The sequence below is a fragment of the Pipistrellus kuhlii genome, unplaced genomic scaffold (assembly GCF_014108245.1).
Source record: "Pipistrellus kuhlii isolate mPipKuh1 unplaced genomic scaffold, mPipKuh1.p scaffold_m20_p_9, whole genome shotgun sequence".
NCBI classification, from domain to species: Eukaryota; Metazoa; Chordata; class Mammalia; order Chiroptera; family Vespertilionidae; genus Pipistrellus; species Pipistrellus kuhlii.
The window spans coordinates 31,083,038-31,155,126 of NW_023425595.1; the positions used below are offsets into that span (position 1 = coordinate 31,083,038).

The 72,089-nt window shown below is 36.2% G+C and overlaps 8 protein-coding genes across 8 annotated transcripts; 6 read left to right on the forward strand and 2 right to left on the reverse strand.

The window, feature by feature from the left end:
* Window positions 1-769: 769 nt before the first annotated feature.
* Window positions 770-1,771, reverse strand: LOC118713228 (olfactory receptor 52A5-like). The gene has a single exon (XM_036427634.1). It carries the CDS (start codon window positions 1,769-1,771, stop codon window positions 770-772), a length of 1,002 nt encoding a protein of 333 aa, XP_036283527.1.
* A 9,484-nt stretch (window positions 1,772-11,255) lies between these two features.
* Window positions 11,256-12,203, forward strand: LOC118713229 (olfactory receptor 51V1). The gene has a single exon (XM_036427635.1). It carries the CDS (start codon window positions 11,256-11,258, stop codon window positions 12,201-12,203), a length of 948 nt encoding a protein of 315 aa, XP_036283528.1.
* A 5,180-nt stretch (window positions 12,204-17,383) lies between these two features.
* Window positions 17,384-18,334, reverse strand: LOC118713000 (olfactory receptor 52Z1-like). The gene has a single exon (XM_036427359.1). The coding sequence runs from the start codon at window positions 18,332-18,334 to the stop codon at window positions 17,384-17,386; it is 951 nt and encodes a 316-aa protein (XP_036283252.1).
* A 13,361-nt stretch (window positions 18,335-31,695) lies between these two features.
* LOC118713230 (olfactory receptor 51A4-like) lies at window positions 31,696-32,646 on the forward strand. Its single transcript, XM_036427636.1, has one exon. The coding sequence runs from the start codon at window positions 31,696-31,698 to the stop codon at window positions 32,644-32,646; it is 951 nt and encodes a 316-aa protein (XP_036283529.1).
* A 6,746-nt stretch (window positions 32,647-39,392) lies between these two features.
* Window positions 39,393-40,364, forward strand: LOC118713231 (olfactory receptor 51G2-like). The gene has a single exon (XM_036427637.1). The coding sequence runs from the start codon at window positions 39,393-39,395 to the stop codon at window positions 40,362-40,364; it is 972 nt and encodes a 323-aa protein (XP_036283530.1).
* A 9,923-nt stretch (window positions 40,365-50,287) lies between these two features.
* Window positions 50,288-51,235, forward strand: LOC118713232 (olfactory receptor 51G2-like). The gene has a single exon (XM_036427638.1). The coding sequence runs from the start codon at window positions 50,288-50,290 to the stop codon at window positions 51,233-51,235; it is 948 nt and encodes a 315-aa protein (XP_036283531.1).
* Window positions 51,236-58,662: 7,427 nt separating this feature from the next.
* LOC118712466 (olfactory receptor 51G2-like) lies at window positions 58,663-59,622 on the forward strand. Its single transcript, XM_036426220.1, has one exon. It carries the CDS (start codon window positions 58,663-58,665, stop codon window positions 59,620-59,622), a length of 960 nt encoding a protein of 319 aa, XP_036282113.1.
* A 4,677-nt stretch (window positions 59,623-64,299) lies between these two features.
* On the forward strand, window positions 64,300-65,238 carry LOC118713233 (olfactory receptor 51V1). Its single transcript, XM_036427639.1, has one exon. It carries the CDS (start codon window positions 64,306-64,308, stop codon window positions 65,236-65,238), a length of 933 nt encoding a protein of 310 aa, XP_036283532.1. The 5' UTR covers window positions 64,300-64,305.
* The last annotated feature ends 6,851 nt before the right edge of the window (window positions 65,239-72,089 follow it).

Genomic DNA, 72,089 nt, shown 5'->3' on the forward strand with positions numbered 1-72,089 from the left:
GCTCACTCCACACCACGGATTGAGCCCACAACCAGCGCAGGTGTCCTGACCGGGAACAGAACCATGACCTCATGGTTCACACGTCAAGGCTCTAACACTGAGTCACGTTCATTGGGCAGAATTTGCTTTTATTGCAAAAAAATTCCTTATATATGATATCTTAGCCCCCAAAAATGTTAAAACTTATCTTTCATACCTACTTCACCTTTGTCTTAAATTCAAAATCCAATTTATACCTCAATTACATGATAATTTCAATTTTATGTTTTTTAATATGTATGCAAATATTTTGTGGAAAACAAGTAATTATAAATATATTTCAATGGATAAATTGTAAATCTACATATTATATAATTGATCATCACAAAATAAAGATTTTAGAGCCTTAATGATAAAGATTATAATGAGTATTATCATAAACAATTATGCTACATATAATTTTATTTCATGAAAACTACATTTTAATGCTTTATACTATTTTCTATGCAGTGGCATCAATATCACTTGATATTTTTAAATAGAAGCTAAAGTAGTAACATTTAGTTGTGCTTTTACAGAATGTACTTTACTAAAAGCTGATTTAACTACAAACAAATATTCATAATTTATTCTTTTGTCACTTGTCAGCTAAATATATGTTCAAAAAATTCCAAATTTATAACAAAAGAAATTATTTTAGTAATTATAGCTTTACTACCTCTAAAACAAACCTAGTACTTTATATTTTAACATACAATGAACTTTCTAAAGCACAGACTCTCACTAAAAGCTAGTGTTTCTCATGTGAAACTTTTTTATTTGATAAAAGATTAATAAGAAATCCAGAGACATCGTTAGAATGAAAAATGTGGGACACTCGGTCTCTAATCTGTTTGGTCTTCACACCATACACAATAGGATTGAGCAATGGTGGGACAAGCAGGTATAGATTGGACAGAAGAATATGAATGTAAGGTGGAATGTGGAAGCCAAATCTGTGTGTGAAAAAGGAGAAGAAAGCCAGGAGATAAAACTCAAGAAAGACACAAATGTGAGCAATGCAGGTGTTAAAGGCTTTGAGCCTGGCTTCCTTCTGAGGCAGACTGAAGACAGTTATAAATATTTTAATGTAGGATAGTGTAATGAATATTATATCAAAGCCAAGTATAATAAAAGCCACAAACAGACCATAGATCTTGTTAATTCTAATATCTTCTGCTGCCAATTTCACGATGGCCATGTGCTCACAGTATGAATGGGAGACCACAGTGGTCCAGTAATACTTCAACCTGTATTTGATGAGGATGATACATGGAGTTGAAAGAATGGCTCCTCTGAGTATCATCCCAATCCCAATCTGAGTGAGAAGTTGGTGGGTAAAAATGGTTGCATGTCTCAGAGGATTGCAGATTGCCACATAGCGGTCCAGGGCCATGGCCAACAGAATACCTGACTCAATGGACTGCAAGGTGTGAATAAGCCACATCTGCAAGAGACAGGCCTCAAAGTGTATCTTTGGCAGATGAAACCAGAATATTCCTAGCATTTTGGGCAGGATGCAGGTGCTGAGAGCAATGTCTGTGGCTCCAAGCATTGCCAGGAGGAGATACATGGGCTCGTGGAGGCTGCGCTCGGATTTGATGATGACCAGGATCAGAGAATTCCCAAACAGAGCGATGACGTACACGGCACAGAAAGGGATGCCAATCCAGCACTGAACCGACTCCAGACCAGGAATCCCCACCAGTGTCAGCACCGAGGGCATGAAGACTGTGCTATTGAGCCTGAACATGGTGGTTTAGAACTCCCTGCTTTGGAGCTTCTGATTCAAGATAGCAGTGAGGTTTATCTCTCTTCTGTTCTTACCTAGATGTATATAATAATCTGATTATATGATTATGTGATTTCAAATGGCATTTTGTGAGATATACTCACTTCGATGGGGCAATTAAGTGTGTCCAAGAATGCAGATATAGGCTTCCTGGATATTTTTTTTAAATCAGATTTCAACCTCTGCTGTATTTTTTCTCCCCCTTCACTTTTTACTTGTCTCTTTTTCTCTGTGCTATCTGCATTTCTCTCTTGTTCTCTCATCTCTCTTATACATTTAGACAGTAACAAGCACAAACACTCCCACTATTGAAAGAAAACATATTCTAGCAATATAAGGGCATATGCTTTGTAATGTCAATTAAAGCCTACTTCTTTGAATATCAGTTTGGTGTTCTTTATTAATAAATAGATACCTAATGGTAATATACTGATGTTACCAAATACTTTTTTCCTACATCCTCACCCAATAAGCAATTAGTTAAGAGATCAGACAAAGAAATGAAGGGAATACACACTATTTCAAGTACAATAGCAAGCATTAGGCCAATAAGAGTAGGATCTTAATGTCAAGGAGACAGTGATCGACTGAGCAATACCATATTCTATGTGTCATGTTAAAAAATACACTTATCAAGAGCATTGGCCTACACACTGAAGGGTCTCAGGTTCAATATTGGTCAAGGGCATGAACCTTGGTTGTGGGCACATCCCCAGTGGGGGGTGTGCAGAGGCAGCTGATTGATGTTTCTCTCTCATTAATGTTTCTAACTTTCTCCCTTCCTCTCTCTAAAAATATCAACAATATATATATATATATATATATATATATATATATATATATATATATATATATATATATATGTATATATATATATTTTTTAAAGGAAATAGAATATTTTTATCAAGCATATGCAAGTGGTGTGATACTGTATTTGAACCCTACCTTCATCCTTGAGGTAGGTGCTAGGGAAACTTTATTCCAGAAATTTGGTACAATTTGATATTTTAGGGGTAAAAAAATATTATATAAGTAAAAAATCTTAATGAAAATTTAGAGCCACAAATTTTGATATGGAAAAATATTACTTAATAAAATAATGTCAAAAAAGTAAAAGTTGCCATGTCGTTTATTTCTCTAAAGGAAAAATTATTATTAAAATCTGATAAATAAATATCTTTATTTGAAAATGTATACAGAAAAAAATTAGCTTAATCAGTTATTTTAGTAAAATACCTCATGAATTTTCAACACAAAGAATAAACCTACTTCAAATACACTACAATACTGAATACGTAAAAGTATTTATTCAAAGGATTTAATTCATGTTATAATTTTTGCTAAAAAATAAAAAAACAGTTTTTATACATTTCATGGAGTTCAGTTATTTCTTGCTTAAATAGGATGGGATAAAATGTCCCTAAGTTCTCCTCTAAACTAACTTTAGAGAAATTAGAAAAAATAATGTGTTAAAGCAATGCAATAAATTAAAATTGGAATTATTCTTTTTTTTTTTTTTAAATTGTGGTGATTTTCCACATCCTTAATGCATCCCTTTCCTGTTTCATGTCTCCTTCAACTACCTTTCAATCCCTTTTTGAAGTGTTACTTACCTCAAGTTCGTGTTCTTCAAGTCCATTCATTCTGTTATGCAAGTGTTAGTTTATGTTCCAATTTATACATTTGCTTGCAATTTCCTTTTAAAAGACACTATTATAGTCTCATATAGAAAATTGTTCCCATACCATTCAGTTCCTTGTAGTATCTTTTTCTACTTCAGAATATGTGATTTGGTCCCATTCAACAAAGTCTTTCAGAATCTTCTTTGTCTTGGTTAATAAAATTACTGGTTTCATAATGTAAGCTAAATTTTCAAAATTAAAACAGGCAGAAGTAAAATAAATTGCATAGCTTATTTTATAACAAGAGTGCAAAAATAGCACTGTTTTAGGCACAATTATGATTTCCAAGGTTCAGTTCTAGGTTTGACTATGTACGGTGGGTGATGTCAATTTAGAAAGGTGTGCATTTCAGGAAAAAGTATTAAAAACTCATTAGTCTTTCTCAATTCCACATTGGCAACAACACATCCCATGTTTATCAGTGTGCTTAGGACTTCTGTAGAGAAAACTTATTTCTATTTTTGTAAATGGAAGCAAAAATACCAAATTTCCATTGGAAAATGGAATATTTCCCATTCCTTTAAACTTTTTCACTCATGCAGTGGCTAGTTCATGTAGATTTAGTTTCTGAAACCTCTCCATTCTCTTGACTCATCTCCAAGATTACTCTTACATCTCTTTTGATCATCTATAATTGCTGAAAATTTATCCTCCTTATTTTCTCTTTGGTCTTTCTATTTCCTAATTCATGCTTTGCAATGCAATCCAAAGTTTTATTTTTTAACAAAATATAAAAATTAATGTAACTATAGTATTTTATGCTTCCAGCTGGAAGGTTACATAAAAAAAGTAACTGTCCATGTGGAAAACTTATAGTAAAGTGGTTAAGATCATTCATTCTGGACATTCAGTGTAAGCTTCAGGACTTACTAGCTCTGTGTAGTCTGTCAAGTTACTAACAGTTTTCCGGGGCTTCATTTGACACAGCTAACCAATAGAGATAATAATCATTCTTCCTCATATTAATAATACAAAAATTACTTAAAGCATTGTTGGAAAACACTATGCTTATAAAATGTTTGACTTATGGGGAACGCCATATAAACGTATACTATTAGTATTATTATTGCCATTCACTCCAACCTTCCTTGAAAACTTTTTACTGGTCATTAGCAAATGCATTTTAGAATTCTATAAAAGTATCTTAAAATGCTAAAACATATGTTCTATACTTTTCTATAATTCGAGCCTATTTCTTTTAGATTTTCTTGTGTCTTCATAACTTTACCATCTAACAAATAGCAGTTTACTACTCAACTCTTAGCTCAAGCATCACCTCCTCTATGAAAAAACTCTTGATTTTCTTATGTAGAAGTCCATATTATTCCTTTGTATCCTCAATAAAAGAAATGTTCTGTGTAATGAATAATTCCCACTTAAAACTAGTGAATCAGAATTTAATTTTATCTGAATTAGTTAAATGTTCAAAATATGCCAAAATGTTGAAAATTTAATGCAGATGCAAATCTATTTGCCTTGTTGTTTTCCAGTTGTACATCTGCAGGGGTAAATGGAGGGCAGGGATTAGAAAAAAAATTAGAATCAATATAGAAAAATGGTAAAATGCTTACCTTTGACTTATAAGCATCAAGAGAAAATCAGAACTATTTTTAACACCTTTCATATCCTACCTCAGATCGTAAGTGAAATATTTATCTCCTTTTCAGAATGTCTACTCAGATCTGACACTTACTCAGAGCTAACCCCTTTTATACAATTATAATTTCAATTTTCTACACTCTTTTTAGCTCCTTTCTATACATTTCTCTCCAGATCTTTCAGGCACCTGAGAGGACACATGCTCACAAACTTAGTTATTTAACCTTTTGCACATGCATCTGCTCATACTGGTATAGCATTATATGCAGATAAAAAAAAAAAATCCATTCCCAGCTGAAAATACAAAACAAAAATAATATCAACACTTGTCAAGGGTTATGATGCAATTCCCCTGAGGAATGGATGTGGAAAAATCTCTTCTCTAAAGGCCACACATTTACCCAATTACCTTGTTATGCAAATCACTAGAGGCCCAGTGCATGGATTTGTGCCCCGGTGGGGTCCCTCAGCTGGCCTGTGCCCTCTCACAATATGGGACTCCTCAGGGGATGTTGGAGAACCAGTTTTGGTCCAATCCCTGCAAGCCAGGCTGAGGAACCGCATCAGTGCACGAATCTGTGAAAAAGGCATATGTAAGAAACATTACAAGGCCCTTGAGCTTCCCCCTCCTGAATTTCAGTGTCTTAGTTCTTTCCATGAAGTTTTAAGAAAGTAAGCCCCAGTGCAGTCTTAGACAGCCCTTAACATTTCAGTTAATAAAAGAGAGGTCAAGGAATGCCATCACAATCTATAGAATATTTATTATGGTTTTGAATGACTACTAAAATCAAATGTATCAATACTGAGAATGGGTTAGTTCCAATTACCATTTCTAGTACATATAGGGACTCATAATTTAATTTCATGAAAGTAAAAGTGAAATGGTAGAAAAGAACTGTTCTTTCCAACAGAGCTTATCTACATAAATGTTCTTGAGATACAGATCAGGGCCTGATGGACTTTTTCACAAATATCTATCACTTATGTCTAGAGATTACCTCTCATGGTTGTCAGTTTTGACCAATGGGTGCTAGCAACTATCAATATTCAGGATCTACTATCTTATCTTTCTTGTGAGCTGAGTCATAAACACATTTTTACTGTGGTTATTAAAAAAAAAGTATCATTTTATACAAAATGGAGTTATACTGATTCATAATCCTGTACTTTCCCCAACATGTGTATTTGAAATTACTAGTATCCTGAAGCATCAAAGACTAGTTAACATAACCTTTAGCCTTTTACATAGGAAAAGAGTTGTTGATTTGAAGGATCATTCTGAAGGAATGAAAATTTCTCCATAAGTGTATTATTATTATTATTATTATTATTATTATTATTATCACTATCAATACTACTATATAATCAATTAAACTGTGAATTGATAACTCTGCAGCTATTATAATCTTTTCTCTTTACAAATCGCCCTGACACACAGATAAGCAATTTAAGTAATGTGTAACATATTTTTGGCTTCTTGTTTAGCAGGGGACACTGAGCCAGTCAGTGCATTCAGATCCATTCCTTTTTTGAAAAAATATATATTTTGATTATTTTAGAGAGGAAGAATGAGGGAGAGAGAGATAGAAACATTAATGATAAGAGATAATCATTGATCATCTGCATCTTGTGTGCCCCACACTGGGGATCAACCCCGCAATCTGGGCATGTACCTTGATGAGGAATCTAACCATGACCTCCTGTTTCATAGGTTGAATCTCAACCACCGAGTCATGCTGGCCAGGCCAGATCCATTTCAATTAAAAATCCTTGATAAATATACTTATCAGTATCCATGCCTTCTTTGAGCCTTGTTTTATCAATAAAGCAATAGTATTTAGTGTTTGTTTGTTTGTTTGTTTGTTTGTTTGTTTAACTCCTAGACTGCTCTAACTTTCTATAACACTGTGAGCTGACAATGGATGTTTTGTACACAGAGAACCTGAACAAGAACTCTGCGGTCAGAGATTGTGATAGAAGTCTAAAGGCAAGGGTCTTTACCTTCATTTTTGAAGGAAAGTATATTTGAAGAGAACATGTTCTAGATTGTTTTTTATTTTATGTAAATTGCAAATACCTTGATTATTGCTTTTTTAAAATTCCCATAATTATTAACATAAACTGAGAACAAATGTAAAACCTAGATCTGGCCTTAAATTCTATGTGTAGTAAAAACATCAAGTTGGAGAGGAAGGTAGTCTTAGAATAAAAAGAGAAAAAGACAGAATCCTGAGACTCAGATTCTTCTCAGAAAAAAAATGTATTTCTGAAAAAGATACAGGTGTTTGTTTTTTCTTTCTTATGAAACTGTGATTTATATCCAGGTTCCTTCTCCAATTGTATGACATTCGTCAAATGACTTAAAAAGTGTTACAATAGCTGAAACCGGATTGGCTCAGTGGATAGAGCATCAGCCTGCGGACTGAAGGGTCCCAGGTTCGATTCCGGTCAAGGGCATGTACCTTGGTTGCGGGCACATCCCCAGTGGGGGGGGTGCAGGAGGCAGCTGATCAATGTTTCTCTCTCATTGATGTTTCTAACTCTCTATCCCTCTCTCTTCCTCTCTGTAAAAAATCAATAAAATATATATATATTTTTAAAATGTGTTACAATATTCCTCTCACTAAAAAATAATAATATTTAAAGTTGTAAAACCTGTTAAAATTTATAAAGTGTCATCTATGAAAATGTTATGACATGAGTAACATAAGAAATGATGGATAATATGTATATAGAATTTAAAATCCTCTGTTACCCAGCAGTTCTTACCTTTTAGTTTTATTCCTTGGTAGCCTCTTACTTTGTATTTTTTTCCATACTGAATACTCTAGAAGACCTCTAATAACATAAAACCAATTTTATTCCATTATTACAAAAATTCAGTAAATATACACAATCATTGAAAAAAACATATACATATTTCTCATAGAATTTGTGAGAATTTTCCTCAAAGGAAAAAACAACAACATATATTTGAAAGTATCAAGTTAGTGGGTTTTCTTCATTTTCAAAATGCATTACTTTATTTTTCTCATAAGGGAACCACATATTCTAAACATTCGAATGTGACATTATTTTCATTAGTAAGCCTCAAATCTTCTGTGAGCATTTCTGGAACTTATAGAAAGAGGGGTACATCTGATGTTTCAAATATTAAAGCTTTCGCTATAGAACCAAGTTCCTTTTTTTTGTTTGTTTGTTTTTCAATTTTTTTCAATTATAGCTTGCATTCAGATTTATTTTGTATTAGTTTCAAGCATAGTGGTTAGACAATCATAAACTTTACAAAGTGTCCCCCTGATATTTCCAGTACCCACCTGGAAGCATATATAGTTATTACAATATCATTAGCTATATTTCCCATGCTGTACTTTACATACCCAGGTCTAACTATCAATCTGTACTTCTCAACCTTTTTATTTTTTTCACCTAACCCCCCCAAACTCCCTTCCCACTGGCAACTATCAGTCTGTTCTCTGTGTTTGTGAATCTGTGTCTGATTTTTATTTGTTTATATTATTCTTCAGATTTCACATATAAGAAAATTCATATGATATTTGTATTTCTCTAACTAATTTCATTTATCATAGAACCATCTACACTGTCACATATGATAAAATCTCATAACTTTTTCTACTGTTTATTCTTATCTTTCTCATCTCTTGAGAAGGAGGGCTAATGTTCTTAACATCTATGTTTGATTCTGATCATATAACCATTCTACTTGTAAGCTATTAGTAATAGCACCTTACCCTAAAAATGAAAACTGAATTAAATCTCATCTTTTATAACCTGCTCTTAATTTTCACTTTTCTATTTTGAGTTTCAGAGCCACTTATTCACCTGTTTGTTTGTTTTTATACAGGTGAATGTAGAATATTTAATGTATCCTCAAGATTTTTCTTTTCTTTTTATATGCTCTGAATTTTTTTTTCTTTTTATATGCCTCAACAACATACTTCTTTCTAAGGGAAATCAATATTAAAATCCTTTTTTATTCAATATGACTCTTTCTGTTATCATCATACTCTTTATTTTTTAAATTGTATTGAATTTATTAGGTTAGGGTACATTGGTTAATAAAATAATAAAGAGTTTATATGTACAGTTCTATAATAAATCACAGTTAAGAAAAAAATAACAATTTGCAAATCATATATTTGCTAAGGGCTTTATAATTAAAACTAGAGACATGTTGCACGATATTCATGCAAGAATAGGCCTTCCTTCCCCTGGCTTTGCTCCTGGCCTCCTGGGAGCCACCAAGTCTCCACTCCAAGGCTGCCCAGGAGCTGCCAAGTCCTCATTCATGGCCAGAGCACCACTCCTGTAGGTCCCTCCACCCCCATCCCGCCCCTTCATAGCAAGCCTCCTGTCCCGGTTGGTCACTCTATGCCTGCATATGCAAATTAACTTTCCAACTTTGCCAGATTAATTTGCATTGTCACTCCTGATTAGCTGTGAGCATAGTGGAGGTACAGTCAGTTTACATGCTTGTCTATTATTAGGTAAGATATCTAAAAACTCTCCAACCTCAATAAGAAAAAAAACAACCTCGTCACAAAAGGAAAAATTATTCAATCAGTAACTTCACCAAGATGTATATATGACAAATAAGCATATGAAAAAATGCAATATACCAAAGCAAAGTAAAACAAGCATTAAAAATCTAACCATACCAAGGACTGGCTGAATTTATGGAGGAACTATAATTCTCACTACTTACTGGTCAGAGTATCAAATGGGACCTTGCTTTGGAAAACATGTTAATACTATTTTAAACAGTGAAATAAGTATTTACCTCATGATCATTTCATTTCCAGCTATTACCCAATAGCCTAATACTTTCCAGTTTAAAATGCATGTCATTTATGTGTTTTATATATATATATATATATATATATATATATATATATATATATGCGTGTGTGTGTTATATGTTATATATATGTTGTATATATGTTATATATATATATAATAGAGAAACATGTTAATTAACTGGGATGCTATAATGGGTCAACTGGACAGGGGATGTTGCACACACAGCGTTGGGGTTGGGGTGGCAGGGGCCTCCTCCACCTGTGCTGGGGGAGGGCCAGACTAGCAACTCTAAGGTTGGCAGCACAGCTGGACCCGCCCCCAAGCAGGTCTGGTCATATGGCATGACAGCAGACAGCAGGGCCTTGCTTGGCATTAGCCACGATGACCCATGAGCAAGCAAGTGGGTCCACAGGCAGCACCTCACAGGGCCTGCTTGCCCATGGCCGTGGTGTGGAGCAGTCAGGCCCCACAGAAAGCAGAGAACCATGGGGCGTGGGCCTATGCCATCAGTAAGATATCCCATGAGGGCTCTCAAATTGGAGAGGGTGCAGGTTGGGCTGAGAGACTCCCTTTCCCCATGCACAAATTTTGTGCATCAGGCCTCTAGAATAGAAATAATGAGGTAAAATTAGTGTGAAGGTCAGAAAAAATAGAAATTCTGTATAACATAAAGAGATGTATTTTCAGTATGACCTTCACACTAATTTACCTCATTATTTTCTATACTAGAGGCCCATATAACCAAATCAATTGTACAATGGTAAAGCATTTAGAGAGGGGCAATGGGAAATGTGCAAAATATGTTTTTATTCCACTTGGTTAAATTTCTCTTACTTAAATTTCATCTGCAAAGTTAGAGTTACACTAACCAGTCCATTTTATTTGGGCCTTATGACCCTATAGGGGTAGTAAAGGAAGAGAAAAATTATGTGTTACTCAAGAGAATAATTACCCATTTCACATTTTCCTGAGGATGCTACCAGCCATGAAAGCAGTATACACCTGTGATCATATATTATCTTCCTCTAAAGATAAACAGACACTCCCAGAAGTCCAGCCCCAAATCTAATCCCATAGGTGCATTAAGATTATTGCTTCTGCATAAAACCCCCTCGTCTCCAGGCATTGCTTGTCACTAGCAGTGGAAAAATTTATGTCTAGAGAAAGGGATTTTGCCCTAAAGGATAAAGAATCAGATCTCTATTTTGCTGAGTTTATAACACTAAAGGAAATTGCATTGTTACCTTCCGTTCTTTTCAAAGCAGATAAACATTATTCAAAATTAAGGAATCATTAGCTGATCTGATTTGCCACATCTCTAGAAATATTTCAATTCTCTCTTCATGTCTGCTATCACCATCTCAAACTATAATAGTTCCAGATTTATCCTCACTGGATTCCCTGGCCTAGAAGTTGACTATCTCTGGCTCTCCATCCCTTTCTCCTCCATCTATGCTATGATTTTTCTGGGAAATTGCCTGGTGCTGCACGTGATCCGAACTGAGCCAAGCCTGCATGAGCCCATGTTCTACTTCCTGGCCATGCTGGCCCTCACTGACCTGTGCATGGGCGTCTCCACCATGTATACAGTGGTGGGAATCCTGTGGGGGTTCATTCAAGAGATCAGCCTGGATGCCTGCATTGCCCAGTCTTATTTCATCCATGGTCTGTCCTTCATGGAGTCCTCTGTCCTTCTCGCTATGGCTTTTGACCGCTACATCGCCATTTGCCACCCACTCCACTACTCTTCCATCCTAACTAATGATAAGATCATGAAAATTGGGGTGGCAATCTTATGTAGAAGTACTTTACTCATACCTCCAGTCATCATTCGCCTGAAGTTCTTAAATTATTGCCATCCCCACATTCTCTCCCACTCTTTCTGCCTGCACCAGGACTTAATTAGAATGGCCTGCTCAGACATCCGCTTCAACAGCGTCTATGGTCTGGCCCTGGTGATCAGCAACTTGTTGTTGGATGCAGTGCTTATACTTGTGTCCTATGTCAGGATCTTGCATGCAGTCCTAGCTATTGCATCTCAGGAGGAGAGAATCAAGTCCTTGCAGACCTGCGTATCTCACATCTGTGCTGTTTCAGTTTTCTACATCCCAATCATCGGCCTGACTATGGTGCATCGCTTTGGGAAACACCTCTCACCTTTGGTACATGTGTTCATGGGCAACATCTATATCCTTTTCCCTCCCTTGATGAACCCCATTATTTATAGCATCAAAACCCAGCAAATACGAAGGCGAGTCCAGAGACTGTTTTACTTGAAAGAAATGTGCTGAGATCAAATGTGTATGGTTTTAAAAGTTGACAAGTGGAAATCAAAGGGGTAAGAATGAGTATATAACTTAAAATGTATTTAATGACTTCTATTTGTGTAACTGATATGTTGCAAATAATTTCCTCTTCATTTTGTCCAAAGCCATCATAAATCAGTAAGATTGACATGGGTTTTATTCTGATCAAATATATAAATCATAATATATACATATTAATGTATGAGAAAATTTAGCTGTTAAAATTTATATCTTACTATGCCTATCTGAGTAAGAATGGTTTTGAATTAACCCAATATAGAAAATGTAAATTTTCTAAGTTAAAGTCCTTCAGGTATTACTAAAGAATCAATAATAATCTTAGTCCATTTTCACTAGTCTAGGCAACATTTTTGTTTATTGTTTAGCCATCATCTCTGCTACCCAACTTTGCTACATGATAATGTAATGGAGTAACCATATAGGGATACTGGACTATTTGGATGATTTAAAAAGTAGTGGAACAAACAAAAACTAATCTGATGCTATTTGCCCACCATCTAAACATTCTTTTCTCACTCGAATCATATGAATAATAATTGAACTGGAGATATAGAAAACCAGTAATTGCCAGATCAGAAAGAACCATACATTTTTGGTGGGATTTTTTTAAATCTAAATAATAACAATAGCAACTAGTATTTGGAAACCATTTGAAATGTTTATTATGAGTCCATCTCTCATTTAAATCCCAGTCCCAATTTTTTAAAAAAATAAAAAGAGCACCGAGAATTATTAAGACAATGTAATATAAATATATTTCTAATTTATTTCTCCATCAAGATTCTGTGGTAGATATTATTTTCTATTAAATGCATGCATATTTAAAAAGGTACAAAAGTTAAATGATATGTTCTACTTTTAGGAGGTTGTACGTGATGGGATGCGGAAAACTCTATTTCAGTTTCAGATCACGTGACAACTTTATTTTCTTCTTTCTGTACTTTTCAATATGAACTCTATTAAATGGTTATGCAATCATTATAAAACATTGACATGCTAAATAAAAATCATCAAATTAAGTCATGGATGATAATGTAGTACATAAATTTGGATTCTGTTAGTATGTGTAAGTTTCCTCAAAATATTATTGTCATATGATATTTACATAATCTACTTAATATATTTAATGCAAGTTTTGAAGTATAACTATAAATATTAATTCAATCTATTTAGATATATATATATATATGCACAGTTTGATGAGCTTAGAAAATATTTATAGTTATGTAATCACTGCCACAATCAAGTATAGAATCTTTTCATCACCCCCAAAAGTGCCTTTTTACTTCTTTGGGATTAGTCTTCTCCCATAACCCAAAGTGCCTGGCAACCAATAATCTGATTTTTGACATACAGTTTGCCTTTAAGAGAAGGTCATAGAAATTAAATCATAAATAATGTAATACTTTATATTTGGAGTCCTTCACTTGCAACAATGCTTTTGACATATATTTTTGTTGATGTCTGTATTCACAATTTATTTTTATTGTTGAATCCTATTCTTTTGTATCACATACAGCAAATTTATTTATTCATCAATTGATCAGCACTTTTGTGTTTAATAGGTTTAATTTTAAACAAAGCTATCATAAACATGCACACCCAATGATTATCAATGGACTTCCTCAAAATTGGGAGCTTATTTTTAATGTATATATCTTTACTGTTAGTAATGCAACTTTCACAGTAATAATAGTCATAAAAATAATGCTTAGTTTATATTTATCAGAAACCTATTATATGCCAGTCACAATGCAAGCACTTAGTAGTGATTGTTAATATTAATCTTTAGAGAAAATCTATGAGGTAAACGATAATCATTTAACTGTGCAGATTAGGAAATTGAGGTAAAGATGTTTTAAATTACTAGAAAATAATGGTGGAACAATTTAGTTTTCACAGCATTTTTACTACTGCTATTGCTGTTTTATTTTACATTACAGATATGTCCACATCATTCTATTTGTTTCTGTTGGAAGTGTGGCATGGTGGGAGTTGAGAATTTTAAATTGTGTATTTATATAAATATAAGTTTCAAATGAATTATTTAATAGATCATTCTTCTCTCAGCCAGTATTATGATATACTAAAATCTTAAGTAATAAGTTTTGTACTTTATACTTGAAAAGGCAGATGTGGTGAGGTTTGTTTTGTTTTCTTTTGTTTCTTAGCATTATCTTGTTCCACGGGAACCTATGCATATCAATGGTTGTCTGAATTTTTAACTTTGCACTTAAGTGTCAATTAAAGTTTTTGAGTTTAAAAAGTATCTTTGCTGAAATAAAACCCAACTTATTTTAACAACTTTTCTGTTATTTGGAAATTGATATTCTCTGCTAGACTGTTGTGGAGTTTTTTCTGCCTCTTAAATCACTTTCACTCTCATCCAAATTCCTGCCCAGCTGCATTAAAGGGGAACCCACATGTCCCTGAGAGATTGGATGACAGAATTGGATGAGATTCTGATCTAAATCTGAGTCTTCTGCACCCACTACTGAATGTTGACTCATTATTTTCTCTTAAATCCAATTAGTGACTAATGTTTATGCCTCACGTCTTGAAACTGGACCCATTTTTCTCTTACTTCCCTGCTCTAACATTTGTGTTTATGGAATCATTTTCCCTTGCCAAAGCAACTCCCTTGGCAACTTCACTGCTCAGCATGAGCCATGAATTGGGTGTCCCCCACAGTGCTGAAAAAAAACTCCTAGATCCATTTATTGTCTGGTGGAAGACAAAAACACCAGTTGTCTAACTGACCAATGCACATGGCCATTTTTACTTTAATGCTGCTCTCTCAAGTTGGCATGAGATATCTTGCAAGGAAATTTTCCTCTGATATTTAATTAGAAATAAAGGGGGTAGTAATATCCCTCTACTTTAAGCTTTCCTCTGTAACACACTGAGTTTCTATCCTTTTATGTCCTGACTCTTCTTCAAATGAAGGCATGAGGATGTGCAGCTAAAACTTGGACCTTTGAAGAGGATATCTTCCTTATTCTCCTTTCCCATCTGTGTTTCTCCTCCCCATTTCATGTTCAAAAGGGGTCCACTGCTCCTTTGTGTGTGAGAGGAACATCCTCTACATCCCAACCTTTTTTTTCCTTACTCTTCTTCTATCATCTAACAGAAGTGTTTAATGACAGTATGACATTAGAACTCCACTGAAAGAAAATGAAAATCAATAGTTTTCAAAAGACAAATATTTCTAGCATACATATACTATTTAAAATATAGATAAAATAGAATTTACATATATATGTTTATACTAGAGGCCTGGTGCACAAAATTCATGCACTGGGGGGTGGGGGTGTCCCTCAGCCAAGTCTACATCCTCGCCAATATTGGACAACGTGGGGGGTGTCCAACTGCCCTATGGGATTGGGCCTAAACTGGCTGTTGGACATCCCTCACACAATCTGAGACTGCTGGCTTTCAACCATTTGCCTGCCTGCCAGCTTGATCACCCCCCTAACCATTTCCCTGCCTGATCGATCCCTAACTGCTTCCCTGATGGCCTGATTGCCCCTAACTGCCCTCCTCTGTTGGCCTGGTAACCACCAACTGCCCTCTGCTGCCAGCCCAGTCACCCCTAACTTCCCTCCCCTGCTGACCCAATTGCCCCCAACTGCCCTCCCCTGCCAGCCTGGTTGCTCCTAACTGTCCTCCCCTGCAGGCTAGTCACCCCCAACTGCCCTCCCCTGCCAGCCTGGTTGTTCCTAAGTGTCATCCCCTGCAGGCTTAGTCCCCCCAACTGCTCCCAGCTGTACTCCCCTGCAAACCACTTTGTGGTGGCCATATTTGACCACATGGGGGTAGCCATCTTGTATGAGGGTGTAAGGATCAATTTGCATTTTACCTCTTTATTATATAAGATATATTCTAGAGGCCCAGTGCATGAAAATTTATGCACTGGAGGAGGGTCCCTCACCTGGCCTGTCCCATCTCACAGTCCAGGAGCCCTCATAGGCAGGAGGGCACCCAGCAATCAGAGGAAGGTGATGGGTGATGTCCCATCACACCTCTGCTGCTGCCACTGCCAGCAGCACAAGCCTCTACCAGCCCTGGTTACCTGAGCCTCAAGGGGCCCTTGGTGGCTTGGTGGCTGCCATCTGAGGCTTGCCTTAACCTCTAGCTGGTCTTGGGCAGCTGGGCAGACACCATCCAAAGCTTGCCTGTGCCTCAGGCTAACTCTGGGCGGCTGGAGGGCTGAGGTGACTGGTGGACTGTGGAGGCAGGTGCACAGAGTAGCCAGATCCACCTGTGGGTCGTCCTGGCTTTGCTGCACACCTGCTGCCCTGGCAGGGTTGAGGGGACTGGGCACCACCATCTTGTGGCTGTGGGTGCTTCCATCTTTGAGGGTGTGGCAATAATTAGCATAGTCCCTTTTTATTGGTTGTGGGTGTCACCATCTTTATGATGGTGTGAAGGTCAATTAGCATATTCCCTCTTTATTAGAAAGAATATGTATATTCCGACTGGTTTTAAGTAACTTTTATTATGGTAGTATGTCCCAATGTTGGCAACTTTTACTTATTATACAGTAATGCTAATATTTTGGCATGTGTTAAGCGTTTTTCCCCACTGTATCACATTTAAATCAATTCTGAACCCAACATGATGCTGCAAATGTGCAAATTAAATTTTATTACTATATCTATAGATGATTACTAACATTAATCACTTAATATGTTCCAAATATTATATACTTTCTCAATTTTTAAAAAATGACACATAGGTATATTAATTTTTCTAAGATTTTATAGTTAGAATCAGTGGAGCAGAGATTTGTTTATTGGCAATATGACTTCAGAGATTGCCATCTTAGTCACAAGCTACAGTGTAATCTAATAGGTAAAACTAGTATTTCCTTATCAATTACATGAAAATGATTGCACTTAATCAATTGTACTTTAAGCCTATTGTAACAAAACTCAATATTACACAGAATTTAAGGTCTGCTTACTCTGATATTGCCCTGAACAAAATCACAAAAAGAGAAATTTTTTACTTTTCATCTCATTTTCTTAAATTTTTACTAATATTATTCTCCTCTAATACTGAAATGATTTAAGATGTCCAATATAATTGTAGGTACTCTTTGAGTTACACAGAAAAATGAAGACTATGTTGTTTAGTCTATATCAGCAAAATTTCTTGCTCAAAGAAAATATCTGAATAACCTTCTCCTGAATTTTCTTTGTCTTAACACCATAAATGATGGGGTTGAGAGCAGGTGGTACCACCACATAAAGATTGGCAAGAAGAATATGTACATTGAGTGGTATGCTGTGGCCTCCAAATCGATGAGCAAAGAATGAAAAAAAGGCTGGGGTATAGAATAGTAGGATAACACAGACATGGGAGCCACAAGTACTCAGAGCCTTGAATCGAGTTTCTTGGGAAGGAATTCTAAACACAGTACAGAGTATAAGGGTATAGGAGATAATGATAAGCACTGCATCCAGGCATGTGGAAAATAGGGCTGCAATCACCCCATAGTAGATGTTAACTTTTATGCTATCACAAGATAACCTGGCAATGCCCATATGTTCACAGTATGAGTGATGAATAATGTTCTTCCCACAGTAAGTAAGCCTATAAACAAGAAAAACCAAGGGGAAGCAGATAAAGAAACTCCTAATCACAGATGCAACCCCAATTTTCCCAATGACTGAGGGGGTTAAAATGGTAGTATACCTTAGTGGGTAACAGATGGCTACATAGCGGTCAAATGCCATGGCCAGTAATATGGCAGACTCTGCCACAAAGATGAAGTGAAGGAAAAACATCTGGGACACACAGCTACCAAAAGAAATACCCCCATCTTGAAACCAGAAGATTGCCAGCATCTTTGGTGTGGTAACTGTGGAGAGAAAAATATCCGACAGGGCCAACATAGAGAGGAAAAGGTACATGGGTTCATGAAGACTATGCTCAGTGAAGATCAGAAATAATAAGAGGGTGTTGCCCACAAGAGCAACTATATACATGGAACAGATGGGGATGGAGATCCAGGTATGTGCATCTTCCAGTCCTGGAATTCCAATCATGGTATACCAAATGTCTCTAAGGATGGTAAGGTTTGAAGTCATCGTCTTTTACTGTGTCCTCTGATATTGAGACCTGGAATGAAAAGCTACAGGGAGAGTAAGAGCAAAAATTAGAATGAGAAGAAATTGAGAGAGAATGAGCAAAGTTATTTTATCAGGTTGAGGGTGAATCTTGGCATTGCAGTAAAGTTAATTGCCTTAAGAAAGCACTGGTAGTCAGTAATTTTTCAAGGATAATGAGCCAGATCAGCTTCATTAACATGAACATTACCAAATTTATAAGGCTAATGCTACTGGTAATGATAATGGTGATAACAATAGTAATAATAAACAGTTAATAGGTTTATAATTCCATGTGGGCACTACAGTCAATACATTATACTTATTGATTTAGCATCATTCAACAAAGTCCCTTGTAAACTCTTGCACATCATACTTTTCCTCCTTGTCTGACTGATCATTTCTGGTGAGTAGTCATACTTTATTCCCTGGAGCCTCAGAAAGAATATGTTCAGCATATGAGTGTGAATTTTAGGGAAGCTCAAGACATTTAAATCCTTGAAAATTATTATTCCATTATTTTAATGTGAAGTCTTTCATCATCATATAAAAATGACTTGGACGGAGGAAATGGAATTCTGGATAGTCCTGGTTTTGCACAATGCTGTATTCACTTAATGTTGGGCATATTAGAACCATGTTCTCTCTTTGTGTATTTCTAGTATGCATGCATTTCAATTAAACTACTACTGTGCAAAGCAAGTACTCATATAACATTTGTAACTCAGCAAACTGTGTCCTCTCATTTTTTTCTCACATTTCATCCTGCCACCATTCTCTTTTGCCTACAATGCCTTTTTTCTACTGTTTATTCCTTCCAGTTTGTGTTTTAATGTTTGTGTTTTGCTTCCATTTTTCCTTTTTTTCCTCAAACTTGAATGTTAGTACTACAATATACAGATGTAATGTAATCTCCATCAAAATTCTAATAATATTTTAAAAATATTTTTATTGATTTCAGAGAGGAAGGGAGAGGGAGAGATATAGAAATGTCAATGATGAGAAAGAATCATTGACTGGTTGCCTCTTGCAAGTCCCCTACTGGGAATCAAGCCCGCAATCCCTGTGACCCTTCAGTCCTCAAGCTGGTATCTATCCACTGAACCAAATGGGGTAGGGATTTCTACTGCTCTTAAGGATATTCTCAGGTGAGGATTTAAAAAAAACAGCAACAGTAACTTATAAGGAAGAAAACATAGGTACTAAATTTTTGGATTTTGGTCTTAGAGATGACTTTATTAATTTGACCCAAAGGCAAAGGAAGTAAAGGCAAAAATACTAGTAAATAAATGGGGCTATATCAAACCAAAAATCTCTACACAGCAAAAGAAACCTACAACAAACAAAAAAGCAACCAACCGAATGGGAGAGGATATTTGCAAACAGCTCTGACAAAGGGTTAATATTCAAAATATATAAAAAATTTATACAACTCAACACCAAACATACAAACAATGCATTTTTTTAAAAAATGGGCAGGGGACATGAAAGACACTTCTCCCATGAAGACATACAAATGGCTAACTGACATATGAAAAGATGATCCACTTCTCTAGCTATTAGGGAAATGCAAATTAAAACTACAATGAGATACCTCACACCTGTTAGAATGGCTTTCATCAACAAAACAAGTAATAACAAGTGTTGAAGAGAGTGTGGATCAAAAGGATCCCTCATTCACCATTGGTAGGAATGTGAGCTGGTACATTCACTATGGAAAACAGTATAAAGGTTACCCCCAAAATTAAAAATAATATTAGCATATGACCCTACAATCCTTTTTATAGGTACCAACCTAAATATTTTGAAAACATTTATTCACAAAGGTATATACACCCTATGTACATTGCAGCATTTTTCACAGTGGTCGAGACATGGAAACAACCGAAGTGTCCTTTAATTGATTACTGGTTAAAGAAGATGTGGTATATATATATATATATATATATATATATATATATATATATATACAATGGCATATGACTCAGAATAAGAAAAGATGAACTACTGCTCTTTGCAACAACATGAATGGACCTTTTGAATATGCTAAGTGAAATAAATCAGAAAAAGCTAAGAATCATATGATTTCACTCATATGTGGGATATAAAATGGAAACTGATAGTCACAGACAATAGTCTGGTGCTTATCATAACAAAGGGAGGCAGAGAGATAGTCAAGGATAAAAGGAGCCAAATATTTGGTTGTGGACAATTATTCGATTTGGAGGGTTGAGCACATGATGCAATATACTGATCATGTATCATTAAAATGTACACTTGAAACTTATATAATCTTATTAACCAATGTCACTCAAATACATGTAATTGGAAAAGGTATTTAAAAACACTAAAAGCAGGAGATAAAGAAGATACGTGTTTTAAAAAACTAAATGAAATAGAGAATTCCAAGTGGTAGGTTAAATGAGGGATAAATAAAATGGATTATTTTGAAACATACTGTATGGAAAAAACACTAATGTTACTGATATTATAAAGTAGAGATAGAGATGCAAGATTTAAGATGGTTGATGCAATTCTTTCTAAACTATTAATATGTCACATGTCTAAGAACCACTAAGGAAATAAATTCGGCAGACTCTCTCAAACTTAAGAAGTGCACCAGTAAGAAAACTGGACCAAGCATGAGGCACTATCTGAGCTATAGCCTCAGCTATGCTACCAATGATTTGGGAGCTTGATGGAAACACTTCACCATGCTGAACTGTCTTCTATATAGGTTAGAATGAAACTAGTTCTTAAAGATGTAGCCTTCTAAATAAAGAAATCTAAAATTCAATCATGGACCAGGAGCTCAAAGCACACAAACAAATAAAAGCCAAAAAATAGTAGGCTGTTTATTTCAGTTCTATTGTAATTCTATTTATTAAATTTTAAAAAAAGAATAAAGAAGAGAAGAATTCTGGATATTAAATCTCTTCTTTAGCTATATCTCAATCACATGGTGTATTTGATCACAGTGAAAGCTTTCAACCACCTGGGCTTTTTAATCTAAAGGACACAATTTAGTACGTATTATTTATATTTTTAAATTAATTTTTGAGCATTTACCATGAGCTATATCCTGTGTTAACCAGCTTCCATAATTTAATCCTCACAAAATATTATTTGCTGACAATAATAACCCAACAATACTGGCTGCTAGAGTGATCTCTAATTAACACACCGGGAAACTATGGCATGAAGAGGTTGAATAGGTTGTCTAAGTTCATACAGATAGTATCTAATCAAGCACAGATTCAAACTCAGATTATCTTGCTCTAAATCCCATGCTTTTATTATACTGTTTAATTTTCAACCTTTGAGCAATCTCTTCTTCAAACTTTCTTCTCCTTTGGTTTCCTTAATCCCATTATGTTATTGTTTTCCTATGCTATTCTTATTTTTATTATTTCCACTGTTGTTATATTATTATTATTATTATTACTACTACTACTGTTGTTGTTGTTGTTGTTCTACTTTCCAATTGTTGTATTGAGAGCAGAATTTGAAGTTAAAATATTGGACCTTTACTAGTTTCTAGTGAAAGTCACTAGTGAAAGTCACTAGTGACCAGTGTTACCAAAAAGGAAGTTTCACTAAATTCTCTTTTATTTTTTACCTCCTTTTCCCCAACCATTTATATCTATCTCTCTCATACCTTTGGCTTCCAATTTATGTCATATTTTATCCTTTCCATTTTCTTTACCACCCTAGCTTTACCCTGCCCAGATAGATAAGAACCCCTTACCCCAATAATAAGACAAAAAGTATAAGCTGGCATAATAGTCACCTGATATTTCTGCTCTTGAATGAAAGGAAGCAAACCCATTTTTTTTTTTCCAAAGAGAGATTTCGCCAACAAGCAGACTTAAAGAAAATCACACAGAAATCTATGAGATAAAACCTTTAAAAACAAAAACAAAAAAACACCTTAGTGTTTTTTTCTTCACTTATAGAGCATTATGCTAAGTGAAATAAGCCAGTCAAATAAAGATAAATATCACATGATCTCACTCATTTATAGAATATAATGAGCAACATAAACTGATGAACAAAAATAGATCCAGAGACAGAGAAACAATAAACCACAGAGGGAAGGTAGGGGAGGGGTAAGGGGAAGAGATCAACCAAAGGACTTGTATGCATGCATATAAGCCTAACCAATGGACAGGACAACAGGGAGGGTGAGGGCATGATGGGTGGGATGGGGGGTGGAGTAATGGGGCAATAAGGACACATATGTAATACCTTAATAAAGAAATTTTTTTAAAAAATTTTTAAGAAAAATAAATAAATAATAAATAATAATATATACAAAGTTAAAAAAAAAAAAGAAAAGAAAAAAAAAAGAAAATCTTACTATAATAAAACCGCAGGCCCTTTTTCTCTGTTGAACCTCATTTTAGAATAAGCCCAACTTTCACAAATAATTCTTAACTCTTTTCCATAGAGATTGGCGATTTCAACAGTCATAAACCACCCTTCAACAAACCATTTATTGATCCAAAAGAGTATGGTCTGGCCATTTCAATCAATAAAATAACAAATATCATTTGATAAGCCAGGATCTTGAGAAGGTGCCACAACAGGGACATATATGACAGGAAAAAAGTCACAGGTCCTTTGCTCTGTATCAGGAGTGTGTCCAATAAAAAATCTGAGAAACATGGGATGCCTTCTAAACTCAGCAGTAACCTACTGCCCAGTATGGAATGTCAGGTGCTTATTACCTCCTTTATTCCGCAGCTGCAGACTCACTGAGGTCCCATAAGTCGACTATCTCTCCTTGGTCTAAGTCCCAGTGCTGTTTCAGAAGCTGGTGGTTCTATAGCTCTCTTTAACCCAGGAGACCTAAGATCCCAGGAGAATGAAAGGATCCAGGAAGTGTTTGTGGTCTTCTGAACACTTGGTCTTTTTACTAAGATCAGGAAAGACCCAGTGAATAGTTACATAAGCTTGTGGGAAGAGCATAATTCTTAGTCAGCCCTGGGGAATTAACAATATCTCTGTCAGAGGCAGTAACTCACAGGGAAACTGCTCTGACAGATACAAACAAATCATAGAAATATGTGCTATTGTTGAGGTTTCCACCTGATAAATGTATGATTTTTTTTTTCTGATAATGTGATTATCAACCACAGCAGAGGGTCTAGGTTTAAATGTTGAGGGGAGCATGCTTCTTAGGAATACTACCTCCAAAAAATGCAAAAGATCCATGGAGAGGGGAAATAGAGCAATTGATCATCAAATATTTTCCAAATCTTGTTTTCTGTGTTAAATCTAAGTCAAATATAGATATATAAAGGAATAGTGTATTTAATCATCGACTCATATGCACTGTCTAATATAACAAGGGAGAGGTATATGTGTAGAAAAGTGGTCTTTAATATCAACTACCATTGCCACAAATTTATCATTTAAATAACATTTTATGATATATAATTTATTTTAAATCCACAAAGATTCCCGGTATTATTATTTGTTCATTGCCTTGATAAGGACATTGAAGTCCAGAAGGTTGAGTCATTTTGTTCCTTTGCACACAAAGCAAGTAATCAAACTGAAATTTAAATGCAGGTTCCCCATTGCCAAATCTCATGCTCTTCTTAAAAAACATTTTGTTATTAATAAAAATTTAGAGTGGTCAAGTAGAAGAATAAGTGCTTTTTCCAAATCATAAAAGCATTCACATGAAGCTAGAAAGTATTCAGACTAATTTATTCTTTTTATATATGAAACACTGTGCAAATAGTATAGAAATGTGTAGATTATACATATACTATATGGAAAAGATCCATCACTCCATTATACACATAATTAAAGATCAAAGGATCCCAGCCAGTGTGGCTCAGTGTTTGAGTGTCAATCTATAAACCAGGAGGTCATAGTTCCATCTCCAGTCAGGGCACATGCCCAATGTGGATCATGCAGGAGGTAGCTCATCAATGATTCTCTCTCATCATTGATGTTTCTCTCTCTCCCTCTCTCTTCCTCTCTGAAATAAAAATATATTTTAAAAAGATTAAAAGAAGCCGAAGCCAGTTTGGCTCAGTGGTGGAGCGTCGGTCTGCGGACTGAAGGGTCCCGGGTTTGATTCCCGTCAAGGGCATGTACATTGGTTGCAGGCAAATCCCCGGTGGGGGGTATGCATGAGGCAGCTGGTCAATGTTTCTCTCTCATCGACGTTTCTAGCTCTCTATTTCTCTCCCTATCTCTCTGAAAAAAATTAATAAAATATATATTTTTAAAAAAGATTACAAGAAGAACTCAATTAGAAGGAATAGAATAAATAACAGTGGAATGAATCTTATTTGTCTGTCTATCTATCTATCTATCTATCATCTATCTATGTAGATATAGATATATAACACCATGTAACATCATTCCGATGTAATCTGACAGGAACTGACTATACCCAGTGCCATAACTCTGACCTTGGTTCTTTCTGATGTCTATGTGTGTCTTGCCTCCAAGAATCCAATGTATTCCAACACACGATGGATGAATCCGGGTCACAATTGATGACCCAACCCATAATAAATTATGGTTTTAGGAAAGTGAAAAGGCTCTAAGACCTATTGTTGATCAATATAAAGAGGTTCTTTAAGAGGCATGGCATTACAAGTTGTAATAGTGTTAATACCTTTTCTTTTTCTTATGATGAAAGATATGAATTTAGCAAGAAAGCGTGCATGTGATAATAAAGAGCATAAAGAGATAATTCTTAGAGCTTAATAGAAAAAGATAGAGCTTAAACACCATGAAGAATTCTCCCCATTCAATGGGTTGAACAATGAACAATATTTATATTTATGTTACTTTTCCTCTATCCAATATTCTGAGTCTTTATTGATAAATAACTATTCCTCATGAGGGCCTATGGATTTTGCATTGCATGTTTTTAAAATCATCATTGTTGAAAGTATTATATATTTTCGCCCCCACCCCCCCATTGATCTCTTCTAACCTGCTCCTGCCTCCCACCCCAGGCCTTAACCACGCTATTGTCTATGTCCATGGATTACGTATATAAGTATTCAGTTCCTTTGGTTGATCTCTTCCCACCCACCCATCCACCCACCCTCCCTCTCACCTTCCCTCTGAGATTCAACAAAATAAAGTTATTTATACTGACAACTGGGTCCAACACAAATAAAATATATTTTTCTACAGACTTTTATATATAGGAGTGGCCTTGATGTAGACCATAGTTATGGGGTAGATATTAGCGTCTAGTGAGAACCAGGAATTCCTGGCAGGTTAATTTTTCTGTTTAGTAAAGCCAGATACATTGGTGTGACCTAATATAGTAGACTTACTGTTTTCCACAGTGGCTGTACCAGTGTGCATACCCATCAGCAGTGCACGAGGGTTACTTTTTCTTTGCATACTACAAGCACTTGGCAGTTGTTGATTTGTTGATGATAGCCATTCTGACAGGTGTGAGATGGTACATCATTGTCATTGTGATTTGCATCTCCTGGATGATTAGTGACTTTGAGCACGTTTTCATATGTCTCTTGGCCTTCTGTACGTCCTCTATTGAAAAGTATCTATTTAGGTCCTTTGCCCATTTTTTTATTGGGTTATTTATCTTCCTTTTGCTAAGTTGTATGAGATCCTTATAAATGTTGGAGATTAAACCCTTATTGGAGATATTAGTAAATATGTTCTCCATGAAGTGGGTTTTCTTGTTGTTTTGTTTATGGTTTCTTTTGCTGTGCAGAAGCTTTTTATTTTGATGTAGTCCCATTTGTTTATTTTCTCTTTAGTTTCCATTGTCCTAGGAGCTGTATCAGTGAAGATACTGCTTAGGCATATTTGCTGCCTGTGGATTCCTCTAAGATTTTTATGATTTCCCTTCCCCCATCTGCATGTCTTTTAATGGAGACTCAGATATAGATCCCACTCCCTGGATCTGTGGAGGAAAGGCCCAGAAAAGAACATGTTTTTTTCTAGCACTTTTCTCCAGTGTAAAGGGGCTCTTCCAGTTCTTGCCCCAATGACAGACAACTCAGTTCCACTCTGCATGCCCCAGCACACAGTGAGTGAGTTTGAGTAATTCTGTGTGGGAGTTCTTTAAGAAAAAATCCTGGAACTCCAGCAGCCCTTAGTCTCACTTAGCCAGAATCCATATTGTTTTTACAGCCAATAGTTGTGAGGAGTTTTTTTGTTGTTGTTTGTTTTCCTAGTACTTGAAACCATGGGCTGGGGGCCTGGTGTGGAGCTGGAAACAATGGGAACATCTTTGTTACATTTGATCTATTATCTTCAGCTCCTGAAATCACTTCAGAGCCATTAAAGTGAAAAGAGTGTTGCATGTCATTCATTCATTCATTACACGCCCATTTCCCCCACTTTGTTAATGGGATGACTTTTGAAAGCCAGGGGTTCTTTGCCAGGGAAACCAACCATGTATTCAAAGGGTGGAACTTTCATGCCCTCACCCCCTGGTGTCTGTGTCCACTGGCAAGGCTTATATGCATGCATACAAGTCCTTTGGTTGATCTCTCCCCCTTACCACCTTACTCCCCTACCTTCCCTCTGAGGTTTGAACACCTGATCAATGCTTCTCTGTCTCTGTCTTTGTTAATCAGTTTATGTTTTCATTATGAATGAAATGAGTGAGATCATGTGATATTTATCTTTCTCTGATGGACTTATTTTGCTTAGCATAATGCTCACCAGGTCCATCCATGCTGTTGCAAATGTAGAAGTTCCTTCCCTTGTGTAGCAGCATAGTATTCCACTGTGTAGATGTACCAAAGATTTTTAATACACTCATTTGCTAATGGGCACTTACTGATATGCTGTTTCCATTTCCCAGCTATTGTAAATTGTGCTGCTATGAACATAGGGGTGCATATATCCTTTCTGATTGAAATGAGAGTGGAGTGGAGAAGGCAATTGGGGGGCGGGGGGTGTAAGGACACATATGTAATACCTTAATCAATAAAGAAATTTGTTTAAAAAAAAAAGTGGAACTTTGAACTCCATCCCCTGATTTTTGGAGACGGCTAGAGATTGAATCAATTACCAATGATTAATGTCTTTATCTGTCCTGCTTATTTAATGAAGCCTTCATAAAAAATAAAACAAAAAAAGGGGGAGGGTGTCTAGAGAGCTTCCAGATTGGAACACTTCTTATGCTACTAACTAGGCCCCAAACTCCACAAGCTCCTTTTTCTGAGACTTTTGACATATATATTCATTTGGCTATTGACTCATATTCTTTTACCCTTTGGAATAAATTGATAATCTAATTATCAGGTTTCTTAGTTATGTGAGCTGCTCAAGCAAATTAATTGAACCTGAGGAGCAGGTAAAAGGAACTTCTAATTTACAACCAGTTAGTCAGAAATACAAGTAACAACCTAAACTTGCAATTAGTGCCTGCATTAAACCCCTGGGTTGCAGCAGGGAGTGGAGAGAGACAGGTAGGACACTGCAATCTTTACACAGTTGGTCAAGAACAGGTAACAATATGGATTTGCAAATTGAAACCTTGAGTGGAGGGATGTATTGTGGGACTGGGCTCTTAATGTATGAAATCTAATACTATCTGCAGGTAGAAAGTATCAGAATTGACTACGGTAATTGTTGGAGAGTTGCTCCTTGATGGTGTGGGAAACCTCCCCACTACCCAAATGGTAATTGAAATCATAAATTTTTCAGGGACCCTCTGCAAACTTCCAGGAATCTCTCTGTGGAAAGTTAGTTCTCTCTTCTCCTGTGCTCTGTTTAATGGAGTCTAAAAACTTTGGTCTTCTTTCATGCTCAGCTATTGTTCTGCAACTCAGGAAGTTCATGGGCTCTATCGGGTTTCTGCTAACATAGCCTGGAAACTCTCTCAAAGCCAGGAGCTGAGGCAATTGTAGTATTTATTTATTTATCTAGTATATTTTTCTATCTCTCAAGGATTGTAGTTCTTTGTTGCCAGATATTCATTATCTTGAAAATTATTGCTTATACATTTTATCTAATTATTTTGGTTGTTTTGGATTGTAATATAAATTCAATCTCTTCTACTTTACTTTGACCAAAAGCAAAATTTCCCATCACCATTAGTTCTTCATTGATAACATATACGTTGAACAACTTCTACTAGTATATGCTCAGTACTATCCTAGGTTCCTAATAAAATAGGAAATAAAGACTAATACTTTGAAAAGAGAGAGAAAAAGTTACAATCACAAGGAAGACATAATAAAAACTTACAATGAGAGGAAACATAAATTATAGCAGCTTTACAGAAAAAAGGGGGCAAGAAAACCAAAGCTTTTAATGAGACCATGGCAATTCAGTTTAACATAAATTATCCTATACTTCTCCAAAAAAAATGCAGTTGACAATGATGTAAAAAAATAAATAATGGACATGTATAATAAAGGTAATGATAAAAATCATTTTCAACACTAAGCCTCTCTAAAAGAAAATAGAGAATTATATCTTCAAATGACTTATCTCTGAAATGATCAAAACTAAACATGGATTCTTAACAATCACTTAGGAAAAATCACTTCTAAAGAAGGACTCATCACATATTTACGGTGAACAGTTGCTATACAACTGGTTTCAAGCTTGAATGTGTGATTAATTACAAGGACTCTGGAGTGTTGAGAAAAGCAAGATTGGTACTTCTTTGCTTCCAAAGAATATGTTTTTGTGATTTCTCATGTGTAGCACATTTAAACCATTATCTCATGAGAATAGTTTAATAACCTCCCTCTGGCACCTTCAGTGTAAGATTCTCTATTGCAATAGAGAACTCTGGTTGGTGCTGGGTATATATACCTCTCTGAGAGGATTCTAACATCTCATAAGAAATCATCCAATCTCTGTGTATACCAAGGAGAATGACATAAAAAGAGAAGGATAATGCTGCTTAACTCACTTGTCAACCCATACTAAGTGTGCTGGTTTCATGAAGAGTTTGCAAAACATATAGAATAACTGTTAAATTTATATTCTTTAAAATAACAGGCAGAATTGTCTTTAGGAGCTGCTTAATGACAGTTTTCTATAAATTCACAATTCGTGGAAGCTCATTGTCCCTAGAAAGAAAAGAAAACGAAGAGTTGGGAAAAGGTGATAGATAGTACAGAAGTTTAATTGAACAATCATGAAGACTGTTATGGAGTTCAAGGTTAGCTTGTAACAATTCACAATACATAGGTAAGAAGTCGTCTTTTGGGGGCTCCGGGTTATGAGTGGAGAAATTATATGCCTTTAAAGGATTTTTTCAGGAGATTGAAAGTGGGACATGTTTAATTGGAATAGTTAACTTTCTTTTGGATCTTCAGATAAAGTCTGTAAAGTATCTTTCTGGCTAAGATGAGTAACCCAGCACAGGTAAGTAGAAACCCTGCAAAGGATAACTGGAAATTGAGCACATTGATAAGCAGAATTTACTAGTATATTCTCTATCTGATTATACATCTTTCTTGCTCTCCTTTCAGATTTGGTGGCATATATTCTTCAGTTCTAAATAAACCTCTGTAGGAAGAATGACCCCCCTTCAAATAAAATGTTTTACAACAGAGTTTAGGAAGCCTGGATTACTGGTGAGTTTTAAATCTTTGCTGGGGGTTAGCAACTATATGATACAGTGGGACTCTCTAAATATATAATTCATTTGCTTAAGCAAAATTTATTATGTACCTTTCATATCCATACAGTTTTAGATTCTCATTACCGTGTGATATGTGAAGGTTAAAAAACCAATCTTACAAGCATTTAAATTCAAATTTGATAATTGAAACTCATTCAGGTAATAGTTGGAAGATGCTATCAAATCATATGTGGTAAATGACAGATGTAAGAAAAAAATCAGTATATTCTATAGGGATGTAATGGCTAGAGCAATTTTTCTAATATGAAATATTCATGGAAAATTATATAAGATGTTGGCTATAGACTGATTTTTAAAGCAACGAATTTAATTACTATCAGTTGAGATGAAGCATGATCATATTTGAGATTATGTCAGGAAATATGCAAATATTCTGGTGTGGAAATGATTAAGTCTTGTATAGTCGTATTAAGAAACCAACGTGGCTAGAATGGAGAGTGACTAGATAAATATTATTAGTTGAAACAAAAAACATTCTCATTGAAAAGGGCTAAGCAGCTGAAACCAGTTTGGCTCAGTGGATAGAGCGTCAGCCTGCAGACTGAAAGGTCCTGGGTTCGATACCGGTCAAGGGTATGTACCTTGGTTGTGGGCACATCCCCAGTAGGGGGTGTGCAAGAGGCAGCTGGTCAATGATTCTCTCTCATAGATGTTTCTAACTCTCTATCCCTTTCTCCTCCTCTTTGTAAAAAATCAATAAAATATATATTTTTAAAAGAAAAGAAAAGGTCTAAGCATAGAGGCACAAGGAGTATTAAAAAGTAGAGGCAATAAAATGAACTAAGTATATACTTAAGTTTTACATGGGTAGTTGCAGGGGTGTTGATGATAGCAATTATCTTTTTCATGCTTGTATTGACTGAATTAGGGACAAAAACAGAAGGGAAAGAGAAGTATAAGAGAAGAGAATGAATTCCAAGATATTCTGGAAGATAGTTAGAGCAAAGGGAGGAAAGCTGGTTATAGCAAAAGATATTTTGAATTATGTTTAAACAGTTATTTGTTAATATTTTATATTATTCTGACACCAACTAAGAAGTAATGACAATATCTACTTTGATTATTTTACTAATTTTTTGTATTTTGAAAAATCAATATATTAATTTAAAAGAACATATTAAACAACCTAGAAATTAATGGTATAAATGGTATCACATGAATTTTTTAATGCCTTGGGGGATCATGTGGGTTATTAAAATATCCTATGCTTTATTTCTGCATGTAAATAACAGGAAAATGCCCAGGTTTCCAGATTCCTGAATAATATTATGCATTATGTTTATGTAGATAAAGTGCAGAAACTTCTTTTAAAGATTCAGCTAAGGTGAGTAAATATAAAATTAGATGCAGAAATAATTAAATAGAGAAATAGAAAGCATTCTGAGAATATAGTTTTTCTAAGCTTTGAACAGAATATAGTTTTTCTAAGCTTTGAACAGATCATTGTCACTTGATCAATGATTCCAGTGTTATAAGCCAAAAGAACTCTAGTCACTAACATTTTTAAAGCATTTATCAATTGTCTTAATTCCAGGTAGTTATTCCAATAGGTTTGGAAACCTCTTAGGATCAATACTTGATATAAAGATGCCTAGGAGTAGTACTGGCCAGATGAGTTACATGGATTATGCCCTACTGAATTAAAATGTATGTTTTTCTTTCAATAGGAACATTTAGAAGCTGACCTGGGCTGATCTCAAGAAATACATTGATGGGGTTCAAAAACAATAGCTGGTTTCAGCCACCCAGTTTTCTTCTAAGAGGTATTCCTGGAATGGAGGCTGTACAAATATGGATCTCTATCCCACTGTGTGTCATGTATGCAATTGCCCTCCTAGGGAACTTCACCATCCTCTTTGTTATCAAAACCATCTCCAGTCTCCACGAGCCTCAGTACATCTTCCTGTCTATGCTGGCAGCCACAGATGTGGGTTTGTCTTTATCAACTCTACCTACTGTACTCAATGTCTTCCTCCTAAATCACAGAGAAATTGAGTTCCGCTCTTGCCTAGCACAGATGTTCTTCATCCATACCTTTTCCTCTATGGAGTCAGCCATTTTGCTGGTTATGGCTGATCGGTTTGTAGCTATCCGAAACCCACTACAGTACACTGTGGTCTTAACCCCTTCTCGGATTATAGGGATGGGGCTTGCAGCCATAGTCAGGGGTGTGGTTTTGATGGCACCCTTGCCAATACTACTCAACCGATTGTCATTCTGCAAAGATATTGTTCTATCTCATTGTTACTGCTTTCACCCTGATGTTATGAAGCTGTCCTGTAGCCCTATCAGAGTGAACATCATCTATGGGTTATTCCTTGTCCTGTGCTCCTTTGGAGTTGACTCCCTGTTCATTGTCATTTCTTACATCCTGATTTTGAAAACAGTGCTGGGTATTGTATCCAAAGACGGCCAGCTCAAGGCACTTAATACTTGTGTTTCCCACATTTCCACTGTCTGCATTTTTTATGTGCCACTTATTGTGCTGGCTCTAATTCATAGGTTTGGTACATTCACAACTCCTCTTCTCCATGTCACCATGGCCAATATCTTCCTCTTCTTGACCCCTGTCCTTAATCCCTTGGTTTATAGTCTAAAAACTAAACAGATAAGGTCTGCAGTTCAGAAGATATGTAAGAACAGGAGGAACTGGCTCAAATAATCAAGTATGGCTTTAACTAAAATGCTGCCCTGATTTTCTCTTTCCCTTTTATTTGTCATTTCCTCTCTGAGAAACATTTAACATTTAGCAGTATGGTTTATGGAGAGTTAAAGTACTATCCATCAAGAGGATAATGGTATTGTATTTTTTGTTATTGTCTTGAACCCAATTCATCATTCCTAGTATTTCATGAGGGATCTCACTGAAACAATTTTTATGTTTCTTTTCTATTTAAATATTTGAGTTTAAATAGCTAAGTGGTCACAATTAATTATGTGATAAAGGCTAAGTTAGTAACACGTTTTAGAAAGCTTTCAGTTTTATTATTCTTACCCTTCTCTCTAATCTCAACTCCAGCTACAGATTGCTACTTTTCAAACTAGATAAGTCAATATATTTATACACATATATGCCAGCCTTTACCTTACTCTAACTTTTTTTTTTACCAATTCCCTAATTTCAAAATTCAATACCAATCTTAAAAAAAATTTCTTCATTATGAATATTCTTGATATTTTAGTAGAATTGGTACTTCCCATTAGCCTTTAATATACTCCAGAAATGATTTTATTATAACACAGCAATGTTTTACTTAGTATATCTTTATGTCTATGTTTCCTAATTAAAAATTATTGTGATAGGCACTGTGTTACTTTCTTCTGAATCTCTGGTATATACTCTATTCAGTAAATCTAATTTCCTTCTTCAATAAACAAATGAATATTTATGGACATATAATAGATAATTGCATTTATTAGTTACAACTCTTGTTACCTGCTAACATAATTACTATTTAATGGCAATCAAAGACCATGTCTATTGTCTTTGCCATTGCATCTTTATTACCTAATGAAGTACCTGTAAGATTGTTTATAATAAATACATATTGCTGAATAAATGAATATATTAATAAATATATCAACTGAGAGATAACACTAATAATATGCTGTACTTGTGAAAGTGTTATTTTTGCACATTAATATGTAACTAAAGCAAGTGATGGAAATCTTTAAAATAGTTTATTCTAGAAAGAGAGAAATAAATTATTTAATTTTGATCTCAAGTTCCAAACATTAACTACATTACTAAAATTATCCTTTCTTTTTCTTATAATATTTTTATTGATTTCAGAGAGGAGGGGAGAGGAGAATGAGATAGAAACATCAATGATGAAATAAGATCCTTCAGTCCACAAACTGGCACTCTATTCACTGAGCCAAACTTTCTAGGGCTAAAATTATTCTATCTTAAATCAAGGGAAGTGTTTTATTAGTTTTATTTATTTTCTTTTATTTTTTCCCCATCACCATTTATTCCCCTATATCCTCTTTTATCTCCATCTACCTCCTCCTCCCCCATAATCACATTATTTTTCATGTCCATGAGCTGTTGTATTAGCTCCATTTTATTTATTTTTTAAGTATAGTTTTATTGATTTCAGAGAGGAAGGTAGAGGAAGAGAGAGCTAGAAACATCAATGATGAGAGAGAAACAATGATTGGCTGCCTCCTGCACACCCCCTACTGAGGATCAAGCCTGCAATCTGGGCATGTGCTCTTGACTGGAACCAAACCTAGGACTTTTCAGTCTGCAGGCCAAGCCTCTATCCACTGAACCAAACCAGGGTTTTAGCTTCACTTTACAAGAGAAGGAGACAGTTAAAGATATCAAATACTTGGTCAGTATTCCCCTAATCAAAAATGATTGGGTTCCAGATTAAGAATATTAGATTTTATGTGTAAGAATACATACATTCTGATAAATCTGACTTTCCCCCAACCTGATATGATATATATATATATATATATATATATATATATATATATATATATATATGCATAGGTGTCTTTGCATCTCATTTACTTAATTAATTATAAAATTTAACCTAATTTTATTTATTTTGTGACTACAAACCCTGAGGTCTACGAAGAAATTTGCCAAAATGTGTAGCTTTATAACAATATGAAAGGGCAGTTCAGTTGATCTTTGAACAATTCAGGGGTTGAAGACAATGACTACACATGTAGTTTGAAAATCCATTTATAACTTTTGACATAACCTCAAAACTTAACTACTAGTAGCATGCTGTTTACCAGAAGCCTTACCAGTAACATACACAGTTGACTGACACATATATTTTACTAGTAGCCCTGCACACAAATCCATGTGCCATTAACTCTCTGCCGCCTTCCTATAGCTCTCCCCACACCATCCGCCCCCCCTTATAGCTTGCTGGCCTGCCCCCTCCTGTGGCTCTCCACTGCCTGCTTTTAGTTCGCTACTCCAACCTCTTGCAGATCTGTAATCCAGTCATTATGGGTTCAGTTGTTGTGCCTCATGGCATAAGGGATTATTAGCATATTCCTCTTTAATTATATAGGATTTTATACTAGTATCCAGGTTCATGAAATTCATGCAACAGGAGGTGGGGGGTAAAAGGGTCCCTCAGTCCAGTCTGCACCCTCTCCAACTGGGGACATCCCTCTCACAATCTGGGACTGCTAGCTCCTAACTGCTTACCTGCTTGATCATCTCTAATTGCTTCTGCCTGCCTTATTGCCCCTAACCTCTCTGCCTTCCTGCCTGAACTCACTCCCAATGGCTTTCTACTGCCAGCCTGATCTCGCCCCCAACTGTCCTCCTCTGATTTAGGGTTCAATTTTGGGAGGCTAAAGTCAAACATTCAAATTATTTGAATACTAAAGATAGGATTATAGGTACTTGAAAAACAATATTATTTATAAATATAACCTTGCTATAATTACACTTTCTACTCTCCAGCTTTGTACTAAACTTAAAAAATATCAACTTGCATCCTTATGCAAATTTCAAGTCACAAGAAGGAGAAAAATGGACCTCAGATCTTTCCAGGCCTTGTAATTTTCATTATTTGACTTATTTAGTGGTTTCTTGAAAGGCCCCAATAACAAGGTAGGCTCAAGTTTCTACAGTACAAAAATATTTGTCTCAGATGGTTGGGGTGAAGAGTGGTATATGTTGAAAAACATTACAATCAAGTGTTTTGATTTGGCAACTGCTTTAGGTGAGAAATTTCTGTTGTTTATAAATTATCCAGTCAATGGTAGTCTGTTACAACAGCCTAAATGGATGAAGACATACACATGGCCAATAGGTATAGATGAGGGTGCTCACTAATCAAAGAAAATTCACAATCAGATATCACCTCATTCTTATTAGGATGTCTATTATCAAAGATAAGTGTTAGCAAGAAATTAAAGAAATCTGAACCTTTGTACACTGTTGGTGGGAATGTATATGTTTAAATGCTATGGGAAAAGTTATGGAGATTTCTCAAAAATATAACTGAAACTACCATATGTTTCAGCAATTACCACTTATGGATAAAAAATGGATAACATGGATAAAAAATGGATATATATATATATGGATACATCCAGCCTCTCATTTTTTATTTTTTTTTAAATATATTTTTATTGATTTTTTTACAAAGAGGAAGGAAGAGGGATAGAGAGCTAGAAACATCAATGAGAGAGGAACATCAACCAGCTGCCTCCTGCACACCCCCTATTGGGGATGTGCCTGCAACCAAGGTACATGCCCTTGACCAGAATTGAACCTGGGAACTTTCAGTCTGCAGAGCAACACTCTATCCACTGAGCCAAACCGGTTTCGGCTGGCCTCTCATTTTTTAAAATCATGTCTATTGCAACATTTATAATAGCCAAGACATTGAAACAACCCACATGTCCGTTGACAGTTAAACAGATAAAAAGCATATGGTGTATGCACACAATGAAATATTATTCAGCCTAAAGAAAAGAAGGAAATCACACGGATGAACCTGGTGAACATTTTATTAAATAAAATAGTCCAGTCATCAAAGAACAAATACTCTTATGATTCCACTTATGTGAGCTACCTAAAACAGTCAGACTCAAAGCAGAGAATAGAATGGTGGTCACCAGGGCCTAGGGAAAAGCAAAAATGGGCCATTGCCATACATTGATGTGTCTGTGTAAGGTAGTGATGTGCTTGGAGGATGAAGGATGATAGCAGGAAAGCAAATATAGTTTATCATTTCTGAATAGTGAAGTAATTTACACATATACTAAGTAGTGATTTATGTCTGAAACTTTGATAAATTGAAGTTATATTAAAATTTAATGAGCCTTTGATGAAATAAACTTTTTAGAATTTCCAACATATAAGAAAATATGAATGATACCAATGAAAATATGAATGATACCAATGAAAATATGAATGATTTCAGACATATATGAATAATTTTTAAAATTTATTTTGGACAGATTTGAATTTATGCCAACACTTATTGTGAAATTCTGTGTTGATTGGTTTGATTTGAATTCACCTGATCTAAAAAAGGCCCTAGAACTCAGACCATTTGGAGATCATTTCTAAGTAGTAAAAAGGATTAATGAGAACTCCCAATTCAAGCAGAGATGGAATCCCAGGAGACTCCTATTTTCAAGGGAAAGCTCCATGAATAATAATAAAACAACTCAAATCAGGTCACCGACGTTTTTGATCTTGGACATGGACAAGAAAGCTGCCTTTACATAATTTTAGCAACTATGCTGTCTTAAGATTCCAGGTGAGAATGAAAACAAGGTTTTACCTGAGTAGAATTTGAAATAGAACAAATTTTAGAGAGTTGGAATAAATTAGTGAGTAGGGAAACTGTAGCCTGTAATTCAAGTAATCATAAGGCCTACAGAATGTTTCTATTTTTGAAAGTAACGTTCTTTAAAAAACAAACAACAACAAAAAACAAAAAACACCTGATATGTTTGGACAATGACATTGAAGAACTTAGAAAAAGTGGGCTTAGAGTATTCCTGAATCAAATAAAAAGAGAACTATCCTTGTCTATGAGAACACTGGACATGAGATTTAGCTACATCTCTGAACAGGAACATTGATTGAGACTAGAAAAAAATATACTTTGAAAATGTCAGAGAACTCCTGGATGAGAAAAGGCACTAAAAAGAAATCTGGCAGCAGACACTTAACTCTAAGAGGCTCCATGATTAGAGGAGGCAGAATGTGCTCCCATGTAATAAAAATGAGTTTTCTACATACTCTTCCATCTGCCCTGTCCCAGCAAAATTCTAAATATATTTTTAAATGTGGTTATAATGTTGCTGGGACTAATTTTAACTTTATTTCTCATTCTTTTTGTATTAGAAAGCAGGTAGGGTATTAATTAATCACTTTGATCACATCTGAAAGTCTCACCCTAATGATCCAGATTGAGACATTGACAAATTAAACAGTATTCCAAGTGAAAGCCAAAAGCAGTGGGCAGGGTCCTAAGTTTCTCATCTTTAATAGAAGGGCAAGGAGAGTGTAAGGCTTGGGAAAAACGTCATTTAAATTATTATTGTTTTCTTTAATAATATTTCCTTATCAAGAATTGGACACAAGTGAAATTTTTATTAAATAGCCTAGGAAATACTTAGGCTATCACAGGTAGAGTCTGTCTGTCCCATTCAGACAATGAAGATTTTTAAGTGCAAATTTCCTAGGGCTCACACACATAATACAGCAATGATGTTAGTAGTGTGAATGGTGACAAATCAGGATGAATAGTTACACAAGAGTTTATTGTTAGTGGGGATGACTTCATAGGGATGTGAAGAGGGTGTATGGAATGCCTATGTAGATTTATTGTAAAACGTAAGTACCAATTAAATGGTAGAAAGTAATTAAAATGTACCCAAAATATGAAGCCAAAATTTTATTATTAAAGTAACAGAATTATGTCACATGTATATAACAAATGTATATAAACTGTTTTCTAAATTATTATTTTAACTTTCTATATCCATCTCTTTGCATAAAAAGCAGATCAATGCATACTATTAATCACTAGTCTATCATGTATCATTATTGACCAAAGCAGAGAAATTTCATAGAATTGTGTGCTACTGTGATGATAAGGCAAAATGTGAATCTATCTTATTTTATTGAGGATTTTAATACTCAGTTTAAAATACCACTATACTGCTGAAACCGGTTTTGCTCAGTGGATAGAATGTCGGTCTGCGGACTGAAAGGTCCCGGGTGCGATTCCGGTCAAGGGCATGTACCTTTGTTGCGGGCACATCCCCAGTAGGGTGTGTGCAAGAGGCAGCTGATCGATGGTTCTCTCTCATCTATATTTCTAACTCTCTATCCTTCTCTCTTCCTCTCTGTAAAAAATCAATAAAATATATTCTAAAAAAAAAGTTTAAAATAAATAAATAAATAAATAAATAAATAAACATACCACTATACTTTTGTATGACTTAGGTAATTGCAACCTGAAAATCCATTGATAGATGTATATATAAAGAAAATGTTACATATGCATAAAATAAAATATTCTTCAGCTTTAAAAGGGAAGAAAATCCTGTCATTTGCAACAACATGGATGAACCTGGAAGTCATTAGACTAGTTAAAATAAACCAGATGCAGAAGGACAAATACTACCTACCTAGTACAAGTGATATGATGAATCTAAAATAGTCTCATGAAAATAGATATAGTAGACTTTTTTTTTCCTTTCAATTAGCTAGCATATCTGGAGAATTTGACCAACAGGATAGGTATTTACAAATAAGATCAATATTAAAGTTTTCATGAGGTTAGGAATCATTTATTCTAAGATATAACACTAGGAGTGTAAAAACCAAAGTAATTTTTAACATTTGCTTTTGGAACAATGAATTTTCTTTTAGGAACGGCATGCTACCCTGTCATCATGCATTTCGAAAACAGTACAAACTCCATATTCTCCACCTTCCTGGTGACAGGCATACCTGGGCTGGAGGCTGTGTACATCTGGATCTCCATTCCCTTTTCTGTCATGTTCTTCATTACGTTGGTGGGCAACATGACCATCATTGCAATTATCTGGCGAGAACAGACCCTCCACGTGCCTATGTACCTCTTCTTGGCCATGCTGGCAGCCTCTGATCTGGGCCTGTCCCTCTTCACCTTCCCCACAATGCTGAGGATCTTCTGGCTGGATGCTCGCGAGATCACCTTCTCAGCTTGCTTTACCCAAATGTTTTTTATCCACACCTTCCAGGATTTTGAGTCAGCTGTCATACTGGCAATGGCTTTTGATCGCTATGTGGCCATTTCTTATCCACTACACTATTCTTCCACCCTTACCCATAGTGTAATTGCCAAGATAGGTCTGGCCATTGCTGTGCGAACCTTCACTATCCAGGTACCTCTTCCTATCCTCTTGAGAAGGCTGTGTTTTTGTCGCTCCAATGTACTTTCTCACTCGTACTGTCTGCATCCTGATATCCTAAGGCTCTCCTGCTCCAACACAAGAATAAATAGCATATTTGGACTCTTTGTGCTGCTATCCACTATGGGGCTTGATTTTCTCCTCATTCTTTTTTCATACATTCTGATCCTAAAAACAGTACTAAGCATTGCATCCCACGGTGGCCGCCTCAAGGCTCTCAACACCTGTATTTCTCACCTCTGTGCTGTGATCCTCTTCTTCACACCCATGATCTGCCTGTCTATACTGCACCGCTTCGGCCCAAAACTTCCCTCACACATTTACGTGACCCTGGCCAACATGCACTTTCTCATTCCTCCTGTGATGAACCCCATTGTGTATGTGGTGAAAACCAAGCCAATACAAGATAAAATCCTGAAACTCTTTATCAAAAAAGAATCAGGAAAATCCAAAATCACATTTGTAAAATGAGTGACCACTATCCTAAGAATGCTTCATGAAATGAAGAACTTGCTACTATTCCAAATGCCCAAAGAGATTCTGTTTGACCACTGACGATTCTTAATAATATGGGATGTAAGGCTGGAAACTATTTCTTTTCTATGATTTGAATTAATATATATTGAATAGTAAAAATTATTCGGTAAAATAAAAATTTGAAATAATGAACTAGCTTCATTATTTCTTAGTCCAATGGTTTATATATTATGGTCAGAGAAGTTTGTGATCTTATAGTTCAATTTTCACAGAGTAAGTAAATTATTATTTGTTATCATCTGTGTATGTATCGCCCTTGATAGACTGATATTTATTTAGTGAATACCTACGATATTTTTTACTTTTTTGAGGTACTGGAGATAACTTAATTAAACGAAGTTCTCGCCTTCACAGTGGTTTGTTTTCTTGATATTATTGTCAAAGTAAGGAACAACAGATAAAATAAATAAATAAATAAATAAATAAATAAATAAATAAATAATATCTAATACAGAAAAGAACTATAAAGTCATGAAACAAAGTCAACAATCTCTACCTAAATCTGTACCGACATTGTCCTGGCCAAGTGCTCAGTTGATTGGAGCTTCATTCAATACACTGAAATGTTTCGGGTTTGATTCCTGGTCAAAGCACATACCCAGTTTTGGGGTTTGAGTCCCAGGAAGGGGTGTATGGGAGGCAATCAATCAATATTTATCTCTCTCTCTCTCTCTCTCTCTCTCTCTCTCTCTCTCTCTCTCTCTCTCTCTCTTACACACACACACACACACACACAATTAATTAATAAACATATCCTTGGGTGAAGAATAAAAATAAAATTGTACCAACATTTCTATTGCCAGACTCTAAATCTCTAGCATAATGTTCTTTCACACATGCTCACACCTTGACTTCAGAGCCTCTGGACTTTGGCCTTGAGATCACTAATTCTGGTCCTTGAAACATTCACCTTGTCTAACTCTATGACAACATTGTTAATTCATTGTCTTTCATAGTCTCTATGGACCACACATACTCGAGAAAATGCTCCATCAATACTCATTCTTTCTTGTTGTTGTTTTTGTTTTGTTTTGGGGGGTTGTTTTTACTTTTTAACTCTAAACTTCTTTTGGAATCAATTTAAATAATTTTCTATTTTCTACTCTTACATCTGTACTTTTTAGTTCTAAGTAAGAAAACAATAGATTTTTAAATTGTGATAACTACATAATAATGGTCTTTATTGCTTTGATCTTTCAGTGATTGAATGTATATTTTTAAAACACTTGGTGTTTCCATAATCCACAGCTGCAATTTCACATGTTCATAACTATTTCCCAGTTACTTATACTTCTCAGCATGCAGTCTCTTCACTTTTACATACATAAAGGAATTTATTTCTATATATGCCATAAAATTCTCCCTTCTAATAAAAAAGGAATTATTACCTCCTTTATTCAAAGAAGATAAGTTTCTTTTCATGTAATCAGAGATGTTCAATTTGCCCTGCATCCTTTCTGTTTCTCTTTTTTTATATATATTATCATTATTAGAAAATATTTCAAGCATTACCTTTTGTGACAGCATGGATGAACCTGGAAAGTATTATGCTAAGTGAAATAAGTCAGTCAGAGAAGACATGTATCACATTACTTCACTTATATGTGAGATTTAATGAACAAAATAGACTGATGGACAAAGTGGAGACAGACTCATGGATACAGAGAACAGATTGATAGTTGTCAGAGGGGCAGGGTTCAGGGCTGGGTGAGATAGGTGAAGGGATTAAGCAAAGGGGGAAAAAAAAAAAAAAAAAAAAAAAAAAAAAAAAAAAAAAAAAAGAAAGATTAATGGACACAAAATACAGTTTGGTCCACAGACTTCATTTGGTGATTGCCAGAGTGAAGGGGAATTGAGGGGGTAGGAGAAGGTAAAGAGAGGATAAATGGTGACGAAAGAAGACTAGACTTGGGTAGCAAATGCACAATACCATATACAGATGGTACATGGTAGAATTGTAAAAAAGCAAAATAAAAATAAAAGTAAACAAATAATATTTTAGGCATCCCAAAGATGCAGAAAATAATACAACAAACATGCATATATTTTTCTCTTAATTCTATTTAATTATAAAATATTTTTCCACAATTGCATTAGTTTATTACATACTACAAATTATATCTAATAAAGGCAAAGACTTTTTGTATCTCTCTGAGTCACAAACTTCAAACTCAATCCCAAAGCCACACACACATTAGAGTTTTGTGTTTATCTTTTCCTTCCTTGTTTTCTATTTAATGATATAATAAGCATAAAAAAGGTGTGGCAAAAGTAGATTTACAGTTGTGAGTACAAAAAACACAGAGTTTATTCTTGAATTGTTATTTATTAATTACTACAGGCCTGGTACGCAAAATTCATGCGCTGGGGGGAGGGAATCCCTCAGCCCGGCCTGCACCCTCTCATACTCCAGGAGCCCTCAGGGGATGTCCAACTGCCACAGAGCCCTGTGGGAGTGCACTGACCACCAGGAGGAAGCTCCTGCTTTGAGTGTCTGCCCTCTGGTGGTCAGTGTGTATCATAGCAACTGGTCATTCTGACATCAGACAGAAACCGGCTCTCTGACATCCCCTGAGGGGTCCCAGATTGCAAGAGAGTGCAGGCCAGGCCGAAGGATCCCACTGGTGTATGATCGGTGTGGGAGGGATGCAGGAAGTTGGCCAGCCAGGGAGGGACAATAGGAGGGCTCCAAGGCATGTCCAGCTGTCTCACTCAGCCCCAACCATCCAGACCCCAGCAGCAAGCTAACCTACCATTTGGAGCATCTGCCCCTGGTGGTCAGTGCATATCATAGTGACTGATTGACCAGTTGACTATCCCCTGGTGTTCATTGTGTGTCATAGCAAGCAGTTGAGTGGCCTTAGCATATCATTAGCATATTATGCTTTGATTGGTTGAATGGCAGACTGGACATTTAGCATTTCAGGCTTTTATTAAATAGGATTGCATTACTTTCCATAAAAATAACTATAAACCTACTTTTGCCCCACCCTGTATATGCTATATAGCTGCATAGAATTGTTTGTGAGCTATATTCTGCTCTTTCAACAAATTATTTTTCTCTCTCTTCTTAAAGCTTTATTTCTTCCTTTTGGAGGCTTGATATTGGCCCATCAATTATCTGCACATCTTAATCTGAGAATATATCACCTTACTTGGCAATAGGAACCTTGTAAGAGTGATTAAGTTAAGGGGATCTTAGCATTGGAAGATTATCCTGAATTTTCTGAGTGTGCCTGATGTAGTCACAAACTCCTTAGAAGGGAAAGGCAGGAAGTCAGAAAGGAGCGGAGATAGGATATTGATGGCGTTGAAGCTACAGAAATACAGCCAGGAACCAAGCTGGAAAAGGCAAATCAATAGATTTTTCCCCCGTAGCCTCCAGAAACAACCTCTCAAGAGACACCTGCATATTAGCCTCGTATGACTCATTTTGGACATTTAATCTCTGGAACTGTAAAATAACATTATTGTGTTATTTTAAGTCACTGAGTTTGTTGTAATCTGTTTCAGCAACTGTAGAAAATTAATACACCTCCCTTACTAAACATAATTCATTATACTTCCTTAGCTAAAAATAAATTTATCCAGCCATTCCTTCTCCACCAGCTGCTTTAAAACAGCTTAAAAAACATTTAAGACTCTCTGTTCATAAAATGAACTCTTACTAACCACATGGCTGTCAGTGGGTACTTAATTTATTTTTCTTCTTTATTTCTACTTGGAAAAAGTAATGAACATTCATTATCTTCCTCTTGCCAAATCTTTTAAAAATTTATTGTGGTGAAATACAAAGCACATACAGAAAACTGCAAGGAAATAAATGTGCAATTTAACACATTTTTTTTAAATGGACACCCATGTAAATATCACCTAAGTAAAGAAATAAAATGATTGATGCCCAAATTTTTTCTGCAGTCTCACCTGAACATGACCTTACTATCACCACTATGTTAAACCAGTATTCTGATTTTTACAGTGTTTATTTCATTGTTTTCCTTTACATTGTGACTATTTATACATCCCCAAACAGAAGTTTACTTGTAATCAAACTAAACTAAACACTGTTTCCTCTTCAACTCCATTGTAATCTAATTGTGCCTCTACTATTCCATTGAAATTGCTTGGGCAAAGGTCACTCTAATTAACTCTAAATTACCAAATCCTGTTATTTCAGATTCTGTCTCCTCAACACTGATGTTTCATCTACAATGAAACAGTTGATTGATCTCTTGTCATTGAATATTCGTACTTTGTAGGTTTCTCTTGCACCTCTGTATTTTCCGATCTCTTCAGCTAATTTTATTCATTGCATTTTCTAGCTTTACTTCTGATGCCAACCTGCTGGATATAAATGTTGCCCTCCTCAATCTCAAGTTGAATGTCCTGAACTCCTGTCAGGTTCATACTGAGAAGGAAACCCCTATTTGTAACAAACTGCTGTTTGGAATTTTCTGCTGTTTTTCTTAGATAAAATGTTGCTGTCTAGTCTGCTTTAGCCTGTTTAAAGAATGATGAAGATAAACTTAGCTATATGACCTTGTAGGCCGGAGACTAGATATGCCATAATCTCAATGCCATGCCAGGTGCACTTTTTAATTAGATAGAACTGTGTTGTTTTCAAGGCCAGCATCGAGATAACCACTAAATGCACATAGGGCTGGCTCTTTAATAAAAAGGGAAGTACTGTTTGTAGCCTTGCTTAGAATTTGAATTCATTTTCTCTAAGCCCATCACACGATGAATAAAGTGAGTTTCTCCAAACTCTCCTCCTGCATTGTTTGATTGTTCGGGAACTCTGTAACAATACTTCCCTCTGGATAATTCCCTTTGTATGCTATATGGAAACCTTAAACTCAACTCATCCAAAATAGAACTTGGAATAGAATAGCAGGAGTCTCCTGCTCCATTCTCAACTGCTGCTTCCTCCTGCTGTGATGTGTGTATTCTCCATTTATGAGAATGGCATCTCCATTCATGTCCTCATTCCAGCCAAAAATATGAACTATGTCAGGAATGTCCTTACTTCCCTTTAAATCATAATATCTAATCATTTACCAATAAGGTAGATTTTACTTTATTAGTATTTTCCCAACAGCTCCCACTTTTATATTTCCACTGCTCCTGACTCATCTTAGAACGTAATAATTAAATAAATTACTTTGGCATTCTGCCAGTTGTCTTCCCTGCCTTCATTCTCACACAACTCCAAACAGAACTGAAACTAGCTTTCAGAATCTAACATAATTATGTTGCACAAACTTGTTTATGCCTTCTCATTGGTTCTCTTTATTTTTGGGTTAATCTTTGCTCACAACTACCACAATTATTTTTTTTATAATTTTCTGGCGCATTTTTTTTTAATTTCTGATTATAGGCTCCATGCTCTGAAGTGAGTAACACGTCCTATTTAATACTTGTTGCTCCTCTAGCAAGTTATCTCAGTCATTCCAGATGTACTTTCTTCCTTAATTATTTTCCTTGTTACTTTAGGGCCCATATATAGTGCCCACTTTATTTTGAACTGATAATTCCACACTCTCTTGTTATTTTCTGACACGTAGGATTAGGATTCTTTTTGGGCCACATTAGAAGCTAGCCGTATTTCACATATGCTGAATGAAAACATTTCTAACTCATGTCCATTGAGGTCATGCATACTTCTGAAAATGCAGTAAAGTTCCTACCAGAAAAAAAAGTTACTGCGGCATATATCTTTTACTCTGGTTTTGCTTATTTCTGTAGCCAACGTTGATGGACCAAACCATGAGAACTAATCTTCCAGAATATTCACACATTTACTGAGCAATAATGTTACTATCTGTGCCCAAAGCAGCAGGTCTACTTGAATCAGGTGGGTGGCACGTGTACGATAAACATGGAGTTTATCCTATATACTTGTTGCTTGATCTGAGGTCTACACATACTTTATAAGATGACAGATATAAGCCTATGTGACCAGCTCATTCTGGATTCCAAAACTCAACAGGCTTCCCTACATCAACATCTCTCATGTGTCTCTGAGGTCTGCAGCTGCAGAGACCCTTGCAGAGAAGAAATGTTGGGAAGCCTGTATGTGACCTCTCTTGCCTTTACCTACATATAATTTTTTCCTGCTGTACTTTCACGGTGTCCTTTGCTACATCAAGTCTCAGCCATGAGGATAATTTTACGTTGAGTTGTGTGAGTGCTTCAAGTGAATCACTAGCAATCAGTCGTGTACCTGAGATGGCTCCTCTACCTTATTACTAACTTGGTTCCTACCTCCATTTTCAAGGCCATTCCCACCCAGCTCCACACATATTGCAACCAGTAGTTGTATCCTATATCACTCCTCAGCTTATAAACAAAACCCAGACCCATTTTATATGCTCCTGGTGAATCATTTTAATCTCCTCCACCACTTGTAATTATTCCCCCAGTGAATATGAAGAACTCACTTCGAAGAGAGAGGAAGAGAAGAGAAAACAGCAGTAAAAGTAAGCTCTGTGTTATTGTAACAAAAATCAATTAGTGCAAAATGAATTTACCTTGGAGGAAATCTATTAACATTATCACTCATGGAAATAGTGCTGTAGATTCTGTTCTCACCCCCCCAAAAAAATATATTTATAACTTAAGGGAATAGGCTGGATTTAGAGGTGGGATTTTGGAGGATATAAAGGATTGTATGTCCTGGAAATACAAATATGATGAAAGATGTTCCTGAAACCAAAATAGCTATGATCTATTTGATGATTTCCATCTCTAAGCAGCTAAAAATGTCTTAGGCTGGGAAGAGAAGAAAGGAAGCCTGAAGCACAACAGGCTGCATGTTTTAAGAGCTTAGAGTATACTAGTGTATCATTTGCAGATCTGGCAAAGACCTACAAGGATTAGCAATAGATGGAATAGATTTAATGCTTCTTTGAAAGATCATACCACGGGGACTGGATGTGAGCCTCTAGGGAGAGCCAGAACTAATGTTTTATAAACCTGCTCTCTTAGCACTACACTCAAGCCAGGGAGCCTCACGAGGCCTCAACTGCCCCACAATCCACAGAAATTGAATCTCTGACCTGGGGTCTGGTGAGTGATAGAAACATCTCGGGCTATAGTAGGTCAAATCATGTTGCATGTGTACTTGGGATGAAATTGAGAGAAGTCATGGGCTATCCTAGACATAGTTTACAACTTTGTATGAGGATCTCTCAAGCAGGAAGGGCATTTGTTAGAGGTACATAGCATGTCTAATATATTCTATAGTTTTGGGAAACAAGCCCTGGACTCTCTTTCCTCACTTAATAGTCACTCAATTCTTGCTCTTAGAATTTGAGGTCCACTATGAGTCAAACTACATTTATGTATGACACATATTAGATAATATTTCTCAGAAATTTTAAAAAAGATTTCTGAGACATGAAATTTTGCATTCTTTTCAGGGATATTGCAGAATCAGTTTAGCAAGGTTTGGTCAAGATGACCTTGAAAAATATGAGTGCTTGTCAATGATTTTTTTCTGAAAAAGCTCCAATAAAGAAGTTAGCCTTTTGTTTAAGAGTCTAAGAGCAACAGCTCCTCTTTTCTGACATTCTTAGAAGGTTGAGTTAAAACAAAAACCCTTCCAAGTAGCCCAACAGAAGATTCCCATTTGTGAATGGATGACCAGCTTGTTACATATCAACTTAGGCATGTTTTCTGAATATAAAACTATCTTCTTTCCTATATGTGTCATGCTTCAGGAATGGATTTGCTATTTTATTTATATCAGCTTGTTAAATATTTGCCCAGGGAGATATTAATTCTGAATCTCATGTGTTTTATTTTTATCAATAATGATAAGATTTTGACATGTATAAGAATTTCAGACCATTATATTTAATGGGATAATGCTTTCCTTTCTTTTGAAACCACATTGTGATTAACAGCCTATAAGGAAAACCTGTCAGAGGCAGGTTGATGGATATAAAGTCCAGTCATTGCCTATCTCTCCCTCGGTAACCAAAATTCTGAGGGAGATTTATTAGAACAACATAGATGGCTCCTAGAGCTCATCCACCCTCACCTCTCCACAGGTAAACTCACACATGTTATTCTTCCATGACTTCCCAATAATTGCTAATGATAATTTTATTGTTATTTATCATGCTTGTTTTGATTCTGACACCACTGGTTATCCTTCACAGAATTTCTCCTCTGGGCTTTCCTTATACTAACGGTTAACATATGAAATAGGGATAGCAGGTATTTTTCATGACTTTATAAAGCAGTGTTTTAATTAGTTCATAAGAGAGGATCAGAATATAATGAAGACTGTTCTACTGGTAACAGCTGCCACATAAATGACTGCCCAAGAAGATGTTGAAGTCTTCATTGTTAAGAAAGTTTTCCTAAGATGTTAAGGGAGAAAATCATCATTCATTTGGACTTTAGTTATGTGACCAAAGTTTCTTCTGAACTCTATGTACTAAATTTCACACTTTAAACCCTTCTTTAATAATTGTTCTTTAAGGTACCCAGGATGATTATGGAAAAGGGTAAGTCATACAAGGCAGAGTGTGGTTTTACAGGTGAGATCTTGTATGTGTACCATGGTCAATGTCCTCATGAACTAGTTTATGGATATGTCTATGGTGACCAGGCAATTCCAAAGCTTCAAAGTCAGAAACTCTATATTTACTCATTACCTGACTTACACTGGGTGCATAGCAGGAGCTCAGTAAATGTTTGATGCCATCAAAAATATTATCTAGTCTTCATCTAAAAATGAAAACATTTTTAGAGAGCATCCTGTAACAAAGATTGAGAAGGAGTTCAAATATGGTAAACATTCACGTCAAGCCCAAACCACTCCTGGTGTCTTCTTGTCACAGATATTATTATATATATTCTGAATCTCTTTCCAAACAAAACATATATCTGGTAATATCAAAAGTTCATAGTCAGTATTAACATTCTTATACTTTATTTTCTAATTCCCAAGCAAACATTAAACACAATTATCCTTATGTAGGTTCCTTTAGAACAGTGGTTCTCAACCTTTCTAATGCCGCGATCCTTTAATATAGTTCTCATGTTGTGGTAACCCCGAACCATAAAATTATTTTCATTGCTACTTCATAACTGTAATTTTGCTACTGTTATGAATCGTAATGTTTCTCAATGTTTGAAATGTGTTTCTCAAGGTTTGAAAAATGCAAAGTGTAACTGTGTTGAGAGCACAAGGGTGTGTGTGTGCTTAAGCTGGATTCCTTTTAGTACCAGAATGCGAAGTTCTAAAGCAGTGATTCTCAACCTTTCTAATGCCACAAGTTGAGAACTGCTGCTGTAGAGCCTAAGACCATCGGAAAACACAGATATTGACATTATGATTCATTAACCATAGCAAAATTACAGTTATGAAGTAGCAACAAAATTAATTTTATGGTTGGAGGTCACCACAACATGAGGAACTGTATTAAAGGGTCACGGCATTAGAAAGGTTGAGAATCACTGCTTTAGAACTTTGCATTCTGGTACTAAAAGGAATCCAGCTTAAGCACACACACCCTTGTGCTCTCAACACAGTTCCACTTTGCATTTTTTCAAACCTTGGGAAACACATTCAAATGAGGAAGAAGTTTTCTTTCTCTAAATGACCCAGGTATGCTTCTGAAAACTAAGGCAAACCACCAGAAGAGAGATAGAAAGCACCCTTTTCTATTGTAAATGCCTGAATGAATGGGATTCATGCTCCGAGACAAGGAGAAGAATAGTGGCAATAGTCCTCTGGCAGCACAAACTATGGGTGCCAATGTGATGAGATGGTAGGAGAATGCTGTGAAAGAATCACTTTTTGCTTTCTCAATGCTCGTTCCAGGCAAGTCCTTCCCAGAGTTATGGAAATTCCTAGCAATAATAATGCCAGCAGCTTCTACTTCCTACTGATGGATCTCCCAGGCCTGGAGAGTGCTCACTGCTGGACAGCTATTCCTATCTGCCTTATCTATGGTCTCTCCTTGCTGGGCAACATCATCATAATGTACATTGTCAAGTCTGTGCCCAGCCTTCACACACCCATGTACCTCTTCCTTTCCATGCTTTCAGTGGCTGACTTGGGCCTCTCAGCTTCTACACTGCCTTCAATGGCAGCGGTGTTTCTCCTAGGCCAGAGGAAGGTGGGAGCTGCAACCTGCTTTGTGCAACTCTTCTTCATTCACACTTTCTCAGTCATTGAGTCAGCTGTGCTGCTGGCCATGGCTTTTGATCGCTGTGTGGCTATCCGACAGCCCTTACGCTATGCCACCATTCTCACAACCCAGCGCATTGGGGCCATTGGGCTGGCCATTGTGACCCGCAGTGCTGCCCTTCACCTGCCCCTGCCTGTACTCCTTGGAAGACTTCAGTTCCAGCCTGTGAATGCTCTGTCTCATTCTTACTGTGTTCACCCTGATGTTGTAAGGCTGGCCAGGTCCAGCACTCTTGTGAACAGTGGCTTTGGTCTCTTCGTCATGCTTTCCACATTGGGGACAGATGTTGTACTCATTCTCCTCTCCTACGTGCTGATCTTGAAGACAGTATTAAGCATTGCTTCCAATGCTGGGCGACTCAAAGCCTTCAACACCTGCATTTCCCATATCTGTGCTGTACTTCTCTTTTATACCCCACTAGTCAGCCTGTCCATGATCCATCGCTTTGGGAAAAAGAAACTACCAGCTCAGGTATACATGCTTCTCTCCTATCTGCACTTTCTTATACCTCCAATGCTCAACCCAATTGTCTACAGTATAAAAACCAAAGAGATTCGGGTACGCATTCTGAAGCTGCTCCACCTGAAGAAGTTTTGAGCCCAAAGGAAAAAAAATATTGGTTCTGATAGTCAACCTGCTAATTAAGACAAACCTCATAAGAGGTAGAATGTACCTCTCCTCTGATCAATTATTCAAAAACTAATGACTAAATATATTATGGTGCTTCCCCAGCCATTAGAGCAGTACCTGTCAGAAGGGGAAAGTGTTTCTTATTCTGCAAATGTCACTGTCAGCCTGAGAGGCCTCTGGTTAGGGGAAACTAACAGCCTCTGGAGAGAGTATCAGTTAAATGTAAAAGTAAACAGATTAGAAGAGTAGGGTTTAATGACATTAAAGATCTTTTTCAACTGAAAACCTAGAATCAAAAGGGCCTTACTTGATTGTACTTTCTGAAATGTTTGCAAGTATGTGAAATCAAAATACATTTTTCTTCTGACTTGCATATCAACTATACCTAGCCCTTTGAATAAAAGGGAAAGCCCTGCTCCTCACTTTCTAATACATAAATGAGATACTATGGGCCCTCAAAAACTACATCAAAATGCTGTAGTTCTTGAATGGTAGATTTCATATATAAGTCAATTTTCTCTCCATACTTTTTAAAAATATCAATATATATTTTTTATTGATGTCAGAGAGGAGGAGAGAGATAGAAACATCGGTGATGAGAGAATCATTGATTGGCTGCCTCCTGCACGCCCTGCTACTGGGGATTGAGCCTGAAATGCAGGCATGTGCCCTTGACTGGAATCAAACCTGGGACCCTTCAGTACACAGGCCAACACTCTATCCACTGAGCCAAAACAGCTAAGGCTCCCTCCATACTTTAGATAATAATTTTTAAAGTCCATTTTTATGAGAACAGACTAGGTTTTCAAAAACTAATAAAGGTAGAGAAATTGATTTGCTCACTTTGTCATGGTCTTCCTTTCTGGATTAAAGCTTCAGCTAACTTTGATAGAATTGCTTTATTAAAGACATAACCAGTAATAGGTTAAGCAAGTATTTCACTTAAGTGCTAATATTTTGTATCAGATTGTATTATAAAGTTATTTACAATCTTGTGAAGGGAAGGCAAAAAAAACATATTATCAACATTTTATTTCTGCCCTAGATAGTCACTCATTTGGATTATATTTATTTACCTCTGCTGGGCCACCTCCTATTTAAAACAAAATAGACCATTGCTTCCTTATTAGGAAAACTTTAAATAATTCAGTGAAATAGGCTTTAAGCATATGTTTCCAGGTGCTTCCATGGCTGACAGTACAGCAGAGGGAAGACACTAAGAATTCAAGTTTACTTAATCAAGTGAGATTTCAAGAGATACTTCTTTTTTTTAATATATTTTATTGATTTTTTACAGAGAGGAAGGGAGGGGTATAGAGAGTTAGAAACATCGATGAGAGAGAAATATTGATCAGCTGCTTCCTGCACACCCCCCTTTGAGGATGTGCCTGAAACCAAGGTACGTGCCCCTGACCAGAATTAAATCTGGGACCTTTGAGTGCACAGCCCAACATTCTATCCACCGAGCCAAACCAGTTTCGGCTAGAGGTACTTCTTTAAAGTGATGAGTTTTAAGTGAATGCCAGAAAAATGAATTATCTAATTATTATCTGTTTTTCAATGTCTGGCCTATTTTATATATATGTTTTAGGTCCATTATAGCTGGGGCCTCCCTATTTTCTTGCATTCATACTCAGGGGTGTAACAAATAAGTGCACCCACAACAAACAGGGTTTGGTTTTGTTTTCCATTTATATTGTGAAACAAAATAATTTTATAAAAAATTATTTTTGTAGGACATGAGTTGCCTGCCTTGGTTTTCAATGCTGTGGCTAAAATTGTGATTTCTATTGAACTACAGAGCTACATCCTCAAAGTTGAAAGTCTTTCATTTCATTGAACTTTTATTATTTCTGTTCAACAATAAAAAAGGTGTTTTGCTGCATTTATATGAACATGATAATAACAATAAAATTTATTAAATATATAATGTGTGGTTTTTCAGGAATGATATATTTATATATATTATATTAAATAGCATCGACTCAGGTCTTTCATAATAATAAAATAATAATAACTAGTTTAATATTGACAAGCTGTTGTAAGGTTTTTAATGGATTACCCCATTTAATCCTCACAATAATGTGCATTAGTTTCTTCATGGTGCCCATTTCACTGATGGGGAAACTGAGCCAATGAGAAGTTAAATAGCAGACATTCAGAGCTATTAAGTGATGGAGCTGAGATTCAAACCCACACATTTTCACTTCAGGGTCATTTATTGTTAAACATATATCTATAATCTCCGAATTATATATTACAGATATTAAAAATGAGGCTTAAAGAGCTTGTGCAACTTATATAATTACCAGTGGAGACCATCTTAAACTCATGTCTTTGCACTCACAAACAGCCAATTACTTTTAAACACAATGTAAGGGTACTCTCAGAAACAGACAGATCTGGAGAGGGCTAAAGGTTTTCAAATCACAATGGAGTTTCTTTATAGCCCATTGCAAAACTTGTTTGGCAGTGACATGGTTAAAGGCAGTTGCTGCCCCAAAGCCCATGGCATCTGTTGTGTTCATCAGGGAATAATATCCAATAATTGGCTGATTGGCTGTAAAATCACTCTTCGTTGCAAATTCATTTCTATTGTAACCTGGAGGATGATAAGAAATGTTCTCAGCTTTTTGCTCCATGTGGGTGAGTCAATAACACAGGGTTTAGAGAGGAAAGGGGTAAAGCCATTTGCCCCTTATTAATGTGCACTTAAAAATAGTGTTGATAATATGTTTTGAGTTAAGCACAGTATTTTAAAGATTTAGATAAAGAAAAAGGGGTATTTAGATCTATTGGATGAGTTTCCTGAATTATTCCTCAAATGTGCTGGCATAATAGATAAAACCAATTAAATGGGCAATTATGATGGGCTGGTTACTCATAGCAAAACTTCTCCTTGCTTTAAATACAGACTGAGAGAGGTGCACCTGAGGCTCTAAGAAAATGATTCTATTCCCCTCCAAGGGAGACAAGCTGAGATGAAAAGTTTGAGGAGCAGAATGATATAGTGGGTTGCTCATTTGTGATGACAGTTTAAAAAGATAGTCTGCTTCTTCTTGCAAGATGGAAGGTAACAGAATGATGATGTGAACTGAGAAACCCACAATAATCGAGATTAGTTGCAAATCTTTCAAAATCTTTAAAGAATCATCTTTGAGAAAACTCCTTACATTTTGGTCATAATAAGTGACTTTAAGACAAATATTAACAAGTATTATTTACATTATAAGTACTTTGCAAGGAACTCTTCAAGTCTTTCATCCATTATCTTATTTTATTATCAATTAAACATATAAAATTGGTATGCCATGAAAATTAGTACAATTTACCCATTTTCAATTTTCAGTGAATATATGGATATAATTCTAGAGAATATTTTGTGAGCATGAAACCCATTCTCTTATTATTTCATATTACTATCATGGCATAATATTGGCTCTTAATACTATTGATCTGAAATCCTAACGTTGTTGCCAAAGAAAATGGACTTTGTGTTGGGAAATTCAGCATGGTGTCCCACTCCATGTACTGTGATGCCACAGGTTTACACCTGATGGAAATTCTGCTGACAGGCCAAAATAAATAGTTCTAATAAGGAAGTAGCTGATAGTGTATTCTTGAAATTTTGGAAAAGTAGCTCTTGCTTAAACCCAAATTTCATCTGAGTATTTTTCCCACTGTTTTTGTACTGAAGTCAAATGCCTTGCTTTCTCAACTATATTCTTTTGCTTCTTAACACTAAATTCATTTATTCATCAAGTATTCCTTAGAAACTGAAAAAAATGGGAAAAGAATCACACAATCACACATATACTCATGAAACTTCCTCTTCTAGACAGTCAACTCAGCGTAATATGTACAAAAACAATATTCTCCGCAAATATGAGCATTTCAATGCCTTTTTATAGGTCCATTTTCTCAAATGATAAGTTAACTTAAGTCAGGAATTCTGGCTCTGCTTCCACTGTGGATATTCATTGTAATTGTATATATGCATTTGAAATTGATGGGTAAAGTGAGAAATCTTTCAGTTTGTTAAAGAAATGTGTGGTGTGGCTTTTTCTCTAATTAAAATACAGATAGTGACAGTGTAGGGTGAATGTAAGATGGAGAATTCACAAAGAGCATTTAGACACTTAATTTGAATGCATGGTTCTTCCCAGTCAATGTTTTTTTGTTTTGTTTTGTTATTGTTTGTGTGTGTGTGTGTTTTAACATTTCCTCAACTTATTTCCAGTTGCTCCATTAGTAACTGAATAAAAATTCATAAATTTATATGTAGAATCTTTTCCAATTTTCTAAAGTATCAGAATTTAGATAACTTACAGGTAAATTGATTTAAAATATTTTACTTTGTATGCTAAATTATAAGGAAAAACAGCATCAGTATTTATTATATTTACCATATGCTTTTTGGTCTTTAATGATCTGTGATCATTTGATAAATCTTAATGAAAGAATCTGTGCTTGTGACTGAGCACCATTGGGGCCTCATCAAGAGGTTAGCAAACTTTTTTTAAAAAAAATTTATCTAAGAATGTTCCTTTATTCTTAATTTATTCCCTTTACTTGTCTTTTACTTTCTTGCTTTAATGGGCCTGCAACAGCATTGGTCACTTCTCCTTATAAAGCAGTACTATACCTTCTTATGTACTGCAGTGTTTCTCAGATCTCTGGCTTAGAATCACCTGGAGGGCTTGTTAAATTGCCAAATGCTGGGCTTCAATTCCAGAATCCTGATTCAGTTGCTGATGCCCACGCCCTCTTTTATAATCCAGTGCCACTAGATATATATTCAGCACAGAAGAGAATATCCCCAATCTGCTAGTCAGGTATAATGCAGTTTTTCTTAAGTGATTGTGTTAGCTCTAGAGATTGTCTCTGTTCACAACTTGCTTATTTCTATTATGATTCCAGCTATAATAGATACCTATTTCCTAGTTTATTTGGGTGCTGATAACTTGAGATTTTTTTCCTGATGCATCTCTATACATTCTCTACCAATCACTCACTCACTCACCCATACACCTAAAAATTTCCAACTGCCTTGCACCTTCTTACTGTTTTTGCTTTTTCTCCATTACTCTCTCCTCACAGAGCTACAACTTACTTTCAATCTAAAATAACACCGCTTTCTCTTTCCACATTGTATCTTTTTATATATTTGAAATAATATTGACTCCTTATTTGAGGGACCTTATTGTTAATTTTTTAATAGTTCTATTACCAGAATCTAGAACAGTGATTAGGGTTGTTTAATTCTGGAAGGATTGAAGTAGAGAATAAGAGGAAAATCAGAAGTGGCCATTACATAGGAAATTTTTGAAAATAGAAACTTATAGGTGTTTATAGTTTTCTTTGATTTAAGGATAAAGCTTGTGTCTTGAATCTGCTGGTTAATAGCTGACATTTATCTTAAGTTACAAACCATAATGTGCAAAATACAAAATCATTTGGGTCAGAATTATTTCTAATCTTGGACCCTCCTTTTTTAATCTATGAGACTTCAGCAAAGTTATATACTTTTAATTTTGTTAATCGAGAAAACTGATCTGCCAATCTCTCAGGGTTAAGAGACTTTAAAATGATCTAAATGAAAATGTTTTATAAAGTGCTTTACATGAAATACAATGGTAATGAATTGCAATAGTAATGAATTACAATTGCACATGTTTACCTGCAGGAAAACAGGTGACAGAATTCAATATTATGTGGACGTCCTGTTCACAAAAAGAAGAATAATAGATTGAACTCCATAAGATATATAAAAGGGAAGATGACAAAATAAAGAAAAAAATTATTTTCTAAAAGCAAAACACCTCTAAATATATTATTAAATAAGATTTTTCAAAAATAAGTTGTCCTTATTGTTGTTAATATTTTTTAATATTCTCTATTTATGGAAAATTCAAGAAATCTCCTTCTGTTTTTTTAATTAGGAAGGAAGATTTAAAGTTTTCAAATTGAGTTTTCTTTATTGTGTTTAAAAAAAAAAAAGAAACAGAATTAAAAATGTATTAAATATAAGGAGGTAGCTGAGATAATAGGACATGAAAAGTGGCCAAATTCAAGAGTGAGACCACAAGGAAGACAGAAAATCTGTCCAAAGCTCATTGTATTTCTCTAGAGCACATGTGTCAAACACAAGGCCCGCGGGCCAAATCCGTCCCGCCAGGCCTTGCAATGTGGCCCGCACCGCGCTGTCATCACTGCACTCCGCTGCGTTTCCATCACAATGACAGTTTATGACTGTTCAGTAAACCATTCGGCCAGCGATTTAGGCTGGATTTTAGATTTTGACCCCTTCTCTGATTGAGTTCGACACCCCTACTCTAGAGACTACTTTCTCTCCAGTACATCTAAGTACTGATTCATTGGCAAATGCATGTCTTTTTTCTGATTTCTACATTCTCATCAGAATAATACTGAAGAGTAATCCATAAGTTTCAAAGTTCCTGTTCAATACTCTGTAAGTTAAGAATCATTGTATTAAATGTTCCACATGACCAGGTACATTAGAGAATGAGTTGTGTTTATATAACTGTCTAATTTATTTTTGCCGTAGCTTTATATTTTAAACTATATGTGTGATAAGAATTTGTGCATTTACACAGGTGCTTGACATAAAAAGAGGAATTATTTTGTATTCTTTTAATTATGAAAGATGCCTCTATGCAAAATTCTCATATTCACCGTAGTGGAGAAGCACCTATTCAAAGGCATTTGAAGGAAAACCTTACAGAAAGTGAGAAACCTTGATTCTGGTTCCAGATCAGGAACATCAACTATATTGGAGCCAGAGTCCATTCCCCCAAATTTATAATGTAGACTGGGGAATAAGTCTATCTTAGTCCCTTTCAAGAGCAGTTTCAAACATTCATTCAGGGTTAAATTATGTTGAGTGACTCCTGAGACAGACTTACATGTTTGCAAGATTTCTTTTAATGATTCAAATACGTACATCTTTTTTAAAAAGAGTCCTTATCACTGAAACCGGTTTGGCTCAATGGATAGAGCGTCGGCTTGGGGACTGAAGGGACCCAGGTTCGATTCCGGTCAAGGGCACGTACCTTGGTTGCGGGCATATCCCCAGTGGGGAGTGTGCAAGAGGCAGCTGATCAATGACTCTCTCTCATCGATGTTTCTAACTCTCTATCTCTCTCCCTTCCTCTCTGTACAAAATCAATAAAAATATATATATTAAAAAAAAAAAGAGTCCTTATGTATGAACTGGAAGAAAGACTTGGGAAGATTAAAGGCCATGATTGTCAGAGTAACATTTTGGGGAACTTAATGTCTTGGGTTGCAGAACAGGTTTTGATAGAGAAACTCCTTTGATTCCAGGACCTGTGAATGCACATCTGCTTGGAGTTCTCCCCAACCAGGTCATCATGTCAGACTCCAACTACACTGGCACCTCCTTCTTCCTAACAGGCCTCCCAGGCCTTGAAGCTGTGCACCCCTGGCTCTCCATCCCTCTTTGTGCCGTGTACATGGCATCTTTGACAGGGAACAGCCTGATCCTGTGGGTGGTGAGGTCAGAGCCCTCCCTGCACCAGCCCATGTACTACTTCTTGTCCATGCTGGCAGTGACTGACTTAGGGCTCTCTGCTTCCACAATGCCCTCCATGCTCACCATCTACCTGCTGGGTCTCAGGGAGGTAGCACTGGATGTATGCTTGGCCCAGCTCTTCTTCATCCACACTTTCTCCATCATGGAGTCGTCTGTGCTGCTGACCATGGCCTTTGACCGTGTTGTGGCCATCAGCAACCCCCTGCGCTATAGCACCATCCTCACGAGTCCGCGCATTGCCGGCTTGGGCCTGGCCATCATGGTGCGCAGCATCGGCCTCCACATCCCAGCCCCCGTTATGCTGAAGAAACTGCCTTACTGCCGCAATCGCCTGCTTTCCCACTCCTACTGCCTGCACCCCGATGTCATGAAGCTGGCCTGTGCTGACACCCACATCAACAGCGCCTATGGTCTCTTCGTAGTGCTCTCCACGCTGGGTGTGGATGCAGTGCTCATCGTCCTCTCCTATGTGCTGATCCTCCACACAGTGCTGTCCATTGCCTCCAAGGCAGAGCGCCTCAGAGCCCTCAACACGTGTGTCTCCCACCTCTGTTCTGTGCTGCTTTTCTACACACCCATGATTGGTCTGTCCATGATTCACAGATTTGGGAAGTGGGCTTCCCCATGCAGTCGTGTACTACTCTCCTATCTTCACTTTCTCACACCTCCGGTGCTCAATCCCGTGGTTTACACCATTAAGACCAAGCAGATTCGATTAAGGATGCTGCGCCTCTTCCGGTCAGATGGAGCTGGCATCAGAGACCCTCAAGATCATTAAGTTTTTTCTAGGAAAAAGGCAGGAGAATTGCATTTTTTTTCCTTTTGTCTTTTTTTTTTTTTTTTTTTTTTTTTTTAAATAAAATCTTCATCTGCCTTTCTCAATTAAGGTCTGAAGAATATTTTCTTCACTGGATATGAAATTCCAGGTTGGTGATTTTTAAAAAAATATTTTAAATATTTCATTTTAATCTCCTCTTTTTTGCCTTATGTCTGAGGAGGATTTTGCTATAATTCTTATTTTGTTCCTCAACTGATAAATGTTCCCTCCACAACAAAGGATTCTTTCAAGATTGTATTTGTCTTTCTTCAGTTTAATGATTTGACTAGATGCTTCTATTTTGGTACTACTTATTCTTGATGTTGAATGGGATTACTGGATCTATAGTTTGATTTCTATCATTAATTATGGAAGTTCTCAGCCATTATTGGTTCATAAGTTTCTTCTGATTTGTTTCTGCCTTTTTTTTTCCTGATACTCAAATTACATATATTGTTTCATAGTTCTTGGATGTGCTATTCTGTGTTTTTAATTTTTTTCCTCTTAATTTCAGTTTGGAAAATTTCTATTGACTGACCTTCAAATTAATTTATTCTTTATTATGTTTATTTTCTAGTCTACTGATGAACTCATCAAAAAACATTATTTTTATTACAAAGTTGCTGTTGTTTCCATTTCTAGAATGTCCTTTTGATTCTTATAGTTTCTTTCTCTCTCTTTACAATGCCCATCAGTAATTTTCACATTTACTATTTACATTAGAGCCCTTATCATATTTTTCATAGATATTTAATGTCTCCATTTGATAGTTACATATTATGAAGTGTATCTTATTCTCTTTATGATAAATTACTTTGTCTCTTTGAAGTATGGTTTTATTTTTCCTTTGTGATTTTTTGTTCAAATTAAGACATGTTTTATTGGGCAATAAGAAGTAGGTAAATGTGCCTTTAGCATGAGGATATTTGTTAATCTAATTAGAAATTGGGTTGTGTTTACTTTGGCTATAGATACAAGAAGATATGTTCCTTGATTTTTACTCACCTCTTGTACTTTTCCTTAGGAAAAAAAATCTGTATTTTTCAGCTCTTTTAGTTCAATTTTAGTTAAAAAGTATTTTAATATTTATTATATTGGAACCCTATTAGATTGGTGCTAAGGCATGATATGTGGAGGAGAGAAGCATACAATAATCTTCTAATTTAAATCTTAGAAGGGCCTGAGATGTTACTGGGTCTGTTTCTCAGAGCTCTGGCCTTCACAAAGATTTCTACAGAGATCTTCATTTTTCCTTCCCCTCCCCTTCTCCACATCCCCCTAGTCTCTTTTTCTTCTTTCCCTGACTGCAGCATGCTCAATGTATTAAATCTGGAACTCTTTTCCAACTTAGATAAGACAGGAAGATTGAGGAAGCTGGATATGAGAGAAAATTTTTTCCTCCAATAAGGATAAAGTTCTGAAAGTCTTTTCCCTTAACACATTAGTTTATTATGGAGATACCTCCATTGATATTTCACAATAGTTACCCTTTCATTTCTTCTCCTGGTCACAAATGCATCTTTCTTTGTTTCCCATTTATAACATATCTAAGTTTATAGAGTATAGAGATTATGGATGGCCTGGGAATGGTTCTACTACCTCTGAATTTTGGCTGCAAGTATTAAACTATAGTTAAAACAAAAATAGCACATAAAAATTATTTTACTTATACAAAGACAGGCCATGAATGACAAGAACAGGGATGCAGCCCAAATTATTAAGTAACAGAATGTTGTTTCAGGAAAGAAATCAGGAATGAAATTAAACCAAATCCTTCTCTCCCACCCTCCCCAAAACCTCCTCAACACACACATACACACACACACACACACACACACACACACATACACAAACACACAATATATGCACTCCAGGCATATAGTTTTCTGTATTCTGTGTGGGTTTTTTTCTCTTCATATTTTTATGCCTGTTCTACTTTATCATATTTTCAAGTCACAGATATCCCTGGATACTTCTGTCTCAATGAGATAGAATATCCCATTCACCCTGAAGGAAGACTGCTTTGACAAAAAGTGTGCATGTGCATGAGGGTAATGACTTCTAAGATTATCCTCTTATTCATTAATTTTTTCATTAGGATAGTAATGGAACATTTTAGAAGAAATAAATTTAGTCAAGATTATAAAAGCCCATTCACTTATTCTGATTTGTTCCAGGGTTGACTATTTAGATAGTGCCTATAGAATGAAATCCAATTCTACTAAATTGAGAAAGATTTAAAAAATAGGAAAATAGAAGCTGAAAATCTCCCCTTGCTGATATGGAAAATTAGGTAGACCATTGAACACCAGCTGTGATTGTTCAGGGGATTTCAAAACATAACTTCTTATGTAATTCAATTTAAGATGAATTTTGAATAGACATTTTTCCAAAGAAGGCATATAAATTACCACGAAGTATATGAAAAGGTGTTGAACATTACTAATCATCAGGGAATTCAAATAAAAATTGCAATTAGATATCATTTCACAATATATTAGGATGGCTATTAGAAAAAAATAAGTATTGATAAGGATGTAGGAAAAAGGATACCCTTAAGTACTGTTGGTGGGAATGAAAATCAGTGCCTACACTATGGAAAGCAGTATGGTTATTCCTTAAAAATTAAAAATAGAACTATCATATGATCCAGCAATCCTACTTCTGGGAAAATAGTCCCAGAAATTAAAATTAAGATCTCAAGGAGATATCTTCACTCCTACATTCATTACAGTATCATTCATACTAACCAAGACATGGAAACAATATACAGTATATGTCCATCAATGAACAAATAGACAAGGAAGCTGTGGCATATACATACAATTAAATATTATTAATCCTTATAAAGAAGAAAATCCTGCCATTTGTGACAACATTGATAAATCTGGACATTATGCAAGACATAGAAGGAAAAATACTATATGATGCCACTTAAAGGAAGTTCTCCTCTCTTATATTTCTATTATTCATTGTTGCTTTTATTGATTTCCAGTAACACAAAAGCACTCCTAGTCTTGCTGTTCCTAGTATTTGTGTTTTAGTTTATCCTGACTCACTGCCTGAAAAGCCCTTCACAGCTTATACATTTGTTCTAATACCCAGATCATAGTGTTGTGCCTCATTTTAGTTCTGTCTGAGGGATCATATCTAGTGACCAAGATGAGAGAACTCTTAAAAGACACATTTTTTCCATACATTTTAAGCTTGCTTTGGCAATATGAATATTTACACTTGGATGGTGCCAACATTTTCTGTTACAAAAGAGTCTCTCTACAGCCCATTGATAAACATGTTTGGTGATGACAATCCCTAAGCCCTGAAGGGAACCTTCTGTGTTCCCCAAGGAAAAGATATTTGGGCATTGGCCAGGTTGCTATAGAATTAATCTTCACTGTGAGCTCCCTGCCATTGAACTCTTATGGAGTAGAGACACAGTCTCAGCCTGGCACTCAAGCATGAGTCAGTCTTATGGGGCTTGGAAAGAAAAGGAAAAACAGCCCTTGTTTGAAAAAGGTAACAATAAGTTTTGTGGTGAAGCCCTATCTAGACATCTCTCTCAATCCTGAACTGCTGGCTCCTAATCACTCACCCTTCTGCCTGCCTGGTTGCCCCTAACAACCCCACCTCAACAAGCCTGATCACACCTTACTGCCTCTGCGTCCTGTCCAGGCCTGATCACCCCTAACTACCGAACCTGCTAGCCTAGTCACCCCTCACTGCCCCCCCTGCTGGCCTGGAAGCCCCCAACTGCCCCCCTCCAAGACTGGTTGACCATCACTGGCATGGTCACCCCATACAGCCTGCTGTTCAGTCATTTGATCCTCACTAATCCCTCTGCCAGCCTGGTTGTAGGCAACCATCTTGTGAGGGTGTGAGGGTTAATTTGCATATTACATCTATGTTATATAGGTTAAGTGACTACATAATGAATAAGCAACCCCTCCAATGTCTTCCATTGAGATGTTTTCTTTATATAATTTTAGTTTGAGGATATATATGTTATACTTATAGGTACCATAGATATGGAGGGTTGAGGATAGATTGTGACTCTTGAAATCATATTTTGCTGTTGTTAGGACCTCGGGCCTGCTCTATTAGAGAAGTTTTCTATCCTCACTGCAGGAAAACCTTCCCAGGAGAATGCTGCACATGCATCATCCACCACGAGGGAACAGTGGTCTCCCAGGAGCCTGGGTTCACCTGGCTCACAACGCTCTTCACTCCTCCTCATAAGCCTGAGCCTCTGACTCCCTGTGCCATTCGGACTGGTAAGGAAGAAAGCATTCGTGAGGCTCACTTAGTTGTTGCAGAGCAGCAGCCCTAAGCTGACACTGTCACCTGCTATGTATGGTGACAGTGGCTCAGAGAGACTAGAAGTGAATGAAGTTAAGAAACTTACTTGCTTAAAATGGTCAGGACATTGACTTGCTTCTATAACCTCTGAGACAGAATACTAAGGAGATTCCCTGTGAAATCATCATAGTTTATTCCAATGAGTTGAGTGACCCTGGAATTCTTCAGTAAGCTTTACCTGTGCTGAACTCTGAGGGGCTGTGTTATCTGACTATTCTCAACAACAGCAGGTGGTTGAAACAAAACTGTGATTACTTTTCTTATCTTGAGAATTACCTTCAAATATTCATGTCTGCTTCTACTACCAATTCCTCTGTATTCATCCTTACCGGGTTTCCTGGCCTGGACCAGTACTATCCCTGGTTTTCAATTCCCTTCTCCTCCATCTATGCTATGGTTTTCCTGGGAAACTGTCTGGTGCTGCATGTGATTCGGACTGAACCGAGCCTGCATGAGCCCATGTTCTATTTCCTGGCCTTGCTGGCCCTCACTGACCTGTGCATGGGGCTGTCCACAGTGCACACGGTGCTGGGGATCCTGTGGGGACTCAGCCAGGAAATCAGCCTGGATGCCTGCATTGCACAGACTTATTTTGTCCATGGTCTCTCCTGCACAGAGTCTGGAGTCCTTCTTGCCATGGCTTTTGATCGCTTTACTGCAATCTGCAATCCTCTGAGATACACATCCATCTTGACTAATAGTAGAGTCATTCAGTTCATGGTGACCATTGTCCTGAGAAGCACTGTGTCTATTCTTCCTGTCATCATTCGTCTGAAGTTCTTCCATTACTGCCGCCCTCATGTCCTCTCCCACTCTTTCTGCTTGCACCAGGACCTGCTCAGGCTGGCCTGTTCTGACATCCGCTTCAACAGCTTCTATGCCCTGGCTCTGGTGATCTGTACCCTGCTGTTGGATGCTGTCCTTATCCTCATCTCCTATGTTTTCATCTTGTATACAGTGCTGGCAATTGCATCTCGGGAAGAGAGGCTCAAGTCTTTGCAGACCTGTGTTTCCCACCTCTGTGCTGTCCTGGTTTTCTATATCCCCATCATTGGCCTCACCATGGTTCACCGCTTTGGGAAGCACCTCTCGCCTTTGGTTCATGTTCTCATGGGCAACATTTACATTCTCTTTCCACCCCTGATGAATCCAATCATCTACAGTGTCAAGACCCAGCAGATTCGAAGAAGGATGAAGAAGTGGTTTTCTTTGAAAATGTAGTGAAACCTTTGGATTTTATTCAGTAAAATGTTATTTTTCTTTTATTGATTAAGGAATTACAAATGTGTCCCTATCCTCCCCTCCCCCATTGCCCTCCAAGCCCCCAATCCTGCTCTCACTCTCACCCCCTGTTGTCTGTGTCCATTGCATATGCTTACATGCATGCATACAAGTCCTTTGGTTTATCTCTCCTCCTTATCCCTCCCTCCCTATTTAGAAAATGTCTTAAGATTAAAAAAATTAATGTTAGTTCGCAGATGTTCAATAACTTATAATTTGTATAATACTTCATAAAAATTTCTGTTCTTTTATGAGAACTAGAAAAATTTTTAAAAGGTGATTTCCAATGGGAGAGAGGTGGTAGAACTAAATTTTCCTAATACATATTTCAGAAAAGATTTCTGAAAGCTTGCTTGAGGATAATCATAGCAATTATGGACATGACAATACAAGTCTTTGCATTTGATTGACATTTTCTTTCAGCATGGTTGCCATATGAAAATTGTGTTACCCTTGGTTTGACAATATTTTTATTTAAAACTAGACACATTTTTGTTTTAGACTTTGGAAGTGTGTTTATAGTTTAGATTTCTTTAAAATGGTGTTCAAGTCAAAATACATGTGCATTCCTAGAGGTGAGTTGATGCTGAACTATGATGCTGACCCTTCCTTTCCTTATGTTCCTTTTTTCCCATTAATGACTTAGTGCAAGTCCATTAAAGGAGTTTTGAAATACAAAGATTTATGATTTCTCTATTTCAAAGATATTTCTCTTTAATTCTTTCTACACTATGAAGATATATCTTATTATTGCATATAACTTTTTTGTTTAAATTTTTTTATTTTTTTTATTTTTTTTAAGATATTTTATTGATTTTATACAGAGAGGAAGTGAGAGAGATAGAGAGTTAGAAACATCGATGAGAGAGAGTCATCGATCAGCTGCCTCTTGCACACCCCCCACCGGGGATATACCCGCAACCAAGGTACATGCCCTTGACTGGAATTGAACCCAGGACCCTTCAGTCCCCAAGCCGACGCTCTATCCATTGAGCCAAACCGGTTTCGGCTTTTGTTTAAAATTTTTTAAATTCATCTTTATTGCTGAAAGTACTACAAATGTCCCCTTTGTTGTTGTTGTTGTTGTTGTTTTATCCCCTTGACCCTCTCCACCTTGCACTTGCATGTATATATGCATATAAATTCCCTGGCTACCCTCTCCCACATCCCAGAGTACAATGCTAACAAAAATAAACCAGTCAGAGAAAGATAAGTATAACATGATGTCATTTTACATTTTTATACATATTTTATCATTAAGATTTCTTCATGTCATTTTATCTTCATAAAATCTCCAGGAAAAGATTTTAGAAGTGATTGCAAAAGCACTATTGAGAATTAGTGGTGACTTCTCTTAGAGTAATGGTTGTGAAAATAAAAATATAACAGAGATGAATGATATTGTGGATGAAAAGGGGCCATATATTCACCTGACTAGCTAAGGGATGACCTGTGTGGTAGCCTTGCAAACTCAAGGAACCTAAAGTAATCATAAAACATGGTCTGCAATGAAAGCCTTGAATTAAAAAGTAGTTTATAGTGGGTAGTCATGTCCTAGGTTAGTATCTTCCTTGGCAAAGATCAATTTTGATCTTCAATGAACCCATTTTTTGCATCTAAGATAACAACCCTGCTGAATGTCAAAGTAACTTGTAACTTCCCTTTTTCCAGACCCCTAAGGGTACAATGAATGGGCAAGGGCACCAGGGACAGAGACCACAAATTCCCTCATTGCTATTGTTAATTGTTGACTACTAACTATCCTGTACCCATCTTATTTTAAAAAGTATGTGTCTATCATTTTATTTTTTATCCAATTCCAGAGGTCCCCTCCTACCCTTGTTTTGCTTTTTTCTGCCTCTATAATCTATCACCAATGGAGTTAATGTAACCCACTCACATCTCCTCTTTTGATTATAATCAATAAAACGAGGCAAAAAAAAACATGCCATTCTCGGGAGCACTATCTCAATATGTTGAGATTCTGCTTTCTGGCAATTATTGACTCAAACTCACAAAAATTCTTCACATGTTTGAGTGTGGGTTGTTGTTTTTTTATATTAACAATACTTAGGATATATAAACAAATATTAATAACTGATGTGGGTTGGTTTCATAATTGATGCTTAGGTTTCTAAGTTGATGGTATTATATTTAATGAGATAGTGACAGAGAATTACTATTGTTTATAAGAGAGGGTAGTAAAATCCACTTTGAATGCATAAAATTTGAGGTGTCTGCAGAACATTTATAAAAATCTATTTAAATTCTCATGTACTTTCAGTGTTTCAGATACAGTATTAAACAATACTAAGGTACAGGAAAACAGCAGAAAGCAAGAATACCCTGCCTTCATTATAACAGGATTCAGACAAAAATTATTAAGGTTACATTACATCTACAATTATGATAAATGCTATTATTAAGAAATGAAAGATAGCCCAGCCACAGTGGCTCAGTGGATCATCAACCTATGAACCAGAAAGTTGCAATTTAATTCCTGGTGAGCACATGCCTGTATTATGTCCTCAGTCTCCAGTGGGGGCATGCAGGAGGCAGCCAATCAATGATTCTCTCTCATCATTGATCTTTTTATCTCTCTCTCCCTTCCTCCCTTCCTCTAACAAGGGTCTTCAAACTACGGCCCGTGGGCCACATGCGGCCCACAGAGGAGTCTGATCCGGCCCACCAGGTTTTTTGGGCAGTGAGCGCAGCCGAGGTGTTACAGTAGGAATTAGTAGTTCATATAGTCCGGCCCTCCAGCTCTCTGAGGAACCGTGATCTGGCCCCCACTTTAAAAAGTTTGAGGACCCCTGCATGAAATCAATAAAAACATATTCTTAAGAAATGAAGGGTAAAATGACATTCTAATACCAATCTCTAACTGAGCAAAGAGAATATGAGTAATGACTTCCCTAAGCAAGTGGTATGTAATTGAGGTCTAAAGATAGAGGGTAAGAAACCTCAGGAATATAAAAGAGAAGGAAATTTTAGAGAGAGAAAAAAACAGAATAGAAAAATAGACATTGAAAACATATTGGACCATCTGAAAAACAAATAAGTGTCTATGAAACTTCAAGTATAAATTTTGAAAATTAGAAAGAGGGTTATGAAAGATGAGATTTTACTTTAGTTTTAATTCTTAGAACAATATGCAACTACTAATGAGTTGCAATTAAATGATGAAATGATCAAACATGTATTTAAGAATATCTGTCCCATAATTGAATAGATGAGAAAGAGTAGAGTTGCCAGAAAAAAAAAAAAGAAAAAAAAAAAGGAAAGATAAAAGAGTTTTAATAAAAGGATATAGTAATAGTTGAGTAGAGAGTTGTATCTCTTTTATCCTAACTAAAATTTCAGGAAAGGTGAAGTTTTAAGATTTTATTTTCTCTTCAAATCTATATAATTTACCATGTTCTGTGGAAGGCTGCTTTCTTTTATGGCCTTTGATTTAAGATACTCTTTCTAAAGATGTAAATTTCTCTCCAATTCACCAGATTTCTAAAATGAGCAATGGATGCTCTTTGTGACTGGCCCTGAGTACTCTTTGGAGCTATCAATAATCCCCAGCTTGTAAAGTGTTGGGCCTTTGGAAAGGACCAAAATGTGTGTCAGGTCTGGTTTTCCTAGCCCAGGACCCAGAAGGAGATCAGGCAAAGACTCAAAGCCTCCAGATATCTGCCTCTGCCTATAAAATCATTGTTATTCTCAGTCGTAAGTAACTTCAGGATATCTACCACAGCAAGGTGTAGACTCCACATGATGAAGGGAGAGGTTTTTCAACAGAGTGGTTCAATTGCTTCCTGTGGTTCAAAAGTTGCCTGGATGTTAAAGTTCTCGTGGAGAAAGATGTCCAAGAGAAAAATCAGGGAAGCTGCCTTCCAAACTCTAATCCTAGAACCCCCACCCGTGGATAGTTCCAGAGACACAGAAACATAGAACAGACTGTAGAATCTCAAAGGGAAGGCATAGTTGGGTGGGTGGGTGAGTGGGTAGGAAGGGATCAACCAAGAACTTATATACATTCTGGAAGCCCCTTGGAGGAAGATTCCTGTGGCAGTCTCTGTTGCCCCTCCTGCTTCCCTCCATTCACCCTAATCCTACTGTTTCCCTCCCTTCTCCACCACCCCGTATGCTTGCTTCTCCACAGCTTCACTCCCTTCTGTAAAGCTTGGCTTCCTTCTACACTGTCTTCAGTCTTCACTCTGTGCTTGGATATGCAAATTAACCACCATTTTTGTTTGGTTAATTTGCATACTCGCTTCTGATTGGCTGGTGGGCATGGCTTGTGGGCATAGCAGAGGTACAGTCAATTTGCATGTTTCTCTTTTATTAGATAGGATATGCATAGCCCATAGAGACAGACAATAGTGTGGTGAAGGCCTGGGATAGGGAAAAAGGGGGGAAGGGGTCAATGTGAAAAAAGGGGGATACATATAATACTTTTAACAATAAAGATTTTTAATATAAGTGAATAAGTAATAAAATGAGCAATGGAGATGTTAAATGAAAGTCACTTCCTGCACCTTTTTCTTTCCATGCTGACAGTGTCTTGGGACTCTGTGCTGCTACCGTTGTTATTTTGCTCAAACTTTTCTCATTCAATGACCGCAATATAGATTTTGATGCCTGCCTCATCCAGATGTTCTTCATCCATGTTTTTTTTTCTCAGTAGAGTCAGGCATCCTCTTCACAGTGGTTGCTGACCACTAGGTGGCCATCTCCAACCTACTCAGGCACACCACTGTTTTGAGGAATTTCACCATTGCTGAGATAGGTGCATGGGGCTTTTGCTATGGGCTGTGGCTGTCATTTCTAAGACCCTGTCTAATTAAGTGAATGAGGTTTTGGAAGTCTAATGTGTTATCCCACTCATACTGCTCACATACCCAGATATCACTGAGCTCTTCTGCTGTGACCAGCACATCACAAACATCCATGGCCTCATCACCATTCTCATCACTTTTAGAGTGGACTGTGTACTCATTTTCCTTTGTTATTTGAAGATTCTGTCACGTGCTAGGCATTGCATCCAGGGAAGAATAGTTCAAGGCCTTTAACACTTGTATTTTCACATCTGAGCTGTGCTGCCGATCTATGCCCCTATGCTGGTATACATTATGCATCATTTTGGGAAACATGTTCCACCCATGATGGACATTATTATGGGTTATACATACCTATTGATCCCTCCTGTTCTCAAGCCTGTTTTATGCACTGTTAAAATTCAAGCGATAAGCATTTGTACTTTGCTTGATCTACTGAAATTATAGCTGAGAGAACTTTAGGATCATTTATAGATTTCTGTAATAATTCCTATTAAATTAACTTCTAACTGGAGCAAAGGAAATATATATATACATATTCCTGTGTTTATAATCCTCATGCACTTGTTTGTCTCTCTCACAATTCTAGAAATGTGTAAACAATATCTTATAACCTTTTACTTACCACAAGTAACTAAACTAAGATAGGTAATAAATAATTGTACAAATGAAGAGTACATTCTCAATAATCTATATAATCAGGAAGACCCACTATTCATGGAAAGCAGTAATTTGTTAAATTATCTGTAATGCAAAACATAAGGCATTCTATGATTTTTCACAACCTATCCTTGAAATTTTGTTTAGTTTTCTCAGCTTTCATTTATGAGAGTTTTATCTTGCTTAGTATGACTTTACAAGTATATTATTCTACTTTATCATGTATATAACTTAACTTCTTTGAGTCTATTGGCAAGTAAACATATAAAACTTAGATAATGAAGCAGAAAATTACAAAATGTACTGAAATCAGACATTAACTAGTATTTTGACATGCCAAATAGTATTCTTTGTCTCACAATTTTACTTGCTGATTAACATTTTTCTGAGTTATGAAATTATATAACTAAACTTAAATAACTCTAAGTAGCTATTGGAAAGTGTGTTGCTAAGAATATTCAATAGAGGAAAGATATATTTTATTTGGACAGAACCCACTTTAAATATTTTTGCCTCCAAGCAGTCATTGAAAAAACATAAAATAACATAAAAATAGAGAAATGTCAGTGTTTTAGGTAGGTCCCATTTGCAGCAAGACCTGCCAAAAATAGGAAAGAAATTCTTCATGAGCCAGCACATCAACCTCTCAAAGGCTACATAGGGCCTTACGTATTCCTTGCTCCCACGTTTTGCTGATTGACTATGACCTTTTTTTAATACCTATTACATGAAGAAACAAACAAAAGTTTTCAAAGCATTACTCTTACAAAATATAGTTTCCTAGACATGTATGAGAAATTAATAATATTTCTAAAAGGTAGAATGACAAAGTGGGAGCTTTAAGTTTCACACATTATTTCATCTGTTCTTCTAACCACAATATGCCAGCCTACCTCAGCCTCAGTCTAGATTCTCTGGAAAAACATATTAACACTTTTTTGCAGTTGTTATTTTTTAGTTCCTTATTTATTTTTCTCCTCTTTCATATCATCCAGAACTCTTTATTTTTGGAACTTAGTGCCCTTGTTTTCTGGTAAAAGAATTTTATTTTCACTAAAGATTGTCTATTTGCTTAAGATAAGGAACATGTCTATTGTTTCCACTGAAATATTCATACTAAAAAGGAATCAAGCAATGCATGTGACCTACAAAATATATATTGGGAAAATTAAGAAGTAAATGAATGGTTGCAAATCATTTGAGACATAAACCACAAAGTGTAAAACAAAGAATCAAGACCAAAATCTATGCCAGAAAAAATTGCATAAATCATATAAAGAAAAACAATTGAAAATTGCTTTG

Excerpts from the sequence above, each read along its gene's own strand:
- LOC118713228 (XM_036427634.1), bottom strand. The coding sequence starts at position 1,771 with ATGTTCAGGCTCAATAGCACAGTCTTCATGCCCTCGGTGCTGACACTG.
- LOC118713229 (XM_036427635.1), top strand. The coding sequence starts at position 11,256 with ATGTCTGCTATCACCATCTCAAACTATAATAGTTCCAGATTTATCCTC.
- LOC118713000 (XM_036427359.1), bottom strand. The coding sequence starts at position 18,334 with ATGACTTCAAACCTTACCATCCTTAGAGACATTTGGTATACCATGATT.
- LOC118713230 (XM_036427636.1), top strand. The coding sequence starts at position 31,696 with ATGGGGTTCAAAAACAATAGCTGGTTTCAGCCACCCAGTTTTCTTCTA.
- LOC118713231 (XM_036427637.1), top strand. The coding sequence starts at position 39,393 with ATGCATTTCGAAAACAGTACAAACTCCATATTCTCCACCTTCCTGGTG.
- LOC118713232 (XM_036427638.1), top strand. The coding sequence starts at position 50,288 with ATGGAAATTCCTAGCAATAATAATGCCAGCAGCTTCTACTTCCTACTG.
- LOC118712466 (XM_036426220.1), top strand. The coding sequence starts at position 58,663 with ATGTCAGACTCCAACTACACTGGCACCTCCTTCTTCCTAACAGGCCTC.
- LOC118713233 (XM_036427639.1), top strand. The coding sequence starts at position 64,306 with ATGTCTGCTTCTACTACCAATTCCTCTGTATTCATCCTTACCGGGTTT.